At 44.8% G+C, this 72,089-nt stretch overlaps 1 protein-coding gene across 1 annotated transcript; it reads right to left on the bottom strand.

Moving 5' to 3' along the window:
* Positions 1 to 30,030: 30,030 nt before the first annotated feature.
* Positions 30,031 to 58,943, bottom strand: LOC145432156 (uncharacterized). The gene is made up of 6 exons (XM_080308760.1): positions 58,716 to 58,943; positions 32,616 to 33,378; positions 31,680 to 32,486; positions 30,686 to 31,054; positions 30,536 to 30,604; positions 30,031 to 30,455 (listed from the first exon to the last, which is right to left on the bottom strand). The coding sequence occupies exons 1-6, from the start codon at positions 58,941 to 58,943 to the stop codon at positions 30,031 to 30,033; spliced, it is 2,661 nt and encodes an 886-aa protein (XP_080164886.1).
* Positions 58,944 to 72,089: the final 13,146 nt, after the last annotated feature.

The following is a 72,089-nucleotide window of genomic DNA, read 5'->3' as shown; positions in this document are numbered from 1 at the left end:
AGCGTCTCATGGACCGGGTGCTGTGCCCGCATGCTGCGTATGCTGCTGCCTACTTGGATGACGTGATCATCCACAGCGACACCTGGGCGGAGCATGTGCAGCGGATGGCTGCGGTCCTGGGGTCCCTGAGGGAGGCGGGGCTCACGGCCAATCCGAAGAAGTGTGCAGTTGGACGGAGGGAGGTGCAGTATCTGGGGTACCACTTGGGGGGCGGGCAGGTGCGTCCACAGGTGGAGAAGACGGCGGCTATCGCATCCTGCCCGCGCCCTAAGACCAAAAAGGAGGTGAGACGGTTTTTGGGGCTGGCGGGTTACTATCGCCGGTTCGTGCCGGGGTTTGCGCAGCTGACCAGCCCCTTAACCGATCTTACCCGGAAGGGTGCTCCAGATCTGGTCCAGTGGACGGGGCCATGCCAGGCGGCGTTTGTGCAGGTGAAAAAGTCTCTCTGTGGGGAGCCGCTGCATCACACTCCTGACTTTTCCCTCCCTTTTGTTCTGCAGACTGACGCCTCGAACAGAGGGCTGGGGGCCGTTTTGTCCCAGCAGGTGAGGGGGGCCGACCGTCCCGTTCTTTACATCAGCCGGAAGCTGGCGGAGCGCGAAAGACGGTACAGCACCGTGGAGAAGGAGTGCTTGGCTATCCGGTGGGCGGTCGACTCCCTTCGCTATTACCTCCTGGGGCGCTCATTCACCCTCTGCTCGGACCACGCCCCACTACAGTGGCTTCACCGCATGAAGGATGCCAACACCCGGATCACTCGGTGGTATCTGGCTTTGCAGCCTTTTAAGTTCAAGGTGGTCCATAGGCCGGGGGCGCAGATGGTGGTGGCCGATTTCCTCTCTCGCTCGCGGGGGGGGGGGAGTAGGTTCGGCCGGTGGGCTTCCCGGCCTCAGTCGGGCGGTGGGGGTGTGTGGCAGAGGTGTGGTCCGGGGCGCGGCTGCAGGGGAGGAGTAGTGCAGTGAGCTCAACGGGGCGGTGCTGGTAAGAACAGCTGATGGCGATTTTGGACTGATGGTGGTTTTCCTTCCCTTTATATAGTGAGGCGGAGAGGAGCGGAGGGAAGGAAGCTGGGGAAACCGACCGCTGTCAAACGGTGTTCAGCTGTCATTCTGTGGATACTCACAATAAACGTGCATCTGATGTTAACGACGTGTGTGTGGGTGTATCTGTGCCTAGCGTGTGTCACAGCACATTACCTTTATTTTTATTGCATTAAAGGATAATAGTGCAATGGTCAAGTGGAGATTGCTCCGGGACAGAAACATTTGCATTACACTGTGAACACAACTTTGGCTCTTCGCAAGCACCTGCGCGGACAGCATGCTAATGCTAAGCTAGCCAAGAGCCCATGTTAAAGCTGAGTAAATGCTGACCCCATCCAGCACCGCGATAAAGTGAGCCGTTATTTGAGGTGAAGCCAACCACTGCTGAACTTCAACAGCTGACTGATAAGTGATATCGATAATGGAACCGGAATCAATGAATTCTTATCTATTCCCATCCCTAACTGTTGCCCTTTTAAACATTGTCTAATATGATAAAGTAGTGTTATAACAGTTTAAGGTGGCTCACTAGACCAATGTGGGAGTCATTAATTCAACATACACATGCTGTTGAATGACTATGGTGCCCCCTCTAGAGGGCTAATTAGCTCTCTCTGCCCTCCTACAACCAGTCATAGCATCTTATATAATCTACACAGCCTGCTACTCCATCACATTCATGATTCATTTATAACCATCTGCCTTTGGTGTCCTCTGAAATAAGAAGAAGAATAAGGAATAATTAGTATTTTTTTACATATTATATATAGCATTAGTAGCCCAGAGGACTCGTTTGAGTAAAATCACAGCACATTGCTCTGTGTTGATGGGAACAGATTGCGCTGTGGTGCTGAGGAAAGCTGAAGCAACTAACTGTGTCTACAAAAGCTTTCTACTATATTTGTCAAAGCTGCTAATTAACAAGACAACATAGTCTGCAGGAAGGAGGAGAGAGAATGCCAGAAAGAGGGATAACACAATCCAACTAATGTTGATGGATTTAAAGTATTGATTTGAATGCTGTAGCCTTTCATTACAGATGGCAAGTCAGTGATGAAGATTTACAGACATGCATTTTTAAGTATAAGACTACATACAGTATGAATATGTGAAACAGAACTTTATAAAGAAACGTTATAATACTTTTTACATGGTAAAGAATGATGCACCTTTAGCACAGAAATCAATCTGTCAGCATGAATTCTGGTCTTAGATTGTAAGAAGTACATTTGGAAAATTACAGGAAAAGTTCTTTAAGCTCATTACCCAGACAGCCCTGTAATTATAAAATAAAGTTTTTTTAATTCACAGAGAATGCCACTTTTTATGTACATGGTGAAGAAACAGGAACTTTTCCATCAATTCATTGTTTATTTGTTACTTCTTTTACTTAGTGTAATATGAGCGGCCATGGGGAAGGTATACAGTATATCAATAATGAAAGCAGTAAGACTCAGGAAAATGCAGTAGTGCAGTAAGATAAAGTGGAAAATCTGCCGCCCTTCACATTTTCCAAAGGCACCGAGCAGGCGATTCTGGCCCTTCTGCCTTGTGTTTGACACCCCTGCTTTAAAATACTAATTCAGTCTGATTTCAGCACCCACTTGCATCATCACCTGAGCTTCCCTCTTTTCCCCCGACTGTACTCAGTTAATGCAGTGTCTATACACCCCATGCTCATGTGTTACTGTGTTTGTTTTTAGAGTTGTGTTATCCTTTTCTCCCGGTGATGGGGTTGGCTTTGTTTTGTCAGATTTTGCCGACAGGATTAATTTTGTCCACCTGATTTTTGAACATTTTATACCTGTTTGCCTCAGTTATTTATATTATTAATAGGCACCCACAGCACAAACATATTTCAGATGTGATTTACTGGAGGTGAGTCCTAACAAGCTTTGTGTCTGTGAAGGTTCATCGTAGTCTAAGGAGCTTAGAAAGAAAAGGACTTCTTTAAGTTTCCTTGAAGATGTTTCACCTCTCATCCGAGAAGCCTCTTCAGTTCTAGGGTCAACTGGTGGCGAATCCCAGATTTAACCCCTATGGAAGTGTCCCCAATGGGGTCAAAAGGTGAAAGAAGCCATCTATGTCCACTGTGAATGACCATCTTTGAACAGAGGGCGGGGCTTACGACACCAACTGTCTGCCATCTATAATCTAGTCCCTGAGAAATGTTCAACTTGACTGAGGTAGAATCGTTCTTACAGAGTGAGAGGAACTAAAAATAGATATTGTCTAGATCTGATTAATGCAGAAGATTTATACGGAAGTCAATTATATGTCATCAGTACAAGTTCATATGAAATCCAAACAAAAGTGGAAACTCTCGCAGCAGCTGGAGGCATCTTTGCTAATGACTCCATAATTGTCACTTTGAGGAAGAGAAACACAGTCTGCTCCATGAATGCCATAGTAACAGCAATAAATTGCATTTTTTGTTTTCCATCTGTCTTGAGCAGTGAAAAGATTGGGAAATCATCAGCACCTTATTACTGCTAAAGTTTGCCAAAGGAGCATCAGGTATATCTGAAGTGATGACAGGTGTTTTCATAATGTGGCATATTGCGTTTTCCTGTGTGTTCGGTTTAGACTATTTCAGCTATTTGCTCATCATACTGTCTTTCTATTTAGAAATCAAAGTTATTACAACATGATGTTTTGCATTTCTCATGTGGATTTGCTCACTTTTCAAGTTTAAATCAAGAAGTATTAAGACTGAATACAGGCAGCGAGGGTAATAAAGTCCTTCTTCATAAAGCTGGAGCTCTCAGCATGTATAGTTTCTACTCGTCTTGGCATTGCCTAATCATAAGGATCTTTACCGAGCCGGAGAAGAAAAGATGAAGAAGGTAAAAGGTTAGAAATGAAAATAGCATCTTTTCTGTGATGCTAATGATGATGATTAAAGCGGGTATTTCGCTGGACTGCACTAAAATTAATGTTTTAACTCTTTAAAGTCTAGTCATGATCTGTAACCCTAACCTTAAATAATTTTGGGGCAGACAAACTCTGTCTGCCAAATAAAGTTGGCAGACAGAGAGTTTCTGTCTTATGGTAAGATATATACAGGGCAAGAAGAGCGGCACAAGGTTAAGGCAGAATTAACTTTTGACTTGGATGGTGGAAAATTCAATGAACTGGTCTGAACAACTGCATAATTGCTGGGAAAGATAATGCTTCTTCTCTAACATCCTCTGTCCTTCACAATCAATGAGAGTTAAGTTTGATTTAACAGCACAAAGATGCAGCACTTTGCAATTTATTTCAAATTAGCAGTATTTTCTGATGTGATCCATGACTAGATGCATACTTTATGTGCTACATACCATACTTATATAGGGGTATATATATATATATATATATATATATATATATATATATATATATATATATATATATATATATATATATATATATATGTATGCGTGTATATGCACTTTCCTTCTACGGACATCATTCACACATCTACAGACTCGATGACACATTCATACAAGTTCTTTTTGTAGATGCAGTACCTGCTCCAGCCACAGCTAAAATCGGCCTGTAGAATTAGCAAACCTAAGGGTACAACAATTTCTGAAAAAAAAAGTCTGGACAAAGGACAGGAGTGGTTTTGTAAGTAAGTGGAAATTTCACTCGAGATGAGCAGTGCCAGTACGTCTTCATGCACGCACAATCATCCAGTAAGTAAATCCCAAAAGGTTGATTCTGTTCATCTGGACGTTTCAGTGGGAGAAACGTTTCGTCATCATCCAGGTGACGTCTTCAGTCTCAGCTGACTGCAGGTTTCCAACCTTACAAACAGTACATTTGCACAATGACTGAAACCAACACCACTGAATGACACTGAAGTCACTGGATGAGTGATGAAAACACTACGTCCAGAACAGAATCAACCTTTTGGGCAGTGTGAGTGTGTTTCACAGGATGCAGTTCAGTTTCATAGGTTTCTATGACATTATAAAAAAAATGACGTAACCGTGGTATTGGTGAAAAACACCCGAGGGTGTTCTGAGCTGTATTTGTTTAAATCAGTCTTGATAACACCCATGTGTCATGCCACGACATGCCACCCAGGATTCATTGGATCTAACTGTATAGATATAAATTCTGGTGTACATCAGGATACAAGTTTTTTTGTGTGTGCGACTCTGTGGGAGTGGTCTTTATAGTAAAAATTCAGCATATACTACAAAATAAAAGACTTAATTTTGAATCCGGTCACATTGGTTTATTCAGTTCAAATCTTCAGTCAGACATTGGTTTTGTGGTATCAGTGATTCACAGACAGTTGTCAAACCCAAGAGAAGGCAAATGCAATAAAACACAAACCCCAGAAGGCAAAAGCTCAAACCATCCACTGAGCACACACAGACTCTGTAGACCTGAAATCTGCCAAGGCTGCTGAAGAAAACAACAAAAGCAGATCAAGCAGACGCTACAAGAAGCTCGGAGACATTTTAGCGAGCCTCTAATTACAGACACGACCCAGAGATATTCCACTGTGATTCTGTATTTGTGAATTATTGAATTTAAGCCCAGCAATTTTCTTAAATATTTTAGAAAATACAACTTGCCACCTCAGGCATGAACTTGCAGCCATTAAGCGTTTGTTTCAAGTTCACCTGTATCCTGTTTTGATGCAAGACTGTGTATTGTTATTGTTTCTATCATATGCACACTTCTTTTTTGCTCTTGGCAGAACTTGGCATTGTTTTTTTACATTTTTGTGGAGATGGATATTTTTCAAACAAAAGCAGAACTATTATTTTTCTGAAAATACATATTTCAAAAATCACCAAAACTGAAGCCACAGCACTCGACCAGTGGATGCTCCATGGTCATTGCTTATATGGTCAAAGCTTTTTTCTTCTCTGTTTTTTCAGCCATGTCACGGTTCAAACACACTAGCAGTGGCTGAGGGTGGCTTACAATGTCTCAGATACTGTAATCCTTGATAGTATCAAGAGCAGGAATGTCAGCGCTCAGCCTCCGTTTACCATCCTCTATTCTGAACTTTCCTTGGTATCCTTTCACTTTACAAAAAGGGAAATGCAGGTATATCATATCTCCAGAGGTGTGGACTCGAGTCACATGACTTGGACTCGAGTCAGACTCGAGTCATTAATTTTATGACTTTAGACTTGACTTGAAAAAATGTTGTAAGACTTGTGACTTGACTTAGACTTTTACACCAGTGACCTGGGACTTGAATTGGACTTGAACCGGTTTACTTGAAAAGACTTGATATTTCACCCCAAATATAAAATTTAACATGCATATTATATAGAGATTGAAAATGTGACGTCATTCAGGGGTAGAACCACAAAGGATTCTGGGAACTCGTGGCAAGAGGTACTAGCGCACGCAGGCTTTTAATTGAAATCAGTCACACAGCGATAAAAAGAAACACAAAAATGTCAAGAAGCCGTTGTATTATTAACTGCAATAGCCGGTCGCATGACAGCCACGGGAAGCCGACGGGTAAAGAGATCGGTTGTTATCGGATTACGTCGTTGAAGAGAAATTGTTCGAGCCATGTTTCCAAAGTAACAAAGAGGCGACAGATGGCCTGGATTGCAGCCATTCAAAGATCAAATATAACGTCCCAGAACACTCCAGCTCACAGGTTAGTCTGCTCCAAGCATTTACACAAAGGTCAGTGTTTTTTAGTAGTTAATACGTCATTTTCATAACATAATTGGTGATATAGGTTACAAGCAAGTCTGGCGCTGAACAGAAATTGTCGCGCTATGCTCCTTTGTTTATTGTGCATAAATAGTGAATTGTCCTGACACAATATTGCGTTTCGCTTCTGTTATTATGGCACATTGACAAAAACATATACTTTTATTCACAGGATAAAACAGTTTTTTTGTATCACTAATTGCCCAGTACGATTACAGCATACAGTATTATTGTCACTGCTACATTTCTGTAACGCGTACCAGAAATTATTTCCACTGCTAATTAATTACGGTTGAGCTCAAAGGTCCTATTAATAAACGGTTAACGAATGTGTATTTATGAAGACGATTTGTGAGACTGGTAAACTTATGATAGGTACGATGGTCTTTCGTTCTACACGGTGCATTTCAAGGTCCTGCACCCATCCGCGGTAAACTGTACCTGGGCTTGTTGCAGTGACCGGAAGTTACTAAACTTCATGAGTGTATGCACTCACTCCAAGAACCGTATGATTATAAATATGCATATAAATATGCTACGATGAGATAGCTGACTTCATCTAACTAGCAAATGTTGTCCAGGCTACGTGGGTGATGCAGTTTTTTTAATGTGTATGATACTTTTGTCATGCGATTTTAAAGCCGGTCCTACAAGCGCATCCAAGAATAACATGCGGCTTATCTCAGAACTGTCGGTGAAAATTATTCTTGGAGCTAGGTTTAATTGAGCTGCATTTTAAAGAGGTGCAATTTCACAATTTGTGTATATTCACTATTTTGTCATGTGTTGAGAAAAACACAGATTTAAAAATTACATGGTCTAATATTTACATTTAGCATATAACTGCAACATTCGTTTTTCGTTTTTTTTTTAAAGACTCGAAAGGACTTGAAATTCAAAATTTCAGACTTGTGACTTTACTTGGACTTTTACACCAGTGACTTGAGACTCGACTCTGACTTGCCTGACATTACTTGAGACTTGACTTGAGACTTGAGGATAAAGACTTGAGACTTACTTGAGACTTGCAAAACAATGACTTGGTCCCACCTCTGCATATCTCCCCTTTCTCAGAAAAACATCAGCCATAAAATGCTGTTTTGCATTTAGCTGAAGTCTTTGAAAACATGCTGGGCTTTTGAGTTAGCCACATTGCATTGGTAAACTTTCCCCCCGGTAGTTAATTAGGGCCATTACTGATAAGTAACCAGAAAATGTGCTCTTTAACATGAAAATCACTTCCATGTGTATCCTGTGTGTGAATCAGCTAAGAGTTCATTTCCAAAGTTGAATATGCCTCTGAGGTTTGACATTTGTGTGTCTGTGTGTGTTTTATGTACTGTTTTAGTGCCAACTGTCATTGTCACAGGCTGCATGCTACAAAATAAAATTGATCATCTGGCGATGAGAAGCTTTTAAAACTATCTTTGCAGCCTGTGTGGGAGAGTAAATGAGGTAAAAGCCATGTAATGCTGGTGTGTGGGCAGGCGTTGGTGTGTCAGTTGGAAATGAACAGTAGATTTTAAAGCATCAGATCTCATGATTAAAAAGAGAAAAGCCTCTTTGCAGAAGAAAAGACGAGGATTCTTTGTTTCTCTTCAGAGTGCCGTCTAAATTCTGTCACAGACCAACCTTCGAAATGCGCTCTACGTTTTAGACGAGGATGCACAAGCCTTTTTGGGATCTTTCATAACATTTGTTGTTTTATGTCTGTCAAATATTACAATATAAAGTGCTGTCCTATCGTGTGATGTGCCATAACACAATGTAGTGTGACATTTTGTAATATTAACTTATTTTAAACAGAACTTGGTTTTACTCTCAGGAGTTGTCTCCACATTAAACACTTTATGATTCAGTTTAAAGCAGTTATAATTAATACACCTGTGAAGATAACTACAGATTAGAAATGTATGGATTGTAAATTGCACTTTACAATTCACAAATAATGCAACCAGTCCACCATATAGTTGTCAAGCAAATTCAGTAAGGTCTGCCTTGTTGCTAAGTAACCGGGTGTGCGTCAATAGTTAAGCTTAGTATTTCTGATTTCTATATTGGATAAAAAATGACTACTTGGAAAGTGATGTGATTTTATTTTACCCCAGCATGTCTCTAACAAATTGGAGAAAAATAACTTGTGAGGAAAAGAGGTAAACCCAAGAACAAAAGGTGACTTATTATCCATATCCATAGCCCCATGCATGAAAAGTCCTCAACATAAAAACCAGATAGTGAAGAAGATGAGCACTGATTATAGCAATGATAGCAAACACAACAGTCTGAAATAACGATTATTCTTGTGGAATAAATCTGGAAAAATCTGCTTGTGGTTTCCATCCCTGTGCTATAAAGACTTTGAACACACACCATCTGATAAGACTGCTGTTGTCTCTGCAGTGCCACTCAACTTTCTGCAAGCTCTCCCCCGCAGCCCCTCTGTACATGAAGACACTTGCATTCAGAGATGCTTTGACAGCATCTGGGCCAGCTAGGTCACTGTCACCTGAAGATTTCGTGCAGAACTTCATTCAGGGAAGAATCTAGTAGGATACCATTTACCTTTATTTGAAACATCTTATGAAACATCCTTTGGTTTGTGGCCTGTTTCAAAAGATTTCCTGACAGGAGAAGAAATACTGCACACGGTTTGGTGAAATTTAGGAATTCGCCCTTACATCCCTCACAGGTTGGCTCGTTTTAATTATGGTATTTGGACAGCTGCCAGGAAAAAACTTTACATTTACAAGCAGTTAATGATATAAAACCGATGTCCGATTGCCCATTAAAGCCTGATAAAATAGGTTTCGTTACACAAAGACACGTTTTAGTTCCTAAGATCTCAAAGTCTAGACTTGGAGAACAATAGATTTTCACCTTTATAGTACAATGACAACTAGAAGGACCTTCAATCATCTTCAGTGTTACAAGTGACAGACTGAAGTATGTTTAATCATCCTTAGTCTGGAATCTAGATTAAGGCACAGTTAGCTCTTTTATGGCCTTCATTCTCAAGTCTAGACAGATGCATGCTCAAAGGTCCTCCATCACCCACAAAAAGGTCCAAAAGACATTACTGCAGATTGCAGGATATAGTGGAGAATGAAGAGGCGGAAACATTTTCTTTGTAACTGTGACACATGGTGGTCTGATTGACAGCAGCTCTAGCCTCTTTCTGTGTTCTAGCCTGCTGTTTGGTTATGTCGTGGACTGGCTGTGCACAGCAGGCAGGATAGGACCCCAAAGCAGACTCACAGGCAGGACTTAAACTCAAAAAACACAGCTTTATTGCTGGAGTGCAGGAAATACACAACTCAACTAAACAGGAACACAGGAAACAAAACTAAACATACAGAGGAACACACGCCATGGGGCAGATTGTGATACGGGACAGACGCAGCCATAAATACACAGGAGGGCAAACCAGGGAACACAGCTGAAGTAGAACAGGAAGCACTAAGATGCAGACTAACTCACAACATGAAACAGGAACTGAGGGGAAAGAACCCTCAGGGAAACGAGATGGAACAGGGAGATAACGGGAGGTGATAACGAGGGGGACGCGGAACCAGTTAAGGGGTCGAGACCAGTGTTGGTCAAGTTACTTGGAAAAAGTAATTAGTCCAAAAAGTAATCCTGTCACTTTACTGATTACTTATAACTAGTTACTTAGTTACTTAGTTACTTTTTAAAAACATGATCCACAACCTGAATAGGTAATAAAGCAACAGACCTTTTGTCACGGTCCTGAGTCTGTGGACTCAGTGTTTTTCTGTTTGTATTAGTTATCTTTGTTTTCATGATGTGTTTTGATTCTCTTGGGTTTGATTTCTGTCACTGTATCCCCTAGTTTAGTCCACGTCTGTTCAGTTTCCTGTTTTACTTTGAAAGTCTGTGTACTATGTCAATGTGTTGAGTTTTGCCTCCCCTTGTCTTGTCATGTCTGATGAGTCCCAGCTGTGCTCTCCTCCTGTTTCACATTCCCTAATCACCTCAGTATGTATTTAAGCCCTGTGTTTTTCCCTGCCAGTTGTTGCGTCCTCCACGTTTGTTGTGTGTGTATCCATGGTCGTCTACCTTCAGCATCTCCTGTCTAGTTAGTCTAAGTTGTTGTTTATGTGTCGTCCTAAGGTGACTCTCCAGCAAATAAAGCCGTCGTTTAAGTTAATGTTTTGTCTCCGAGTCCTGCACGTGGGTCCAGCCACTGACAGCCACACAACTCATCGTGACAGAAGGACGCAACCATAACATGGACCCAGCGGACTCAGCTCACCTCGAGAGAGAGGTGGACCTTGCTCGCATCCTCGGACTGATGACTCGCATTAGCCACGCCTCAGATTTGCAGACGTTCTCAGTCGGGCTGAATGCAATACAAACCATATTTGACAGAAATCCTCAACTGCGCAAGCTGTCTATTGCCTCGGAGTTCAGCCGTTCGCTGACCCAGGCTAAGGAGGCAGTCAAAGCCCAGGAGCTGGCCCAATTCACCCTCATCTCCTCATCCACACCGCCTCAGTCACAGCGAGCAAGCCTTCTCATGCCGCCGCAGCGGGCGGAGCATTCTAAAGCCCCTCTGCAGCAGCTGAAGTCGCAGCATCGGACTCCTTCCTCCCTCACGTCTGGTTCCGACCACCCCTCACCTGCCTCATGCCTGGCAGGAATGTGGTCGGAGGATGAGGGACCAGTCACTGTTGCTCCGACACCCTCCGTTTTTTCTGTCGCTCCGGTTTCTAAGAGAAAGCGGCGTTCTCGTCGTCGCCGTCCCTCACCGCAACCCGAGTCCAGTTCTGAACTGCTGGACGTGGTGAGTGAACAGAACAGTTGTCACCCGGCTTCTTCCACGCTGTGAATTTTCAGCTCTGAGCCGGCAAATTCGGAGTCGGTTAACTTTTTGACTGTTAACTCAGGGCCTGCAAAGACAGAAACTGATGATCCCAAGATGGCTGACTCTGAGGCTGTCTTTCGGGACTCTGAGCATTCTAATCTTCCCTCTTTTGTTTCTTCAAAGTTTGAGAATATTCAGGAATCAGATGACCTTATTTCAGAGTCAAAAGAGGTTTTTTGTCCTGTAACTGAGAGTGGTGTTTCTGGGTTTCATTCTGAAAAGACTGGGGTTTCTGTTTTCGCTTCTCAGGCAGGTTATGTTGATTCCGAGCCATCTGTTTTTGGATCAGTTAATAGTGAGTTTCCAGATGTAGATTATATATGTGAATCTGTTATGAAATTTTCTGACTTGGACAATCGTGATCTCACTCGGGACATTAAAGATGCAGCTCAAAAGACTATTTCTCTTACTGCTAAACTAAACGGGGACAGTTCAATTTCCCAGCCACATTCCATCTATGCTGTGCAGGCTATACCTCATGAGGCTGTTGTTGGTGTTGCTTCACCCATGGTTTACGCGGCTCACCAGCCAGTTCATTCTGAGGCTTCCTATGATAAACCTCATGTTTCCATAACCTCCCCCGAGTTAAATTTCACAAGCCTAGAGTCTGCTTATTCAAAGACTGTTTGTGTTGCTCATTGTGAACTCTTCCAGACTATACGTCCTGTGACTGTCCAGGTTAAGACCAACCGGGTGTCATCTGCTGTTACCAAGCTGGCAAAAATACTTGGTTTGAACACTGCAGAAGTGGTTGCTCAAGTTAAAGTTTCGGATCCACGATCATGTTTGTATGACTCTGTGCGCCGTGCTTTTCAGCCAGTAGCCCTGGACACTGTGTGTGCAACTTCCCACGCTGCGTTTTGTAAGACTGTGTTTTATGTTGCTTCACACCCAGTTTCTTCAGATACCGCTTGTATAATTCCTCCAGCACCTGTGACTGCCCCTGAACTCGTTTTTTCTAAGACTGCTAACGTCAACCTGGACAACTTAAGAATAGCGGTTTTACCAAGGTCAGCCTGCCGTAAGTCTCGGTTTTCTAGAACCATGTCTGGTGCCATAAACCTGGTTTTCCCAGTGACTGTTACAGCTCCTCTGCTCTGCTCTCCGCGTCCGGTTCCAGTTCCCAGGCAGACTATGGCTCCGTTCATCCCTGCACCTGTATCTGCTCCACGGGCGGGGATGGTGGGCGCCCGGTCGTTGCCTGTGCCTGTTCTGGTTCCCTGGGTGGGGGCAACTGAGACCCCGCTGACTCCTGCACCCGTTTCAGCTCCTCGGGTGGGAGCAGCGGCAGTCCGGCTAGCTGCTGCACCCACACCGGCCCCCAGGGGTACGGCAGCCAGAACACAGCTCTTCCCTGGACCTGTATCTGTTCTTCAGGTGGCGGTGGCTGAGGTTCGACCAGGCCCAGTACCCGTCCCTGTTCCCCGGAGAGGAGTTGCTGAGAGTCGGTTACCCGCTCTGTTGCATGTTCAACAACCATCACTACACCCAGCACGACCATCATCGCGACCACCACTACAACTTCTGTTTCGGTCAACCGTCCAGTCTCACGTCATGTTAGCTGGGGGTTCAGGTGAACCCAACCAGCGTCCTGCCTCGTCTGCTGGGGGTTTAGGAGAACCCAGCCAGCCTCAAGTGTCGTCTGCTGGGGGTTTAGGAGAACCCAGCCAGCCTCAAGTGTCGGCTGCTGGAGGGCCCGAGGAGCCCGTCCAGCCTCATGCCACGTCTGCTGGAGGGCCCGAGGAGCCCACCCAGCCCCACGCCTCGTTAGCTGAGGGTCCTGGAGGACCCTGCCAGCACATCCTCACATCTGCTGGTGGTCCTGGAGGACCCAGCCAGCACATCTCCACATCACCTCCTGCAGCCGTCCCGCTGCCGTCAGGTTCCGCAGCCGTCCCGCTGCCGTCAGGTTCCGCAGCCGTCCCGCTGCCGTCATCCACATCATCTTCGCCTGGTCCGGCCTCCGCATCTTCATCATCATCGTCTGGTCCAGCTTCAGCTCCGCCATCGTCTGGTCCAGCTTCAGCTCCGCCTTCATCTGGTCCTGCCTCGTCTGGTCCTGCCTCGCCTGGTCCGGCCTCGTCTGGTCCTGCCTCGCCTGGTCCGGCCTCCGCATCCTCATCATCTTCGCCTGGTCCAGCTTCAGCTCCGCCTTCGTCTGGTCCTGCCTCGTCTGGTCCTGCGGTTGCCACGCCGCCGTCGGTGCCAGCTCGACCTGTTCCGCCTCGCCTCTGCCAGCCGTTTTCCAGGCCGCTAAGTTGGCATCATGGCCTTCGGGGACGGCCTCCGGAAGGAGTTCGTCGCCACCGCTGGCATCGCGGCCGCCCTCCGGACCTGCTCAGTGGCCACCACTGCCTTCCGAGTGGTCGGCCTCCAGAACTGTTTGCCCGTCGCCGCCGTTGCCGTGTGCACGGTCGGCCTCCGGAACTGTTTGCCCGTCGCCGCCGTTGCTGTGCGCATGGTCGGCCCCCTGAACTGTTTTGGCTCTTGTGTTGTCGACTCCCGGACTTTGCTATGGACTCGTGGATAGTCTTGTTTTGTGTTGACCTGTTTTTGGTTTGTTCTGGTCTCTTGTGCTCCTTGTTTTTTGTTTGGTCTCTGTCCCTCCATCCTGGGCCCCCTCCGCCCACCCTGGCCAGGTGCTTTGTGCCTTTTTTGTTTGGGGCTGTCGGGAGCCAGCCCTTTGAGGGGGGGTACTGTCACGGTCCTGAGTCTGTGGACTCAGTGTTTTTCTGTTTGTATTAGTTATCTTTGTTTTCATGATGTGTTTTGATTCTCTTGGGTTTGATTTCTGTCACTGTATCCCCTAGTTTAGTCCACGTCTGTTCAGTTTCCTGTTTTACTTTGAAAGTCTGTGTACTATGTCAATGTGTTGAGTTTTGCCTCCCCTTGTCTTGTCATGTCTGATGAGTCCCAGCTGTGCTCTCCTCCTGTTTCACATTCCCTAATCACCTCAGTATGTATTTAAGCCCTGTGTTTTTCCCTGCCAGTTGTTGCGTCCTCCACGTTTGTTGTGTGTGTATCCATGGTCGTCTACCTTCAGCATCTCCTGTCTAGTTAGTCTAAGTTGTTGTTTATGTGTCGTCCTAAGGTGACTCTCCAGCAAATAAAGCCATCGTTTAAGTTAATGTTTTGTCTCCGAGTCCTGCACGTGGGTCCAGCCACTGACAGCCACACAACTCATCGTGACACCTTTCAGCCCAATTCAATTTTTTCGGCATGATCCATCATATAAAATCTAATCAAATGGAAACTTCTCTTTTTAAAACTTGTTTTATTGGTTTTGATCTTTTAATTTTATGCACATTGCATCAAGCAAAAATTAAATTATATCAACAGTCTTTGACTTGAAGAAATTGTTTAACATTTAAACCTATTTTCTGCATATTCCAGGATATAAAGTAAAATCATGTTTAGTGTTTACACTTTTTCAAATTGTTGTATAGAGCGCTTTGAGAGTAGAAAAGTGCTCTATAAGAATCAGTCCATTTACCATTTACCATTCAAATAGATGCAAGTAAAACACAGCAAAAATAATAAAATCAAAGACTCAGCAGCTCTTAAATCTATTGTCACCTGTTTATCAGGAGTGGGGCGGGTGGAGGTTTGCCCACAGTGGTCATGTCAGTGGGAGGATCCGGGGGTTTCTCTGTGAATGTCACGTTCCCGTGGCAGCGTGCTCGCTGCTCGCTCAGATTAGAAGTTTAACTTTTCGCTGTAGAAAGAAGTTTCCTTCCCACGCAGAGTGAACAGCGGACGCTAATGTTTGTGTCACTTTTTACAGATTCAAACTCAAAGTAATGTGATTACTTCCACACTTTAAACACTGCATGGTCTTACTCTCTTCATCACTCCATATTATTCATTGTTGATCTGCACACATGTGTTACCACGAACGTCTCACGCTTGTACGTCACTGTCATGAGACGCTCACACAAACAAAATCAGCACGAGTATGAGGGAGCAAGAGGAGAGAAATGACGGGCTGGGGAGGCATGGGATGAAACAAAAGGAGGAGAACATGGGAACAGAAAAGGGAAAGAAGACCCAAGGACACACAAAAACCCACATAAACACAGACATACAGAGACTGACACAGAGGACAGAGACACAGGGGGAACCTCAAGGACAAGGAACCAAAAGGAAGATAAGAACAAGACAGACTAACCTAAGGACTGCTAATGAACCTAAAACATAAACCATAATACAGAAATTACACCAAAACACAAGAACTCAAAAACACTGGATCAAAATGACCCAGAACTATCATTGCAGTCTAAGTGCTTCTTCGGTTTGCTGCCATCAGGAAGGAGACTGAAGAGCCTTCGGACTCGAACCAGCAGACTAAGAGACAGCCTCATCCATCAGGCTGTCAGGATGCTGAATTCTCTCCCTGCTCTGTCTCTTTTCTGTCTTTATATCTTTAAGTTGTTTAGCGTACACTGAGGGCCATGGGAGCATTGCAATTTCAAATTCCTGTGTATGATCTGTACATATGGTTTTTGACAATAAAGCTGACTTTGAGGTTACAGTGCATACAGTTTATGCTTCAGTTGACTGATATGTATCTGTCATTGGATTCCTGAAGGCTATGGCAGATAAATAAGCACTCGCTCACTATTTATGCATTGGCCAAAATTCAGCTAACTCTGGTCTGAGTCTAAAATTTACAGGCACTTCACAAGCAACTGCATGTGTCATGTGGAAAACACATGTATTACCAAACATCAGCAGCATCTTGAATCTCTAGGTCAGGGGTCGGCAACCGCATGCGGCTCTTTAGTCCTTATAGTACGGCTTCGCCTGGTTTGGGAAAATAAATTAGACGTATTTAGCTAAAGTGTATTTTATTTATGTTAGTTCTTTTTTAACTTGCAGTTCTTGCAGATTATTGTGAAATTGAAATATAAAAATAAAATTATATTCTATTATTTTTTCATCGCTCAAAATAAGCGTCACACTCGCGGAAGCCGGTATACCCGCCGAAACGTCTGCATTTATTGAGACTTTCAACCCCAGGTAGGCCAAATATGGATCTTCGGATCCACATTATGTCAGCAGCTGTTCTCCACCGTGAACTATGTTAAAAACAAATACCGCTCACGCCTCACAGATGACAGCTTACAGTCCTGCGTAAAGATGAAAGTGACTTCGTGCAGCCCCGGTCTGCAGACGCTGTGCGCAGAGGTTCGTGATATGTTTCCCATTGTAAACATATCACGGCAGACCCGACGATGTTTGCATGAACACGCTTTTCAGCATCTCTTTATTGACCACTTTTCACACACGGTTGCTGTACGCATACAGCCGGCTGTAGCTTTGCAGCTCACAGCCCGACACAGACCAACACAACAGCATAGAGAGCACAGCAGGGCCGTGCAGAGACGTTTAAAGGGGCGGGTGCTCAAAGTTAAAAAGGGGCACATTGAACCAGGCTGAATAACAACAACACACATTCATCAAGAATCTAATATGGGATTACATCATACTATATCACTATTGTGAGGTGGCGACAAGGCAACGCAAACGTAGCCTGTGTTTGACCTGATGGGTACAATGTTGCTGTTGGGGGGTTTCTGCTGCTCCTGCTGTTGATAGTGCTGGAGGGCAGGGCTGTGTTGATCTGAGACTGTAGACATTAAAAAGTCCATAGGAGAGATGGTAGCTGATTAAACAAGTATCATGAGATAATAACAAAATGCAAAGATTGGTGACAGCACTTGGAACCATAAGGCAACAAAAAACTGTGAGAAATAATTTAGGCTCTGCCTTTGAATCACTCTTTGCTTCTCTTCTTCCTTCCATTCCATCATTTCATATATCACTCTCCACTTGCTGTCTTTCTGAGAACAAGGCACAACTTGCTATTGCAATAAACTATAATCTAATTATCCACACCTAACAACTCTTGCACTTAATCTATAATAAAATGATGACAGAAAAATGTTATAGCCCTGCCTTTAGTAGCCTCACACAGCTCCTACTGTTTCCTCCTCATGTCCTTACCAGGCATGTCTGGACAATGTTATATCATCAGTAATAATTTAAAAAAATCCATATACATAAAACAAACACATGCACGCACACACAGTGATATTTTAGACCTTCTTCAGAATAATGTATATACTATGGGCATCACGGTGCTGATTCAGAATCCTTACATTAGTATTTATTACTAGAGCTACAATAATAAAGCAATGAGGAGGAAGTAATAAATATGAAATAATGTATTTATGATGATTCCATTTGTTTCACTATCCACTCTGTGCAGGGGGAAAGCTTATTACATTTTTAAACTGTAAAGATATATTTTTACTGCTGTAAAATCCAAATTTTGTCTTATTTAAAATATAAATCTAATATAATCTGCTTCTTAATGTATGTTCTTTAAAATACAGTGTGTGTTTTTTAAAATATTATAATAATGCATATTTATGTGGACATGCATATTAGATCGTTTTTAGTGCAATATAATCCCCCCAGAAAGGCAGGAAAAGCTCTGTAACTTACTTTAAAACTAAATATGTTCACTAAAACGGTGACAGAGCTACAGACCCATGACAGCCTTACCAAGTGAGCTAGCAGCTATGACCAGCACTACATGTGCAGTTAATAAAAGGACAGGTAATGTTTGTCGTGCTGTTGCACACACAGCACGCTCATTTGTTTCAGTTCCTCAGTTACCACAAGACAACTTACCAACGTGTACGTAATAAGCCAATACTCCTGTGTGCTATAGACTACAGTGTACGCTGTACACCTACTTACTGGTTTTGTTGCATCAGTCTGTATGTAAGAAATATAGTAAGTCTGTGTCTCTGAGTTAATTTGTGTTTCTCCATGTTTAAATGTCCCGGTAGTCGAAAAGGAGGCAGAGCTGTTGAGAAATGCTAGGAGCTAACTGGGCGCTAACTGTATCATTCAAATATATTGAATGTCACAATGTTGGCAAAGAGAGGAAGTGACGTAAGATTTGCGCACGCGGAGTACGGATCGGGTTTCCGGTACGGATCGGGTAGTGACACTGCCTTTAGCATGAGGAGCTTTGGCTGTGTCCCAATTAAGAGACTGCACGCTTGAAGTACGCGCACTACGCGTACTACGTACGGTGCGTACTATAAGTACGAGAAGTGCGGAAGTGAGAGGCTTGTGAAATGGGACGGTATACACTTCGTCGCGCTGTTCAGGTTGCCTAGCAACCATGATACTAACTGCGAGACACGTTACATACAGCTTTGTTTGACAGAAATGAAGGAGAAAAATGTTCTGTTGGTCATTCATTTTTGTCATGACATCACTTTGATTAGTTGAATATCTGAGGCTGAGACCACGGGACTGTAAAACATGATTGTTGGGCTTCATTTCTGTGCTGAACAGTCATTTAAGATTAGTTAATAAATAACAATTAGTTAATGTTGTTCATGAGACTAAAGTCAACTCACTGTGGCAATGTAAATATAATATGGCCAATATTATAGTATTGTCAGATTATTATGATTATATATATATATATATATATATATATATATATATATATATATATATGTGTGTGTGTGTGTGTGTGTGTGTGTGTATATATATATATATATATATATATATATATATATATACCACTGACTTTCAGCTTGCTGTGTTAGTGGATATATGACTGACTTTAATTATTACACATTCGCACATAAATAAGTGACGTCATATTCAGTACTTTTGACAGTTCACTCTTCGGCCGCTCCATCTTATTAGGGAAATTCCACATACATAAATGTAAATTTCAAAACTCAACCCCATCATTTAATTTGTTTTTGATTGAAATTGAATATTACTTAAACTCTCTTAAATTAACTTCCAATAAAAAAGGTTTATCATTGATTGAAATTCATTCAGAAATGTTTAACGAATGAGCTGTCACAACTTTCAAATACAAAGTTGTTATGGAGTCTGTCACATTCCCCCCCTTTTTTCTTTTTTTCCCTTTATTAATTTATCCTTCTTATTTCATTGTACTGTATATTGTTACTCTTATTTGCCTTGTATGTCTACTGTACAAACTGAACTGGAATGACTGACTGTTCGCTTTATGGTTTCAATAAAGTTTGGAAGAAAAAAAAACCTCTTCAGCCGCTCCCGTCTGCCGTATTTTGCGGCAAAATTATACATACCCACCACCGCGCTATGACTTGTGGGATATATGGGACCACGAAGCGTGCACCGGACCACGCTTGATATTTGGGGAAATCGACGGCGCATTTGGAGTATGCATTTGAAGTACACTTCGAATTGGGACAGCCGTCGTCGCGTGGCGGTGACGTAACCGCACTTAAAATGCGTACTTCAAGCGTGCAGTCTCTTAATTGGGACACAGCCTTTTTCTCAGCAAAACCGAGTGCTTGACCGGAACCGGAAGTGCCCTGACAGAACAGGAAATACATTTTAGCGATATTTTCCTTTTAACTAAAACGTATGTATGAATTATTCATTTTAACAACAAATATGAATTTTTTTTAATGGCAAATCTTTTTAGAATTATTTATTTCAAACTTATGAACCTATTTATTCAGAGAAATGCCTTAAGGGCAACACAGTTATTGTTGAGGGGCACAGACAGGACTCCGCACGCCCACACACATAAAAAATAATAATAATAATTTAAAAAAAAAAAAAACATTATTATTATTATTAATTTTTTTTTAAAGTTGCCTCAACAAAAGGGCACTTTGGGCACCCATCAGGAAAGGGGCGGGTGCTCAAGCCCCCTCTCGGCCTGGGGCTCGGTCACTCAGGCACAGCTGGCTGCCGGCGGAGCTCACGGGCGCGTCACTGCAACTCCCCCTGGCTTCTGCTCCGCGGCTGCTGAGTGAGCCCTCATCTGGGACTCTCCTCAGCTCTTACTGGGACACTGGCGCGACCGCCCCTTGTTGGTCTTCCTTGGTCTCTTGTGTTCTGGGAGCCTCTGGATGTCTGGAGCTTTGATCTCCTCCATACCTGCTTCATACCCTGGAGGACGGGGCTGTGGCTCCCCACACTCCCTAGCAGATCGTTACATGGAGAAACCTTTGGAATGCAAGCATGCTGATCCACACAGGTATGCACACAGGTGTACACACGGGTATTCACAGACGCGGACTACAGCTTTCTTGGCTGCTGCCTCAAAGCACATTATGCGCTGTCTATCTTGCGTGCTGGACAATATCGTTTATTATTTAGTATCTACTGCTAGCTAGTTTATTGTGATGGTGCCGTTCTTTTTTTTATTATGTTGCTCTTTGTTGTTTGCTTTCTCTTCTGTTTTTTTTCTCCATACAGGTGACCCAGGTGTTTTTTTTTTGTTTGTTTGTTTGTTTGTTTGCTTTTTTGTTTTTGTTTTTTGTCTTTTTTCCCCCCCTTCTCATCGTTTCTTCTCCCCTTTGGTTTTCTTTCTCTCCCTCTCTTTCTTTCATTCTTTCTCCCTGTCCTATCCCCCAGTCATGTCTGTCCCGTTTGTAGCAACTGAAAATAAAATAAATTCATAATTATAATAAAGGTCAATCAAATGGACCAATATGGCAAGGCCATGATGATCCACTTGGTAAAATAAATCCGCTTGGCATCTTTCTTGGCCTTAAGACAACAATTCTGATGGCCAAAGATCCAAACGGGACACAAAAAAAAAATGCTTCTGGTGTGATTTGAAGCTTCTGTGACGCAAAATGCAGTTTTGTATTTCAGGGTGAGCGGTGCTTACCACTTCAAAGATATTACGTCCAAATTCCTTTGGAAAAATAAACCCCCACGTATAAGCTTAAAAACACTACAAAAGACCAAGGATAAAGGAGGACTAGAACTGCCTAACTTTCAGCACCACTTCTTAGCCAACAGGCTTCAGTTTATCTCAGGATGGCTAAAACATACCCTCTTAAATGAACCTTGGCTAGATGTAGAACAAGCACTTTGCAATAATCTAGAGATCTCAGACCTACCATTTATCAGCTCAAACATCCAACGACATGAATGCTTTAAAAGCATCAACATCAGCTCTTCTCTGACAGCATGGTGGGAGTTTCTAAAATTGACGGCGTCTTCATTAATCCCATGCAAACGTACACCTATCTGGAACAACCCTGACATATTACAAAACAATAATATGATAAACTTTTCAGATTGGAGTGGTAAAGGAATCAAATATTTAGAACATATACTAGAAGGAACAGAATTTATCTCATTTGACGGACTAGTTACACAATATGGGATCAACAAGAAAAGATTTTTAGAATATCAACAAATTAAATCCATAGTAAAAAAGACATTTAAACCGGGTCAAGTTGAACTACAAACACCACCAAGTGTGGTTCAATTTCTTACTCTTAAAACCCCCAAATTACTATCCAAAATATACAGAATGCTTTCTAAAACAGATGAATCAATATCACTTCCTATTGCAAAATGGGAAGCGGATTTATCAGTTAACTTAGACCTAAACTTCTGGTCTCAGATTTGCTTAAAAACCTTTCATCTAATTAGAAATCCCAGTCTGCAATTAATACAATACAAAATATTACATAGAGTGCACTATACAGGTCATCGGATGTTCAAGATGGGCTTTACGTCTACCAACAACTGCTCACACTGCCAAACCAATTCACCGGACAATTATATCCACGCTCTTTGGTTCTGTCCACCAGTTCAGAAGTTTTGGCACGAGATATGTGAAGACTTATCGAAGTGTCTGAAATGTAACATTCCAACTTCCCCCTTAGTGTGTTTGTTGGGCAGCTTAGATAATGTCACTTCAGAAAAGAATATCGCCCATATGGTTTTCACTGCCCTATGCATAGCCAAGAAAACAGTCCTCATGAACTGGAAAAATAAAAACAATCTTATTTCTAACCAATATAGAAATTATCTATTAGATTACATTAGTCTTGATACAGCCTCTGCCACCACATCAGATCAATTGCTCTGGGCTCCTTTGATCAGCTCCATCACCTAGTGGGGGTGGGGGGTCATAGTTTGGTCCCGCCTTCACTGTTGTGATTGGTGTGGGGGTAGGGACAGGCTTAGGGCGTCGGGGGGTTCCCCGGAGGCATCTTCCTTGGGGGGCTCAACCCGGGGTAGCGGTCATGTCCGGTTAGGGGCTCTGTTGGCTCTCAGGTGACTGTTTCCTCGCGGCTGCGTGCAGCGGGGCTAGGGGAGGGTCTGTGCTGACGGACGTGGGTTACTGACCTGGTAGCCTGGCTGCCCCTGGGTGGGTCCAGGATGGGCGTGAGGTTCTGGGGGTGCTCCGTCTCTGGGCTGGGGGCCGGGCCTCGGGGGCTTGGGTCCTGGTTGGTGTGTTGCCGGGGTTGTGGGCGGGTGGGTGCATGGGGGCCCAGCCCTGGAGCAGGGTGCCGCCGGTGCATCGAGCCACCTGGGGGGCTCTTCAACTGGTGGGGAAGATTGTCACATCTTGCAGGAGCTTTCCTCTCCTCAGGGGCTCTCTCTGCAGGAGGGGGAGATACAGGAGAGGTGGAGGAAGATCTCAGCCTGGGTGTTTATTGTCTTATGTAGTCTGGAAGATGAGTGGATGGTGGGGTGAGTGCAGTTTTCCCTGTGGTGGGGTTGGGTGGACTGTCCCGGGCTCTGTGGGGCCGGGAGGCGCTGCTGCGCTGGGCCCCGGTCTGGATGGACCTGGGCCCCCTTTCCCTGGCAGGTCGCGGAGTATGGGGGTGCCTACTGGGGTCAGCGGGGGAGCTGGCCCCAGGGAGGGGTCACGTGCCCCTCCCTTCCTTCCCTCCCCATCTCCAGCTGCCTCCCTCTTCCCGCTCCACCACAACCACCCACACATGCAACCTTGGAGTAGGGGTATGTCAACAGGGTGCAGAGGAGGCTACCCCCCCCCCGTCCCCTTCTGGCTGCCTCTGCCTCAATTTTATCCCACAACTTAGACATTCACATTACTCACGCTGCTGAGTGAGCCCTCATCTGGGACTCTCCTCAGCTCTTACTGGGACAGTGGCACGGCTGCCCCTCTGTTGGTCTTCCTTGGTCTCTTGTGTTCTGGGAGCCTCTGGATGTCTGGAGCTTTGATCTCCTCCATACCTGCTTCATACCCTGGGGGACGGGGCTGTGGCCCTCTAGCAGATCATTACATGAAGGAACCTTTTAAAAAAAACAAAAACAAGCGCGTCCATGCTCACAGGTGTACACACGGGTGATCACACCCACAAACTACACCCTTTTTGGCTCCTACCTCAAAGCACACTGTGTTCTGTTGATCTTATGTGCTGCACAATAATGTTTAATATTTAGTATTTACTGTCATATTCCCATATATCATTGTGATGTTGTTTATTCTATTACTCTTGTTCTCTTCTGCTTGTTTTCTTTTTTCTTTCTCAGCAGGTGATCCAGGTGATTGATATATGCATTTTTTTTCTGCTCATTCTGTTGGTTTTTGTCTTTTGCCCTTCTCCCCCGTCCCTCTTCTCAGCTGTTTCTCTTTCCCTCTTTCTTTCTCCCCTTCTTTCCCCCAGTCAAGTCTGTCCCGTATTCAGTAAGTGAAAATAAAATAAACAATAAAAGGTGAATCAAATGGACCATTACGGCAAGGCTGGGATGGTCAATTTGGTAAAGTAAATCCATTGGGCATCTTTCTTTGCCTTTAGACAACAATTCTGATGGCAAAAGAGCCAAACGGGACAGGCAAAAAAAAAACAAAAAAAACAAACAAAACAAAGATATTACGTGTATGTAGAAAGGAGTATTATAGTAAAATATTGAACAACAATAAACATAATATGAAGGGAGTATGGGATGTTTTAAACGGTATCATTAAAAATAATTCTGGACAACAAAGTTATCCTCAATACTTTATCGACAATGGCAATATTATGGAAAACACTGCTGATAAGGTCAGCAGCTTTAATCATTATTTTGTAAATATTGGACCAAAACTGGCAGAACAAATTCCTGAGTCACTGCCATCAGTAGACTGTAGTGAAAACCTGATTGATAGGAACCCTAACTCAATGTTCCTCACATCAGTAAAGGAAAAAGAAATAATTGACATTGTACACATGTGTAAAATAAAACATCTACTGATTATAATGATATTGACATGAAAATCGTCAAGAAGGTCATTGAAGGAATTGTAGGACCTCTAACATATATTTGCAACTTATCATTTCAGACGGGAAAAGTGCCAAACAAAATGAAAATAGTTAAAGTTGTGCCGCTGTATAAAACTGGGGATTGACGCCACTTCACAAATTACAGGCGTGTTTCTTTACTACCAAAATTCTCCAAAATCTTAGAAAACCTGTTTAATAAACGATTAGACAAATTCTTAGATAAATATAAATTACTCTCTGACAGTCAATATGGATTCAGATCAAAAAGATCAACATCTCTGGCATTAATTGAATCAATTGAGGAGATTACGAATGCTATAGATCAGAAACAGTATGCAGCTGGAGTATTTCTGTATCTCAAGAAAGCATTCGACACAATCAATCATGACATATTAATTCCTGCTCCTTTTTGAACATGAAAGTTATTTGGAGTTGTGGTTGCTCGTTTTCCTTTTGTTTTGCTTTGTTCATTTGTCTCTTTTAATTCTATTTTGTTGTACTTTTTCAACATGTTCAAAATAAAGATTCAATCAATCAATCAATCAAAGATCTGGATCTCTCACCACTGACAAAACCTTTGTGATCTTCCAGTTTTTCCATTTCCAAAATGTTTTAGTAATGTTCAAACGGTATTTGTGGCAAGCACCTTGGGGTTTCTGTTGATCAGGAGGTGCAGAAGGAAATTTACTAATTGGAAGGTTGGGGGTTTGATTCCTGACTTCTCTATTCTGCATGAGGAAGTATCCAAGTTGTTCTCCAGTGTGCTCACTAGTATGTGAATGTTAGATTCATTCAAACACTTGTTGTTCTATGTCAAAATGCTTTATATCTGTGTCAATGAAGCATGTTGTACAGTGCTTTGAGTGCTCGAGTAGAAAAGGACTTCATAGGAACCAGTCTATTACCACCATGCCTCTTCATAAATCCTAAATATAGGTTAATATTCCAAAACTCTAAAGACAGGTACAGTCTACCAGGTACTTGAAACATTAATTATAACCAATGAATGATTTGGCACCAACAACATGCTCTGCACTCAGCAGCTGAGATGCACTTAGATGAAGTGCTTGTTCACTAAAACTGTGCGGCACTGGTAAAGATTCAGATTCAGCAGTCATTAATGAATTGTCTCACTTAAATCAATACCTGGCAGCCTGTCAGTGCATGAGCTTGTAGCAAATGATTCAGCCTCTCTGTTTTATGGGGAGGAATCTATGCATGCTAATAAAAACATGCTAATCAACTACCGTGATTACCAATGAACTTCCATGTCCTGCTATGCTAATGACTTTCCCCTTACAAAGGTCAGGAAATGGCAAGCGAGTAATCAGTTGTCTTCTTCAACTGTAAACTTTATAGGAGGCACAGAAAACACACCAGCCCACCTATAAAGGTTAGTTCACTTCAATTCATTTCTATTTATATAGCTGATTATACACTGATTAAGTATTTGTATCTCAACATTGTACCTGTCATATGTATGGATAGTTATGGATGCAGCTTGCTAACCAACCTTGCTAGCGTTAGCTTTTGTATCCTAGAAATTGTCTTTTACTTGTGGTGATTGAAAATCCACTATGTTGAAGCAGGCAACGATATTTGTAGAGTTATCATCTGTCATGGTTCAGAGGTACAGTGAAATGGAGAATGTTTTATAAACTTGACATTTTAATATAGGAGTCTGTTAGTAATTAGAGCCAATCTCAAGTGGCTGCACTTTAACACTGCCTTTATTTTGTAGTGCTAGAAGTTGCTACCTCATGTTATGTTTCCTTTTTGTACAGGACCCATGAATTCTGCATCTGATGTTACACTGAATCCCTCATATTACATCAAGCTGTAAAAGATTGCTTTATATACGGTGTGTTGATGATTAATTTAGGCTCATAATGTTAAAAGGTGTAGATTCTGGGTTTTGGAAGAGAGAGTTGTGAGTTGTGGCATGGGGTATGCACGGCTGGCAGTCTGTGGGCTGCCGCTGCCTTCAATAATATGGCTCAAAAACTTGACCCGTGGACTCACCGTGTCTAATTTACGCCACAGTGTGCTAATTTTAGCTGACTTTGTGATAAATGGCAGATACCACAACCGTTCTCTGTCCATTCAGTTGGTTGAGACATAAAATCTTTACAGATTCGCTTTAGTTGATCTGCCAGCACCACTTCCTAAATGTCCTAATTTCAGCAATCCTACATATTCATGTAGCCACACACTTAGACACGGTGAATAAACCTCAATGTCCTCGGAAACAACAAAACAATGCACGAAAGTTACCAAAAAGAACAGCTTAATGGAGCGTACCAAGATGGATGCAAGAACCGAAATGAATAACCAAACAATCTGTGGGAGACGAAACAAGTAGTCTGGGAGAAATAAGAACTAAGGCATAGGTAATTTAAGAATGGAAATCAATCCTCCAGGAGCTTATATAGAAATACCAAAGGATGGAGTCTAGCAACCTATGATTTACGAGCATCCATCTTATAGTCCTTCTGTGCAAAAATCCTGTTTCTAAATGAGTTTGATCTTCAAGTGAAAATATCACTGAGTAACAGACACACTGAATATAAATGATGGATGCAACGTCCTAATCTGAAAAATAACTCAGAAATACCTTAAATTGTATTCTTTCTGATCGCCAACAGGGGGCAATTCCTCCTACAATAACGTCAATGTGAAAACGGTTTCCTTTGGTCTGTGACTTTCCTTACCCTCTGCATGTCCTCCTCCACTACATCAAGGCTCATGTCTGTGATTTTCCTGTTTTTCTCCTGTCTTAAAGACCCATATTTAACATCCTCTAGCCAGTATATCCACTATCATCCTCAGTACAGGTCCAAACTATCTCAAACACACCTCTCTAACTTTCTTTCTAAACCACTATACACGTCTGATTTCTAACCTTGTCCATCCTGGTCACTCCCAGTGAAACTCTGCCTCCTGTCTTTTTGTTAATGCCACAGTCTCCAAATAATTAGTCACAGCAGGTTTCACTATCATTATGTGAACTTTCACTTTCAATATTTCATTCACCTTTCACCTCTATCCTCCTGTCACAATTCACCCATGGCACTCATCTCCACCCACTCCATGCTGCGTCCACTTCTTCACCTGTCTTGTGGTGCACAAGACAGGTGATGTAGCCGTTGCTTTGAATGGTTGATCCTACGGCTGTGCAGTTAGAAGATCTGAAAGTCAGTTTTGATTAATTTTCGATAACTTGAGCAGCTTGTATCAAAGAAAGATGCAGAGCCATTGCTTGAACTCTCCACTTTTCTGAAGAAGAAGACAAAGCAGAAAAACAATGTCTCAGAGATCAAAGCTAATACCATCAATCTGTTGCAATACTTGAGGCACCAATCACATTACTGAAAAACTATCCCAGCTTTGATACGTAAAGAACCACAATAATAGGAAGGACAATAATGAATTAGTTTTAATTGAGATAAAATGTTCAGTTAATCATGATTTTGTACTCCTCGGCTCTAATTTAGCCCCAGATATTTAAATTCAGTCACCTTCAGTAGCTCTACTTCACTGTTACACTTGTCTTCTTCTCATACACACATGTACGAAACACTGTGTCTTTACGTACACCAGTTAGTTCTGATGCCACACAGCAAGAACTTTTTCTCTCGGTGTGGCAAGTGCACATGTGGGGCATGTTGGTATGTGTATAGCACAACTCTGGACCACATTTCCAGGTGTATTAATGGATAACTTAAAAAAAAAACAACTGCAGACTTGAAGAAAATGTTTGGGGTTTTTTTTGTTTTAAAATGTTTTTGTTTTATTTTTTTACAAGCCATCCGACCTCTTAAAGGTAAAATAAGATATTTCACTTCACTGCCAGAAAAAGTACCTGTGAAGTCCAGCTACTGACCACAGCAACATCAGGTAATAGTTTATAGCAAATTAAAGAATTTCCACTTCATGGATTGTGTAATTGATTACAAACTGGTAGAAGGAAGATTTTGAAAATCAAACTATACTTTATTTGTTCGAAAAACTTTGTTTCTTGATTTTTCAGATTTTACTTGTGGGAGTAACATTACCACAGAGAACAAGCGCCCCGGGGAACAAGCCAACAGTGGAGTTTACACCATGTAGAGTAGCGAGTGCAACCCTGTCCCCTCACTGCTGCCAACAGTGTGAGCTTGTTAAAGGCTCCCCGGTGGTACTGTGTGGTGCAGCCTTCATTGTTACAACTGATTTCACACAGCCTTGCTGACTGCATTTTCTTCTTCTTTTCCTGGACTTTTTACACATTCTCTCGCTAACACAGAACTGTGTAGAGATGTCAGGATCTGGTGTTATGCTTGTTACCAATGCACGCCACACTTCTTTATAGACACACATCTTAATGTACACTGACTTTGATTCAGAGAGTGAAGTGAAATCCAACTTCCATGTGCTGAAATTAAAATCTGAAAGGTGAAAGCCATTTGCTGTTTTCATTGCTGCATTTTACACAATAACAAGAGAACTGTAGGTCAGGGAGTAGCTATGCAAAGTTTTGAAAGTTTTGCCATTGGAACATCAACATACTAGCTTCAAAGAATGTAGAAGGTGAAATGAGTATTGTAGGATCACTGTTAAGTTTTCTCTGCTGCCACCTGAACTTTTTGTACATATATATATATATATATATGATGTATATATATATGAAAAGAATATTGAGGGGACAGTTTACCCTGCCCGGGATAGGGTTACCGGGACCCCGCCCTGGAGCCAGGCCCGGGGAGGGTGCCGGTATATATATATATATATTAGGGGTGCAACGATACACAAAATTCACGGTTCGGTTCAGTTCGATACTTTGGTGTTACGGTTCGATATTTTTTCGATACAAAAAAAATGTTCATGCCTTTTTAATTTGTTGTAAAAATTCTAAATATATATTTGAACTCAAAAGTACAGTTTTTAACCCTTGTGCGCCCGCCTGTTCTCGGGGCGTGGGTCGTGGTGACCCCCCGAGGTGTGTGTGTGTGTGTGTGTGTGTGTGTTGTTATTAGGATGGTATTGATGATGATGGTGGTGATGATGATGATGATGATGATGATGATAGGTTTGGGGTCGCTAGGACCCCACCGGGGGCATATATTGTGTTATGATGATGATGATGATGATAGGGTGGGGTGGGGGGGGTCGCTAGGGGACCACCGTTGGGGCGCTTGTGTTATCACGGCGTCGGTGGCGTCCGGGGAGCGGCGGCGCGGGAAGAAGAAGTGGCGCAGTTGGGACAGTACGTGACGGCGCAGTTTGTACACACGTGCGCTCGGCACTCGCGGCACAGGATCTTGGTCTTGACGTCTTTGCTCCTGGGACACGCGCGTCACCTTCGCCTCTTGACCAGAGAGGAGTCGCGTGGCGTAGCGTTGTTAGAGGCTGCCTCGGCGGTAGCGCCTCGGGCCGCGACTCTGCCTCCTCCTCCTCCTCCCGGTCCTCGCGCTAAAGCCGCCCTGGCTTCGAGCATGGGGCGCGCGAGCGCTTTGTCCAGTCGCTCGAGGAAGAGCCGTCGTCTGTTGAGCTTGCCCGGCATCCAGTCGGGGTGAATTTCCCTCCACAGCACGAACGCGTTGTAGGCCGCCACGTCGACCATGTTGTGGAAAAGGGCCACGGGCCACCTGCGGGTCTTTCTCCTGCAGCTGTACGTGCTCACAACCTTGTCCAGGTTGTCCACTCCTCCCTTGGTGCGGTTGTAATGCAGCACCAAGGGCGGTTTCGCGCTGCTTCTGTTGCTGCCGCCGCTTCTGTTGCTGCCGCTGCTGCCGCCGCCGCTTCTGTTGCTGATGCGGCGGCTAGGCCGGGGTCGGGGCCGGAGCGATGGTGGTAACGAGGAGCTGTGGTGAGGAGCAGCACGTTCTTGTTCTTCTTGGCCACGTAGGAGAGGATGATCGTGTCGGGCCCTCCTCCTCGTCCTCCTCCTTCTCGTCCTCCTCCTCCCCCTTCTCGTCCGCCTCTTCCTCCCCCTCGTCCCGCGGAGCCGCCGAGTACCATGGATTCGACGGAGCCCACGGCCCTGCCCTTGACGCAGCGCAGCTCTCTGGGGATCTCGGGTCTGTTCGACCGCAGAGTGCCCAGCACGGTGTGGCCTCTCTCGCGATAGAGCCTGTCGGCGAGCTCGCGCGAGGTGAAAAAGTTGTCGCACGTGACGTTGCGTCCCGGAGTCAGTCCCTCGGTGAGGTCCACGACCACTCGAGTGGCCAGGTGCTTTTCGGGAGGGCCGCGCTTGTCGGGCTTGCCGGTGTAGACTTGCATCTTCCACGCGTAGCTGGAACGCGCGTCGCATGCCACCCATATCTTGATCCCGTACCTGGCCGGCTTGCTGGGCATGTACTGTCTGAACGGACACCGTGCTGATGGAGAGAGAGAGAGAGAGAGAGAGAGAGAGAGAGAGAGAGAGAGAGAGGGAGATGGAGAGAGAGAGAGAGAGATGGAGAGAGAGAGAGAGAGAGAGAGAGAGAGAGAGAGAGAGAGATGGAAATGGGGAGAGAGAGAGATGGAAATGGGGAGAGAGAGATGGAGAGAGAGAGAGAGAGAGAGAGAGAGAGAGAGATGGAAATGGAGAGAGAGAGAGATGGAGAGAGAGAGAGAGAGGGAGAGGGAGAGAGAGAGAGAGAGAGAGAGATGGAAATGGGGAGAGAGAGAGAGAGAGAGAGAGAGCGAGAGAGAGAGAGAGAGATGGAGAGAGATGGAGATTGAGAGAGAGAGAGAGAGATGTGAGAAAGTGTGGGGGAGATTGGGGCAGAAACGCAAGGAGAAGAGACGTGAGTTTGACAGAGAACGCGCTTGCTTGCTTGCAAGCGTGGAAGACATAAAGAGTCATGCGAAAGCACAAATGCGGAACCCAACACGAATATACAACGAAGCGAACTAGCCTGTTTTCGCCATTCCCGCTCCTATTCCTCCTCTCTTACCCCAGTCACACACACACACACACACACACAACACACACACAACACACACACACCACGTACGTACCTCTGAACGGCACCAGTCTCTCGTCGACGGTGACCTCCAGTCCCGGGCGGTACATGGCGGGCAACCTCGCGCACCACTCGTCCCACACGGCTCTGATGGGGGCCAGTTTGTCGTAGCTATCGCCCTCGCCGCCCTCGCCCTCGCCGCCCTCGCCCTCGCCCTCGCCTCGCCCGGCCCTTCTGGTCTCTCTGTCGTCGAAGCGCAGCGCGCTCGAGTAGGCTCGAAAGGTCTTGAGCGGCATCGTGGCTCTGAACACGGACCTGCCGCTCTCGGCGTGCCACAGGCTCTCGCAGGCCTCTCCCCAGGACCTGTACACGCCGGCAAGCACGAGCAGCCCCACGTAGGCTCGGAACTCAACGCGGCCCATGGGCTTCCATCCGTCGATGGCGGGCCTGCGCCTGCCCGCTTCCAGGTTGGTCATGGCGATCACCGAGTCCTCTATCTCCGGCGGGAAGTAGGCCATGAACGCGGAGGCCTCGTCTCGTGCCGCCGCCATGGCCTCTTCGGTGGGGCCTCGTCCTGGCGGGTCGAGGTCGTCGTTGTCGTCTTCTTCTTCTTCTTCTTCTAATTCTAATTCTTCTTCTTCTAATTCTTCTTCTTCTTCTTCTTCATAGTCTTTGTCTTCTTCTTCATCGTCATCGTTATAATCATCGGCGAGGACGTCTTCTTCTTCTTCTTCTTCTTCATCATCATCATCATCATCGGCGAGGACGTCTTCTTCTTCTTCTTCTTCTTCTTCATAGTCTTTGTCTTCTTCTTCATCGTCATCGTTATAATCATCAGCGAGGACGTCTTCTTCTTCTTCTTCTTCATCATCATCATCATCATCATCGGCGAGGACGTCTTCTTCTTCTTCTTCTTCTTCTTCATAGTCTTTGTCTTCTTCGTCATCGTCGTAGTCGTAATCGTCGGCTACATTCGCGTCGCGAGTTTCACCGACAGCGCCGCGGCCGCGATCGTGCCCAGGATCATGAACGCCACCTGCAGCGCGGCCGGCGTCGTCCTCTTGCCAAATCTCCCGAGTCCGCCGCCCCGGGTCGGCGCCTGCTTCTTCTTCCTCTCCCTCTCGGCGGTTCGACTCGCCTTGCGAGCCGCCGTCCTGGCAGAGTTGCGATGCCATTTCGTAACCGCGATCCTCTTCCCCGAAATACCTATCCACCCCATCGTTTTCGTCCTCCTGATCCTCCGAGTGGCTCTCCTCCTCCTCGTCTGCGAGCGTTCGGGCCGTCGGGTCGTCGTTGTCGTCCCCCTCGGCCTCTTGCTCCTCTTCCTCGCTCTCGTCCTCCTCCAAGTTCTCCTGTAGCTGCTGCTGCTGCTGCTGCTGCTGCTGCTGCCGCCGCTGCTCTTGGTCTTCCTCGACCCCTAGCCCTCGATAGCGAAACGTGGCCGGTCGCAACAACGGAGCCACCGGAGCCGACCACGCAGCGTACGCCAAATGCGATGGCGATGGCGATGGCGATGGCGATGGCGACGGCGACGGTGATGGTGAGCGGGAGGAGGAGGAGGAGGACACCGCTGGCGATTGCGATCCGCCTGTACCGACCTTAGTGCTCTTTGGCTCCCACGGTCTAGTGCGTGACATTGTCTTCTTCGTCTTCTTCTTTCTCGTTGGCACCTTGTCGCCGTTGTTGTTGTTGTTGTTGTTGTTGTTGTTGTTGTACAGCACGCGCCCGGATACTGCCTCTGTAACCTCTGTAACCTGTAACCCCGACACGCTTAGTACCCGCCATCCACGCTCTTATCATCTCGCCACGCGCTGTGCTTTCGCCGGGGTGTTTCTCGACCACCTTTTACAAGACTTTATCGTCCACGTTTGCACGTGTGGTCTCTGTCAAACTCACGTCTCTCTCTCTCTCTCTCTCTCTCTCTCTCTCTCTCGCTCGCTCGCTCGCTCGCTCGCTCTCTCTCTCTCTCTCCAATCCCATCCCATCCCATCCCCATCCCATCCCCTCGGGGGGGATCTCGCGACCCCAACCTCCTCCCTCCCTCCCTCGGCGGGGGACCCGCATCCCCCCCCCCCCGAGCCCGCCATCCCATCCCATCCCATCCCCTCGGGGGGATCTCGCGACCCCAACCTCCTCCCTCCCTCCGCGGGGGACCCGCATCCCCCGACCCCGCCCTCCCATCCCATCCCATCCCCTCAGGGGATCTCGCGACCCCAACCTCCTCCCTCCCTCCCTCCCTCCGCGGGGGACCCGCATCCCCCGACCCCGCCCTCCCATCCCATCCCATCCCCTCGGGGGATCTCGCGACCCCAACCTCCTCCCTCCCTCCGCGGGGGACCCGCATCCCCCGACCCCGCCCTCCCATCCCATCCCATCCCCTCGGGGGATCTCGCGACCCCAACCTCCTCCCTCCCTCCCTCCCTCCGCGGGGGACCCGCATCCCCCGACCCCGCCGCTCTCCCCCTGGCGGGTGCATCAGGGTTAAATTTAATGTTGCTGAAACAACAAAGTAATAAAAAAAATAAATCTATCTGATCGAGAAATCACTCATCTTTGGAAAAGAGTTTATTACAGAGTAATGGCTCTTTCCAAAATAAAAGCTATACTATACACTTCTTCTGGGCTATATTCTCAGCAGCATATTAAACATATCAGGTCCCCATAAGGAGAATCATGCGGCTGTCTAAATGACTCGGGTAAAGTTTGTAGCATGCATGCTTGTTGTTTTTGTCTGCTTCCACTTGTCTTTGCACTAGGATGATGTCGGAGTAAATGTGCAGTCATATTCGTTGTGTTCCCACTAGTGCTGTCAGTGTTAATCTCGTTGAAATGACGTTAACGCCACAACACGTTAAATCTCCGTTAACGAGCTACCGCGGATCGCCCCGTGCGTGGGGCTGGACGGCCAACACGTTAACGAGCTAACTGCGCTAACGCACTAGTTCCCAGCAATGTAATTGAGCATTGCATGGCACATCCAACATACTGTTTTACTTTTGTCCATGACACGCTTACCTTCAAGGTCATACGTCACATGAAAACCAAAATAGTTCCAAACGCCAGATCTGAATGAGGGTGGGGGAGGTTCAATTTGCCATGTTGCAAGGAGAGCTTAACTTCTGTCTCGCTAGCTTGCCCTGCGCTCAGTGAATCTGCATTCGACTACTCCGCCTAGGCTGCACTGTCGAGCGCAAATCCACTGAGCGCTCAACACAGACAGCATTGTCAGAAGGAAAGTTGATAAAATAAATTAAAAGTTTTGTATTGTTCGATACATATGCGTACCGAACCGAAAGCACTGTATCGAACGATTCAATATCAATACAAGTATTGTTGCACCCCTAATATATATATATATATATATATATATATATATATATATATATATATATATATATATATATATATATTTATATATACTGTATATATATATATATATATATATATATATATAACCGGGCGGGAACACCAAGCAGCTGGATAGCGTAGTGGTGTCACAGGCTGGGTCTCCGACCCAGCACTTTGAGTTTTCTTTGTATTGTTCTTATTTTTTGAGATGTTGCTAGTTTTGTGTTATTTCCTATTTGCCTTTAGTTTAGGCAGTTATTGTTCCTGGGTTTTCTATGTTTGAGTTCTTGCATTATTCATCACGTATTTGGTATGTTAAGTTTGTATTGTCATGTCTAGTTTTAGTGTTTCCTGTTTTATTCTGACAGTGTCATGTGTTCTTTGGTCATTGTATTTAGTTTCACTCCTCCTGGTCCTGTCATTAGATTCATGTCAGTCAGCTGTTTCCTCATGTGTCTCCACTTCCCCTGATCACCTCATGTGTGTATTTAAGCCTTCTGTTTTCTGCATGTCATGGTCGGGTCGTCTGTTTATCTTACCAGAGTTACAGTTACAGTCATAGTCTTCGCCTGTTTTTCCACCATAGTCATAGTTACAGTCTTTGTCATAGTATGTCATAGTCTTTGTTTAGTGGGTTTTTTTGTCAGTTTGCTTTAGGTTCCTGGTTTTAGCCCTGCAATCATCCAAATAAAGGATCGCTTTCTGTTTAAACTTACAACTCCTCGTCTTCATCTGCCTTTGGGTCCTGTTTCCATTCACATCGGCGCACCCCGCCGTGACAAGTGGTTAGACTACACGCCTTTGGAACAGAGGATCGCAAGTTCGATTCCTGCCTGGGGCGTCTGTATCCAGTAAGGGTCCTAAGGCTAGACCCCCTATGCTAAGCAAGCCTACCGCGGACATGAGCGAGACAGATAAATATGAAGGCATGTCGGCTCGGACGTCGCCCGGATCAACAAGGTCCGCGTCAGGTGTTGAGGAACCAGGGCACCCTGACGAAAAGTGGGCTACTGGAACAAGAAGGCATCGGTGGGCAAGGGACGAAAACAGGGCGTTGTTGGAATGCTACTATGCAAGTAACCCCGGCGGAAGGGGCTACATGAATAGGATGAGGGACCTATGGATTCTTCGATACCCCACATCCACAATGACGGCGAAACCAAGGGCTCAGAGAAGAGCTCGAGAGGATGTGGAGGGTGAAGGTAACGGTGGTCCCCGTGGTAATCGGAGCACTAGGTGCGGTGACTCCCAAGCTAGGCGAGTGGCTCCAGCAGATCCCGGGAATAACATCGGAGATCTCTGTCCAGAAGATACTGCGCAGGACCCTCAAGCTCCCAGGCCTCTGGTAGAGGACCCGAGCTTGAAGGATAAACCGCCCGCATGGGCGTGCTGGGTGTATATATACTGTGTGTATATATATATATATATATATATATATATTTAACCTTCCTGCCTTCTTGGGACCTTTTTGTGCCACTGCTATGTGTTAAATGGCTGCCATTTCCACTGTGTTCAGTGGAATATAACCAAACTTGCCACATGATAGTTTTTACCTGTCAATGTTAATATTCCAGTGTGAATTCCTTAAATCAGCCTAAAATGGCTGAGCAGCAGAAATCCCCACACCCATCACCCTGGGGACCATTTTCTGCCCATTGACTTCCATTATAAACGCTATTTTTCAACCCCAAATTATCATCATATGATTTTATTTTTTCTTCTTTTCTTGGATGTCAATGAAGACTCAGGGCCTTGAAGTTTTAATTTTTAAATTGCAAAAAAAATGCAAAAAAAATAATGGCAGGTCAAAATGTATGTTGGTGCCAATCTTTGGTCCATCTAAAGGCCTACTTATAATGACAATCACATATTACTTCAACTGGTTTTTTGTGGAAATATTTAGTTTCGTTTTTTGGTTTTTGGGGCTTATAACACAGGGCGCTCATGTAATAACACTGGGATTTGAAGGGTTAAAACAACGAAAATATAATTAAAACTTTACATGAATATTTCAGGGAGAAGTAGTTTTACAAGGTTGGCTAATTTAAAGTGGAATAAAATATGGATATATGGTCTTTTTATGGCGTGGCTGAGAATGGTCCCTAGGGTGATGGGTGTGAGTTTTTTAAAGGATGGCAGGAGGGATATATATATATATATATATATATATATATATATATATATATATATATATATATATATATATATATATATATATGAAAAGAATATTGAGGGGACAGTTTACCCTGCCCGGGATAGGGTTACCGGGACCCCGCCCTGGAGCCAGGCCTGGGGAGGGTGCCCGAGGGCGAGCATCTGGTGGCCGGGCCTTAGTCCATGGGGCCCGGCCGGGCACAGCCCGAAGAGGAGACATGGGCCCATCCTCCCGCAGGCCCACCACCCCCAGGAGGCGTCATAGGGGTTGGGTGCATTGTGTGCCGGGTGGCAGCCAGGAGCGGAGGCCCTGGCGGACTGACCCCCGGCTGCCAAGACTGGCAATAGGGACATGGAATGTCACCTCTCTGGTGGGGAAGGAGCCTGAGTTAGTGCGTGAGGTTGAGAGGTACCGGCTAGATATAGTCGGGCTCACCTCTACACCTGGCTTGGGCTCTGGAACCAGTCTCCTGGAGAGGGGCTGGACTCTGTCTCAGTCTGGAGTTGCCCCTGGTGAGAGGCGGCGGGCTGGGGTGGGTATTCTAATATCCCCTCGGCTTGCTGCCGGTACGTTGAGGTTTTTCCCGGTGGATGAGAGGGTTTGTTCCCTGCGCCTTAGGGTCGGGGAACGGGTCCTGACTGTCATCTGCGCTTATGCGCTGAGTACCCAGCCTTCTTAGAGTCCCTGGTGGGGAGGGGGGGTGCTGGAAGGTGCTCCACCTGGAGACTCTGTTGTCCTGCTGGGAGACTTCAATGCTCACGTGGGTAACGACAGCGAGACCTGGAGGGGCGTGATTGGGAGGAACGGCCTCCCTGATCTGAACCCGAGCGGTGCTTTGTTATTGGACTTCTGTGCTAATCACAGTTTGGCCATAACGAACACCCTGTTCGAACATAAGAGTGTCCATAAGTGCACGTGGCACCAGGACGCTCTAGGCCGTAGGTTGATGATCGATTTTGTAATCGTAACACCAGACCTGCGACCATATGTTCTGGACACTCGGGTAAAGAGAGGGGCTGAGCTGTCAACTGATCACCACCTGGTGGTGAGTTGGATCAGGTGGCGGGGGAGGATGCTGGACAGACCTGGTGCACCTAAACGCGTAGTGAGGGTGTGCTGGGAACATCTAGCAGAGGCCCCAGCCCGCGAGATCTTCAACGCACACCTCCGGCAGAGCTTCAACAGCATTCCGAGGGAGACTGGGGACATTGAGTCCGAATGGACCATGTTCAGCGTCTCCATTGCCGAAGCTGCTGCATTGAGCTGCGGCCGCAAGGTGGTTGGTGCCTGCCGCGGTGGTAATCCCCGAACCAAATGGTGGACACCAGAGGTGAAGGGAGCCACTAGGCTGAAGAAGGAGTCCTATCGGGCTTGGTTAGCCTGTGGGACTCCGGAGGCAGCCGACAGGTATTGACAGGCCAAGCGGAATGCGGCTCGGGCAGTGGCTGGAGCAAAAACTCGGGTGTGGGAGGAGTTCGGAGAGGCCATGGAAAAAGACTTTCGGACTGCCTCGAAGAGATTCTGGCAAACCGTCAGGCGTCTTAGGAGGGGAAAGCGGTGCTCTACCTGCACTGTGTATAGTGCTGGCGGAGCGCTGCTGACGTTGACTGAGAAAATTGTCAGGCGGTGGAAGGAATACTTCGAGGTTTTGTGGACTTGGAGAAGGCATTCGGCCGTGTCCCTCGGGGTGTCCTGTGGGAGGTGTTGCGGGAGTATGGGGTGTCTGGCCCATTGCTACGGGCCATTCGATTCCTATACAACCGTTGTAAGAGCTTGGTTCGCATTGCCGGCAATAAGTCGGACTGGTTCCCGGTGGGTGATGGGCTCTGCCAGGGCTGCCCTTCATCTCCGGTTCTGTTCATAATTTTTATGGACAGGATTTCTAGGCGCAGCCAAGTGGCGGAGGGCTTTCGCTTTGGTGGCCTCAGAATCTCATCTCTGATTTTTGCGGATGATGTGGTTCTGTTGGCTTCATCGGGTGAGGGCCTCCAGCTCACACTGGAACGATTCGCAGCCGAGTGTGAAGCAGCGGGAATGAGGATCAGCACCTCCAAATCTGAGGCCATGGTTCTCAGCCGGAAAAGGATGGAGTGCCCACTCCGGGTCGGGGATGAGTTCCTGCCCCAAGTGGAGGAGTTCAAGTATCTCGGGGTCTTGTTCGCGAGTGATGGGAGAAGGGAGCCGGAGATCGACAGACGGATTGGGGCTGCAGCTGCAGTAATGCGGACGCTGCACCGGTCCATCGTGGTGAAGAGGGAGCTGAGTGTAAAAGCGAAGCTTTCAATTTACCGGTCGATCTACGTCCCTACCCTCACCTATGGCCACGAGCTGTGGGTAGTGACCGAAAGAACGAGATCGCGGATACAAGCGGCAGAAATGAGCTTCCTCCGAAGGGTGGCTGGCCTCTCCCTTAAAGATAGGGTGAGAAGTTCGGCCATCCAGGAGGGGCTCAGAGTACAGCAGCTGCTGCTCCACATCGAAAGGAGCCAGCTGAGGTGGTTCGGGCATCTGACAAGGATGCCCCCTTGGCGCCTCCTGGGTGAGGTGTTCCAGGCATGTCCCACCGGGAGGAGGCCCCGGGACAGACCCAGGACACGCTGGAGAGATTATATCTCTCGGCTTGCCTGGGAACGCCTTGGTGTTCCCCCGGATAAGCTGGAGGAGGTGGCTGGGGAGAGGGAGGTCTGGGCCTGTTTGCTTAGGCGTACAGCCTCAGGGTCCCCGCGACCCGGCCTCCGATAAAGCGGATGAAGATGGATGGATGGATGGATGGATGGATATATATATATATATATACATATATATATATGGTACATACCGTGCAGGGGCCTATGCTTCCATGATGGTTCCTCCTCTTCCTCCTCTTTCTTGGGTTTCTGCTGCCTGAGGTATTCAGTGAGCACGCTGTCAGTTGGAGCCATCTTCGTGATGTATTCATGGATGTTTGTTGTCTCATCTTGGACTGTGGTGCTGACACTCACCAGTCCCCGACCCCCTTCCTTCCGCTTAGCGTACAGCCTCAGGGTCCTGAATTTATGGTGAAACCCTCCATGCATGGTAAGGAGCTTTCTTGTCTTGATGTCAGTGGCATACTTGGTACGTACCACGTACTTGGTGGTTGCAGCTTTCCTAGCGGCCTCTTCATGGTTCCCATTTGCCTGTGGGATCCCCAGGTACATGTAACTGTCCTCTATGTCTGCAATGTTGCCTTCTGGTAGTTCGATCCCCTCCATTCTGACTACCATCCCTCTCTTTGTTACCATCCGACTACACTTCTCCAGCCCGAACGACATCCCGATGTCATTGCTGTATATCCTGGTGGTGTGGATCAGTGAATCGATGTCTTGTTCACTCTTGACATACAGCTTGATGTCATCTATGTACAGGAGGTGGCTGACAACTGCTCCATTCTGTAGTCGGTATCCGTAGCCAGTCTTGTCAATGATCTATCCAGGCAGTGCACAGGTTGGTCAGTCTGGTCTTGCAGTTTCAGCTGATTGTTCGGTCTGCCAGTAGCTTCTTGTCCATCCCTTTCTGTGCCCCACTCATGTATTGACCCATGTGCCTGTTCACCTTAGCCACTATGATGCGTGACAGGAGCTTCCATGTGATACTGAGGCAGGTTATTGGTTCGTAGTTGGATGGGAACGGTCCCTTCTGGGGGTCCTTGAGAATCAGGACTGTCCAGCCTTCAGTTAACTATTCCGGGTGTCTCTCGTCAACTAGCAGCTGGTTCATTTGTGTTGCCAGACGCTTGTGGAGTGCAGTCAGCTTCTTCAGCCAGTAAGCGTGAACCATGTCGCTCCCTGGTGCTGTCCAACTCTTCATATTGGACACCCTTTCTTGGATATCTGCCACTGTGATGGTTACTGGGCCTTGTTCAGGGAGGTTGCTGTGGTGGTGCTGTTCTCTTATTGTTCCCTTGCCACTGAGAGTACACCTTAGCTGGTTCTGTGGAGAACAGCCGGTTCTTTCTCCTGCCTTCTATCTCTCTGGTGTACCTCTTTAAGCGGCTGGCCAAGGCTGTGAGTCATTGCTTAGCAGTTTCCAAGGCTCAGGTGTGGACAGCTTCCTGTACTTCTTAGGCACCTTCTTCATCGCGCCTTTCTGCAGCTCTGATAGTTGGTCTTGATCTTGATCTTAGCCTCTAGCCTCCCTCTCCATGGAGAGTACTGCCCCTTGTTGCTGTTCAACTTATATCCAAGCATCTCACTGATCACTGCTGCCGTAGTGTAGATCAGCTTGTTAGTCTCGGTAATGGTGGCTGTAGGTATTGTCCGTAGTGCTGTATTAACATCATCTAGCAGACCTTCTGAGGGTACTTCACGTAATCTTGGTAGTGGCTCACTGCAACAATGGCCTCCCTTGTGGCACCGCCCTGTAAACAAACAGACACTGTCCAGAAACATTGTCTATGAGGCAACCTGGTTAATCTCCACTGGGACCCTCGCCCAACATGGCTGCACATGGAGAATGACAGTGGAAAACAATATTTACAGATGCAGGCAGAGGTTCACCTATGCCCTGCTATCGATCACACGTGTTGTTTCCCACTGGTCACCGAATCTGTTGCGGGAAATGGGACGCCTCATTGCACTGATCAGACCGTCTTCACGCGACCAGTTTCACCTGACGATCAGCATGACCGTCTCTCTCGTGCCTGGCTTCTACATGCTACTTCTGGGCTTTTTCCCTTTTTGGGTGCTCAGCCAGCTTTTTTAACAGGTCCGTTCAGGGGCTGATAGGCCCTCTCAGGAAACACCCACAACTCAACAGGTGGCTACTATTAACTAATTTATCAATTGTCCAACAAGTCCACAGCAGATTAAAACAATGACATGAAAAAGTTCTAAAAACACAAATAGTGAAAATCATAAATTTCATATGACTATAAGACAAATAAAAATTTTAATTGTGTGGCAGCTACATAATTCCATATATCGTGCTTCATATATTTCCTGTCTTCAGTTTGTATCTACAATGTAGAAAGTAGTAAAAATAAAGGAAAACCATGGTGTGTCCAACAGTGTACTGTACTGTCAGACAAACTGTAAATAATAGGTAAACCAAATATCATATTTGTTAGCTCAGTGTTATGGATGGATGGACAAGGAATTCTTTGCGTAGGCGTATTAAGGTTTGGAGTAAATCCCGATTTAGAGGTAAAAAAAATCTTTGGAAACATTAATTACCTTTGTGACAAGAGCAAAATTGGTAATTAAAATTGTATTTTGTTTTAAGAAATGTATATAATAATTTAAGAACTTTAAAATTATTGATAATCTGAAGAAAATGTGATATGCAGTTAAACTTGTGGTAGTTTTTGGCACATTCACCTGCAGTTATCAGCTCCACAGGGATTCAGGATTTCCTGCTGAATGTGTAAATATGCCAACATATGCTTCGCTACCGTGATTTGGCAAAGTCTCCTGGTTAAATTAGCTTGAAGTGCATAAACAATTTCAGATTAATCCTGTCTGAATAGGATTTTAGTTACATTTTTTAACTATGCTGAATCACAAGTCAGTCTCCTGTCAGTTTATACAGCACCTGAGATATTTATTCATGTTTGGACCCCATTATTTTTATTTTTCCAAAAATACATGGTTGTAGTGAAAATGCATCCAAAGCCATTTGATAATAATAACATATGAGTTTCATCTTCGGATTGTTGGTTTGAAGAACCATCTTCTCTCACCTGGAGCCAGAGCTCAGTGCAAAATTCTGTCCTGAGAAGCTTCTTGGAGGATTCGAACAGAATATTGCTGCTTGGTTGATATCCCTTAGAAAACCAGGAGGAAATTAGGCTGCTCCACATTTGCTATTATACAAGTTCCTGCAACAGGATCATCCAGTGTGCAGACAAACACAAGAAGAAATGGATTTTTCTGGAAATTCTGTGTTTTTCTTTTTTTCAGAGTGATTATACAGCAAATGATAACTTAAACAAAAAAGAAAAGAATTGCATTTGTACACTTTATATACAGTAATCCGCCATGTAATCTCTCTCTATATACATGTATGAGAGAGAGATCAACAATATAGATATAAAAATATATATGATAAATGTGTAAGAAAGTCAAGCAGAGAATATATCACTGACATTGAAAAAGAACAGAACTCTGCGTATATGTGAAGATGCAAATTGTATCTCAGCATGCAATATTTGGAGTGACTTTACAGTTCCTCCCAGTCCTGAGTCCCTGCACAGCAGGACGCATACTGACAGTTCCCACACAAGCGTATCCTTTCACAAAGCCCTGCGGTAATAGGTCTGTGCTGCTTGCATGTAAGAATGCGTCCCCCACAAGGCTGCTTTTAGCCTGCTATGTTACAGCATCCAGAAATAATAGAATAATTAGAGTAGCGGACTAGAGACAAGTGTTACAATTTGAGTCCCTGTCCAGATGGTGTAAGTACTGTTTTTGTACAGTACATGGCTCCTGACAAAAATGACTAAAAAAGATTAAACTAAACTGATGCTTGGAACATTAATTTTTTACAGTCCATAGCAGATTTAGATTAGCTGCTTGCAGACTGAAGTAAATCAGTTAATACAGGAATTAGGAGCGTCATGTTGATTCTCTATGACGTGGGGTATAACATGGGGTAGATTTAATGAACCGACACAGTGGCAGGCTCTGCAAATCCTCAGAACTAAAGCTTTCTACCCATATGGAAAAGATATATATAAATCTTATAAAGTTTGTATCTGTCTTGTGTAAAACTTGTATGAAAGGCATATAAGAGTGAAAACGGATATAAGATCCTTTGAAAAATTATATAATGAAACTTGTATGTTTTGGATACTTACTAAAACAATGTATGAAAGTAATGAGAAAGTGGCCACTTTCATGAGTAATCACATATAAGTTTTTACTATTTCTTTTCCATATGGGTAGCGTTGACAGAGAAAGCTAGAAAACGTTTCCCCCACACACTCTTGACATAGTTACAGTAAAGGTACAAAGAAAATTCTCAATATGTAAAGGTTCTATCCACTGAAACAAAATTCACTAAAAGTTTTCTCAAAAACAATCTCAAAAAGGCATACAAGGCAAAGACAAAACCTACCAAGCTCAGTAGTTTAACATTTAGAACAGAGATCCATTCATCCATTCTCTTCTGCTTAGCCTTGTCATTTCTTGCTCGCCCCTTCCTGTTTCAACATGCAAGCACCATAAAAACGTTGAAGAGCGAGTTTGGTGTACAAGAAATTGGCTGGCCTGGACAGAGTCCTGATCTCAACCCAACACAGCACCTTTGGGATGAATTAAACCGGAGACTGCAAGCCAGGTTTTCCCATTCAGCATCAGTGTCTGACCTCACAAATGTGCTTCTGGAAGAATGAGCGAAAACTCCCATAAACTCTCCTAAACCTTGTCGAAGTCCTTCGCAGTAAAGCTGAAGCTGTTATATGTCCAAAGGGTGGGCATCATATGAAACCATATGGACTAAGGATGGGATGTCACTCAAGTTCATATGTGTGAAGGCTGATGAGTAAATACTTTTGGTAATATAGTCTATTTTTAACTTTCTATATTTTTTCATTCTATTTGTCACCCTGGCAAGTACATCCCAGCACTTCTGTTAGGAAATTTGAATGATCACTTACTTCTCTATGGGCTCAAATTGTGATCATAAATGTTTTGTACTTGTAAATCAGGATTTATATGTGTAAAAAGAATTTGTGTGTGCGTAAAAAAGATTTGTGTGTGGCCAAAAAACTACGTGTGAAACTCTGCACTCAAGTTTCATGTTACAAGTATGAATTTTGACCCTATTTTTCTTCCTTTTATCTGACTGGCCAATGTCAATCACAAATTTAACTATCCAATCAGAGAACAGATGTGTTTGGCTCTTGGAAGGGTGCTTTATGGAGCTTCAGGTCCTTGAAGGGAATAAATGCCCTTTTACATGCCAGCGTTTTCCTTCATCACCACGAAGGAAAACAGTCTGTGGTCGTCTGAGTTTTGGGATTTTTGTATCACAGGTTTACGTGCTTAATACAGGGACCTCCACAGCCTTTTCAACAGCGCTGCGGACCTAGGGGGGGCAGTGTGGTGGAAATGACAGTATTCACTAGTGGGGATGGTTACAAAGCTTTCTTCATTATGAATGAGCATACATGTTTTTATTGAACATTTGAAGAACCAGCAAAAAAAACTGAAACTCTTGTAGATAACATAAAGTCAGAGATAGAAACGACAAGGAGCAGATGCATCTAGTACAGATAGAGCTGCTGCAAAAACACACAGGGCCCAGCAGCCAGCGCAACAAATTCTGGATCCTTGGTTTTTAGTTAGCAGTTAGCTAGGGATGGGTACCGGTATCCGGTGCCATGGTGGCACCGGTTCTGACATAAACGGTAGTAACCAGACCGAAAAGCAGCGCAAATTTCGGTGCTTTATTGCGGTGCTTTTTTTTCCTGAGGTCTGATACACTTTAGATTCTAGCCAATCATTTTACGTTTCCGAGGATAGTAGGCGGGCCCAGGTACGTATGTTCTTTTAGAGCAGAGCTACAGATTAAAAATGCCCAAGGCGAAGCGGTCAAAAGTCTGGCTGTACTTCACAGCAAAAGATGCAAACTCAGCAGCCTGCAACAAGTGCTTTAAGGTGATACTGTGCAAAGGAGGTAACTTCTCGAATCTGATGAAACACCTGGCGACGCATAGCATTTTTTTTAAAAGCCAAGAAATGCACCGTATTTGATAGCTTCCTGCGAGACCCCACACCGTGCACATCTACTACGGGTGGGTTGCCTGTTATCGGACCCCGAGTTTGCAACATCCTCCAAAAACCCGAAGAGTAGAGTCCTGGCCCCTAGCCCTGCCAGTGTAGCAGAAATGATGACGGATGATGATGGCAGCAGCAGCCATTCTTCTCTGCGTGAGTAGCTTAATGTTGTTCGTGTGTAATTTACGTTGAGTAGGCTAACCACGTTATTAAATTAATGCATGTAAGGTGAATTAGCAAACATCATCATAGCTACATGCGGCTGTCTTCTTGTTTGATGGCAGATACTCCCTTCACCCTGGCCAAAAAGGCTAAAATGACCAAAGAAAAAGTGGAAAACAGTTAAACATGAGAGGTTTTTGGACAAAGTTTGTGTTTTTTCCAAGCACTGCTTCCAGCCAAGAGTGATACCATATATGCCCCATAGCTGCAGAAAAGGCTAACATTGTTATCTTTTTACAAAAAAACAGCTGAACATGAGAGGTTTTTGGACCAATTTTGTGTCCTCCAGCTTCAAACTGTATTACCCTTCAAGGACCTGCAGTTCAAAAAAAATTGACCAAGCAGCTTAAAGGAAGAAAAACAGGGTCAAAATTCATACTTGTAACTTGAAACTTGAGTGCAGTTTCCCACGTATTTTTTGGCTAAGTCCACACACAAATCTTTTGTGACTTTACTTTTTTTTCCCCAAAAAGTAAAGTCACAACACCCACATGGAGCACACTGATCACAACACATGCAGTTTAGTGCAGCTTAAGTTAGTTCCACAGCTCTAGTGACACAATGCGCGCACACACATATAAACACAAGTGCCATTGTAGTGGCTTCTGGTGAAAACTGCATCATTAATAATGCAGCGACACAAGACTGAGATTAAATATACACACCCATTTGACAGATCACAGGAAATATGTAGTGGTGATGCACAACAGCTGCATATGCCTTAATCAGTGTTGAAGTTATACGATGAAGTTACGCTTAGATTTATTCTCAAACAAGCAGCTGTACTGTGGCTTCACAGTGTAACATGGATTGTAATGTAAAAAGTACAAGATTAGAAAAGCAATAAGATGTTATTTAAGTTATAATTTGGTCAAGATGTCTCGTAGCACTTCAGCAAGAAATAAATAAATGGCGGTACTGTCATATATAAACTGGACTTATCAGTCCTGACCAGCTCCTCCCTGCTACACCGCGATCTCATAACCATCTGTTGTCCTCCAAGTGATCGTCTGTGTGTGTATTTCCATCTATAAAAGCTTCCACGCTCACCTGCTTCCTTTCACAGCAGAATCCCTGACAGAAATGGAAGTGTTGCCCTTGCGCTTTGTCACTGACCCGCGTAATGCTGGTGTTGCCCAGGTCAGAAGCCTCTCTGGGTGGAAATGATGACAGGAGGGCGGTTCACCGATGCCATGAAGCTGACCATGCATACAGCATGTCAATTAGAGATGCTCTACTTCTTCAGAGGGAAGTGAAGAGAGAGTCATTGAAGGGAGGAAGGAGTAAACTTTTGTTATGACACTGTGCCAAAAGCCATTAAAAAATTTAGTGATGTCTCTGGGCAGTGTGCCTCTACACACACACACCCACAAACTTAATAGCTATTACAGTATGCATTATGCCATCGAACTCTTTTGAATAATTTCCATAAGCACATGTTCCTGATAAACAATCATGTCAATCAAGAAATAAATGCCACTGAACCCTGTGAATATGCAAACGCTTTAAAGAAGATATAAAATCAGCAAAAGCATAACATATTTCTTTCATTTCTCCCTCTCAGCTATGCTGTTTGGTTCATTTACATCAGCTTCTAAGAGCACAGCATTCATTTACAAGTTTAATCTAATTTGCACTCATATCCATTTAGTTTCTGTGGAGAGTGACATTTTTTATCATTTTCCCACTGTACACTGGCATAGAGCATAGAGACAATTAGTGCATGTCTGAAATCTGTGATTTCATTTTTTATTTTGTTTTTTATTTAAAGCTTTTAACAAAAATATTACTTTAACATTTAAGAGTTTTCTTTAGTATAGTTTTGCAGAGTTCCTCCGTTCATACACTCAGATATCTAAGAAAGAAAGAAAAATGATGTGTACAGTGTGGCATGGTCCATTTCCTTGTTACTTCCTGAGTGAAGGAGAAAGAAGATTTGGTGTTTATGATAATTCTTGAATTTGCATTTGTACATTTGTTTGTGGCTCATTGTGCATTAGGCTTATTGAGAAAAGAATAGAATGGAATGGCATTCACTGTAGTCATAATAACCCCTCACAGCACTTTATTCCACGCTCTTAGGCCCACCATCAGGGTTGCATCCACACCTAACTGGTGGTTTACAATCAGCAATGAGCTAAAAGGAAAATTAGAACAGGAACACAGAAAGCCCCGTCCAGCCAGGAGACCACTGCACCACAAAAGAACAAAAGCAGATCTATCAGAGAGATAGAAAGAACTTCCATCCAGCCATCTGTTATTCCACTTGTTGCAGGGGAGCTGGAGCATATGCCAGCCATAAAGCAAAACATTCAGGATTAAATCAACAAGTTCTTTAAAAAAATAACAAAAAAAACCCCACAAGGCCCAAAATATCATGGAAAATAAGATCTCATTCTTCTCTGCAGCACGAAGGCCAGATTAGACTTTGTAACAGCAAATCAAAAGAAGCTGCATGATTCTGCAAAGTAGATCTTTAGACAGACTGAACAAAGATGAACGTGTAGCAGAATGATGGAAAAGTGTGTGTGGACATGTGTCGATAAACAACATGTGAGATGAGATTTACTGTGTTTTGTTTGTTTAAACTTAGAGACAAGAAGGCCAAAAAACAAGTGTCGTATTGAAAACAGTATTTGATGATGTTCATGGCTTTCAGAGTTGAGGGAGTTGTTGTCTGCAAAGGATTTTCATCTAAGTATGAAAGATAATACTTATAAATATGTTAGTTAGTCTAACTCCTGTGAAAATAGAGAAAATTAAATGCATGTAATCCCCACAAACATTAATGCCTTCTTCTTTGATGCTATCCTTAAATAAAAGGGATTTAACCCCCGTCAGACTCATTTCAATCACGTTGCTTCATTTTAAATCCTCAGTTGTGGTTTGCAAAGGTAAAATTATAAAAACTGTAAGTTTCAAGCTGCACTGAGTCAAACTTATTGAAATAGAGCAATATTGTCAGGGTCCTGGGTCTCCTGACCCAGCGTGTTTAGTTCTTTGTGGTTTTTGTATTATTGTACTTGTGAGTTATTCTATGGTTTCTAGTTTTGATCCCTTGCCCTTCATGTTTCTCTGTGCCCCCTCTGTTCTGTGTAAGTCTGTGTCTTTGCATGTTTGAGTTTCTTTTTTTCTGTCACTCTTTATTGTGCATTATGTTCTCATGGTTGGTCTTTTGTTACTCGCTCGAGTCTAGTTTCTTCTGTTCAAAGCTTAGTATTTCCCTCTGTGTATTTTGGTTCTTAGACCTCTGCCTTATGGTTTATGTCTCTGTGTTTCTTAGTTGCTGTCTCCCCTGTGCCAAGTTTGCGTCTCTGTGTCATACTTCCTGTTTTACTTTGAAGGTCTGTGTCTTATGTGAATGTGTCCTGCTTTGCTTCCTTGTCTCGTCAGTCCTGATTTCTCCCAGCTGTGCCCTCCTTCTGTGTCTCATTCCCCTCGTTACTTCCCAGTGTATTTAAACCTTGTGTTTCGCTGAGTCAGTGTTGTGTTGTCCCTCATGCTGTGTGGATTGCCCTGTGTCTCTAGTGTGTTAGTCCCCAATTTAATTTAGTTTACTTTGTATGCTTGGTTTTCTGCGACCAGCAAATAAAGTTGTGGTTTTGAGTTCATCCCTCGAGTCTGCGAGTCCTGCATTTTGAGTCCTCATCTCCTGCCTGCCACGCAGCGTTTCATGACAAATATTCTGGTTTATCGACTTCTATATTTACAAGTTGTTGGCATCTTGTCAGTTTTATAGGCAAAATTTCCCAACTGGGGCAGCAGGCCATGACTCACATTAGACAAGAGAGAATGGTCTTTGTAGACGGGCAGTGCTGGCACGTCACATGCATCAAAACAGCCGCGCCTTGTTTTCTGTACAGACCCACGTCGTGACAGGATCTCCATGCTGCACTGCCAGACCTCCTCGTACTGACGTCTGTCAACTCTGAAGGAAGAAGAAGCTTTACTCCTTTGTCAACGATTGTATCGTGATAGTTGTACAAGTCCTGTTGTGCAGCACGACCACTTGACTGATTGTCAGAAGACAATAGGTTTGAAATTACAGGTTTCCTACTGATATTAAAAACCTTTTACGAAGTCAAGCCTTCAGTTTTCATTTACTTTTAGCCCATATGGTTGAGGTTTTATCAGATCTTTGGCTTTTCTATTTTACTGTAAAAATTAGCTCACAGAATGTACCGACACATTGAGTTGGCCTCATGTCCATCATGAATTCCTAAGCAGTGATGTCTAAGTTGTAAATAAGACAAATTAAATGGCAGGCTGATGAAATACCTACATTCATATGGACATAGCAGTGCACCTACATTTTCATCTCAAGCAGTGCAGCGCCACTAGCTCCATCATCGGGACTTAGCCACATGTGGTTCAGACGCAGCACTCTTTTGGTGTTTCTCTAAGAAGGAATGTTGGGTTTCTTGGTGCCTTTGCAGAGCTAGTATCTGCCATCTTTCCACACAGATGGCACACTCAGGCTGAAGACCGCTGACTTTCTTATTCCAGCTGAATCTACTGATGCGTTTCTCTTATTTGTGGTTTTTCTCGCACAGTTAATCATTTTCTGCCTTTATCATCCTCTCAGTGTCACTCTGGTCTTTGATCTGTCACACTCTGAATGAATGAATTGACTGGGGGTCCCTTTAACAGAAATATCTAAGAAATGTCTTTGGGAAAATGACTGCATGCAGAATATTATGTAGTACAGTAAAAGGTCTTTGTGAAAACAATGTTATTTTTCCAGTAAAGAAATGCACAGAGAGTCATGTGGCAGATGTAGTGCTTAGCTCACTGGTGCCATGGTCTATCAGTCCACTGTGATAGGTATGAAACCAGTCTAAGATTGTTTTCTTCTTGAAATGGTGTGTTATCACACTGCAAGTAGCCATTATTTGATGGCTAAATTGTGGTCACATTGATATGAATGGTAGTGGTATTAAAGCCATGACTGAGGAGCAGCATTTTATCTGTCACCCCAGCAGAGGGTTCATCATGCCAGGCTAGCTGGACCAGATTAGGTTTTCCTCACTGCTGTCTCAGATTTCTGTTTTTGGCTGAAATGTTTGGAACACGGCTGCATTCTGCTTAATGTACATGTGAAGTGTGATTAACAGGCTTACAGGAACCTGTCATGGCTGCAGGCAGGCAGGCAGGGAAAATGACCCAAAATGCAGGACTCACATAGGTGAACTCAAAATGCACAGCTTTATTGTGGGTTGCGGACTGGACAGAAAACTAGCTATACTGGGGAGAAATAAACTAACATATAGGCAAGCAGGTAAACAGAACACACAGCGCAGTATGAAGGTGAGCAGACGTCGACGACGCACCACTGACACAGAGAAACACAGGCCTTAAATACACAGAGGGAGCAATCAGGGGATGAGAGACAGGAGGAAGCAAAACCAGACACACTACACACAGGACAGGGACTATCAAAGTAAAACAGGAAATACAGAACACAGGGAAGCCACATAACAAAACCTAAAACTGGACTCAGGACACACTTAAAGGCTAGGGAGCAAGACACAGTGAGAAAAAAAAACACTACGGTGGAAATCTAAACTCAAAACATGTACAAAACTCAGAAACACTGGGTCACCGACCCAGGACCATGACAGAACCAGTCTTTCAGCGGCCAAGAGACCGTAGTCACAACTAAATGAGTGCGAGGTACAGGTCACCCCTCCACTACCATACTTGACTTGTAGAATGTGTTTTTGCTGATATGCTGTGCTGCATTTCACCAACAATGGTGCTCTATTATGATCAGACATGTCCACTTTGGTCTTGTCTGTCCAGAGGACATTGCTCCAGAAGTCTCGGTTTGTTCTTGGAAACATAAGCCACGCTGCCATGTCTTTTTTAGAGAACAGAGGCTTTCTCCAGATAACATTCCCAAACAGGCCGTACTTGTTTAGTATTTTTCTCATTGTATTGTCATGAACTTTAACATTTTTAACATGCTAACTGAGGCCTGCAGAGTCTAGATGCATTGATGGTCTGATCTTGTGCTGAAACTGCTGGGTCGTCCTCCAGGGAGAATTGTAGTATTGAGTTAACATGCCTGGATGCTTCTGCACACACATGTAAACGTCATACTAATCGGAACACTTCCTGGTGACAAGCTAATGAACTACATTTGATTAGCAGGACCTAGATGTACTTACACTCTTAATTCCTATGAAAGCAGTGTGTATATTTCATTTTGACAGGACTCCACAGACTCCCCTGAAAACTTTCTTTTTCACAATTGTTGTAGAGTCAAGAAGCGCGTTTTTATCTCAAGTTAAAGCCAACAAAATAAAAAATGCCAAGTTTTAAGCCTATTTCACATTCACCATTTAGGATCACATTTGTTAAATGCACAAAGACCCAAACCACCGTCTCTCATACGTGTCTAATACATGACAGCCTGACTGACAGTCTACAGACTGCTTCTCAGAACAAAGGTGAGTAAGCTGCAAAAACATTTGTTTGCATCATGTCATGGAGTTGACACCAGGGGCTGGAACAGCATGCGTTCTTAGCCTACAGAGTAATTACCCATCTTTACTCTGTGAATTCCCCGAGTCCCTTTTCTTGTCTCTGCTGTTTATTGCACTAAGTGTGTGTGTGTGTGTGTGTGCGCGTGTGTGTGTGTGTGCGCCCTGCTGTGAGAAAACTGGGACTCAACGAGGGATGCCAAAGTCCATTCAAAGGTTTCCCACTGAGATTGAAATTACCATCCTTACATTCACAGATGTGCACACTTACAAACATCCAGGCTGCTTTGCATGTGCATGTGTGTGTGTGTGTGTGTTCCCTGTTTGGAAATGAAACTGGAAAGCACTCCCAGTGTAGAAGCATTCTTTCTATTTCCCATCTGAGTGTTGACTGGTAATTAAAACTCATAAAAGCAAAGTCATGTTGGTGAAGCATTTACTTCCTTCTGTTTAAAGCTCTGAGTGTTTGCATACGTGTACTGCACTGAAGGAAAGAAGGAAAAGCCAGAGCCAGAGCTTTGGAGTGGGACTCTATGTAAAGATGACCACTTGCTCCCAATGAATGTCCAGGAGAGAAACGTGTGATGGAGATTCTGCCACACTAAAGTAACAATTATGAAGACCACTAAAACTTTAACATTAAGTGCTGTTGAAGAACCAACGTGAGTCGACTCTGCTTGAGAGGTGAAATTTGCAGCATGTCACTGCTCAGTGGAGTGATGCTGAGTCACATGACCACAGCACAGCTAAACCCAACAGAGCATACGAGTATCAATCCAATACAAAAATAAGCATCAATATCAGGACTATGGGTCCGTCTGCCCACCCCATCATACATATTTCAGGATGCTGGTGGTGCAGTTTCAGGTTTTGTTGGCAAATTTGGACTCTCGTCTGAGGAGGCAGAGAGGTGCATCAATGCGTCTGAGGTAAAATCATATTTCCATATAATTGTATGATTCAGTTCAGGTGTGTTGTTTTGAGCTACAAGTGCACTTATTGCTAAATGCAATCTGATCTGATTAGTCAGATTGGCTTAGTCAAATGTGAACAATCTGAAAAATCATCCAAAAACATTAGTTGGCTACATTAAGAATAAGTGAATATATAAAATGCACTTTAGAACAGCACGCAGCAACACTACAACACTACATATGTCTGTCTCCACATCGGGTGAGTGCCAAGTATTTGTTTGTGTATATGGGAGTGGGAATGCACGTTTGTGTCTGCGTGTGCCTGTTCGTCTGTGTCTATATGTGTATATGTCAGCTTGGGTCTTAGGCTCCACCTCTATGGGAACATCTCAGGCTCTCTGAGGTATGGAAGCCTATCTCCCCTCACCACAAGGGAGTGTGGTGGTGACCGGGCCTCAGGCCTCTGGGCACAGCTGGCTGCCAGCAGAGCCCGCGGGCACGTCACTGCAACCCCCTCTGGCCTCTGCTCCGTGGCTGCGGGGTGACCTCTCGTTTGGGGCTCTCCTCAGCTCTTCCCAGGAGGGTGGCACGGTTGCCCCCCTGGTGGTCCTCCTTGGGTCCTCGTATTCTGGGGCCTCTGGATGTCTGGGGCCTGGATCTCCTCCATACCTGCTTCATGCCCTGGGGGACGGGGCTATAGCTCCCCACACTCCCTAGCAGATCGTTACATGGAGAAACCTTTTGAATACAAACATGCTGATCCACACAGGTGTTCACACGGATGTTCAGAGACACCAACTACACCTTTCTTGGCTGCTACCTCAAAGCACATTGTGCGCTGTCGATCTTGCGTGCTGCACAATAACATGTAATATTTAGTATCTACTGTTATCTATTGTTAGCTAGTTTATTGTGATGGTGCCGTTCTTTTTTTTATTATGTTGCTCTTTGTTGTTTGTTTTCTCTTCTGTTTTTTCTTATCTCAATACAGGTGATCCAGGTGTTTTGTTTGTTTTTCTTTTTTTCTTCCCTTTCTCACCATCTCTTCTCTCCTCTGTTTTTCCTTCTCTCCCTCTCTTTCTTTCATTCTGTCTCCCTGTCCTATTCCCCAGTCATGTCTGTCCCGTCTGTAACAACCGAAAATAAAATAAAATAAATACATAATTAAAAAAAAAAAAGTATGCCTGCAAAATAGAAGACTGAATGGACACTTTAGTCATACTGATATTGTAATACAGATCTACAACATATGAGAAAACGGCTTAAAACTTGTTGGCAGCTTTAAGTTTATTTTGAGCTGCACACACAACCTGCCGAGGTGTGTGGAAATACAAAACACACAAGCTTTGTTCAAGTGCAGCAGGATGGTTGTGAATACAAACACTCTCACTGCGACTATGAGAGAGGTGATCGGGGCAGAGAGGAAAAACCTGGGTGACACAGCTGAACTACATCACAATGCAACACAGTACCAGAGACCAATGACTATCAAAATAAAGCAGGAAGTCACAAGACAAAGTAGCTACAGAGATCAGAAAGAATAGAAAGAACACAGGAAGTAAAACTGAAAAGGATAAATATGAACAAACTGTAATCATGAGCAGTAATATTACCTGTACTAATACTAACAAAGCCAGAGAACGTAAAGAATCCAATAACGGCTTAAAGTAAAATAATCCAAAAGTCAAAATGCAAAACTCAAACTCACACATAAAAACAACAATTGTATTCTTATTTTTGTGGCTCGGGTAAAAGTTTTATTCCCTTGCTCTCTCTAAAAAAAGGAGAAAAAAAGAGAAGAAAAAAAAGAAAAATGAAAATGGAAAGAAAAAAAAGAAAAGAAAAGAAAGAAAAATAAAGAATAGGTGAATATTTGAAGCCTTTTGCTGTTTCAAGCTGCAATGATCAACTTCCTTAAAAAGCCTAATTTTCCATCTTGGTGTCTTAAAGTAACAACATGATAATTTGGCTTCAGACTTTTACTGCATAAATTAGCGACAGGGAAAAATAGCTATGAGAACATAAAACTAAACTCATCAAGCATAGTAAAGGCAGTATTTGTGCTTCATATCAGAGCGTTCATTGCAGCTTCTTGATATTGACAAGCTTTTAAAGGTTTCCTGTTTTATATCAAATAAAGAAAATAGTGGAATAAAGTTCAGCTAATGCAAATGGACAGCCACTTTGTTTTCACTGTTGTATCCACAGGGGTGTTTATTAGGAGTGCAACGATATTCGTATCGATATTGAACCGTTCGATACAGTGCTTTCGGTTCGGTACGCATATGTATCGAACAATACAACATTTTAAATTTATTTTATTAACTTTCCTTCTGACGATGCTGTCTGTGTTGAGCGCTCAGTGGATCTGCGCTCGACAGTGCAGCCTAGGCGGAGTACTCGAATGCAGATTCACTGAGCGCAGGGCAAGCTAGCGAGACAGAAGTTAAGCTCTCCTTACAACATGGCAAATTGAACCTCCCCCACCCTCATTCAGATCTGGCGTTTGGAACTATTTTGGTTTTCATGTGACGTATGACCCTGAAGGTAAGCACGTCATGGACAAAAGTAAAACAGTATGTTGGATGCGCCATGCAATGCTCAATTACATTGGTGGGAACTAGTGTGTTAGCGCAGTTAGCTCGTTAACGTGTTGGCCGTCCAGCCCCACGCACGGGGCGATCCGCGGTAGCTCGTTAACGGAGATTTGCCGTGTTGTGGCGTTAACGTCATTTCAACGAGATTAACGCTGACAGCACTAGTGGGAACACAACGAATATGACTGCACATTTACTCCGACATCATCCTATTGCAAAGACAAGTCGAAGCAGACAAAAACAATAAGCACGCATGCTACAAACTTTACCCGAGTCATTTAGACAGCCGTTAGCACATGATTCTCCTTATGAGGACCTGATATGTTTAAAATTATAAATATATATTTATAATTTTAATAAATGACAAATTAAAAAGGCATGAACATTTTTTTTGTATCGAAAAAATATCGAACCGTGACACCAAAGTATCGAACTGAACCGAACCGTGAATTTTGTGTATCGTTGCACCCAGTGTTTATGGTGTGCAATCCTCCCAGTGCACATCTCTCACCCTTTATGTCTTCTGCTAAATGGCAGACGAAGGATTTTTGTAGGATTTCTCCAAGAAACCAACATCAGACAAAAAGCAAGTGGCCTAGTAATAATTCTGTCACACAGGCCACAGCTGTCTCATCTACTCGGGCAGATAAGGCCTGGGAAGGGCTTTCCGTCTTTGTGGAAGTTCTTGAGTTCACAGCTGGAGAATATGTGGTCATAGTCCTTTAGAGAGGAGCTGTAAACAAAAGAAAACAAAATGCTGTTTGGTACCTCTTGGAGAGTTCAGGTCCATCACTTCTCCCCCTTGCTCCCCATCCAACACCCTGTTGTGTTTAGGTATCTCTGTTGCGTTGTCATTCCTCATCTCTTTGCACTCAGTGAAAATATTTGTTTTCCCCACAAAATCTTGTGCCTTTGCAGTCTGGCATTCTTCCCGCAGCAAAAAAAAGGGTAGTGACTTAAACCTGCAGCACATAAGGGGATAGAGGAGCAAAGCACAATTGGCTGGGGCTTAACTTACTTTACATAATTGTTGCCTATAAACACATTCTCCACATCAGAGGTTTAAGCGCCTGATACGGTTAGCGGAGAAAGAGGAATGAAGCTGTCGCAAGCTATCCTCACGATTTAGATGGAGAGGAGGAGAAAGAGGCAGCAAGGGGGTGCGGGATGCGTACAGGGAGTCAGAATGGTGGGCGGTGGGGGGGTTGTGGGGGAGAAAAGCAAGAGAGTCAGCAAACCAGAAATCAGGTGAAATGTAAGTTATCAGCAGCATGTTTTGGCTGTTGATGCTTCATTAAGCTAAACTGTACAGGACTCACAGCCTGTTCAGGACAAATGGCCTGCTCCTTCCTACACCGTGTACTTCCTAATCCTATTCTTTGCATACTCGTGCATGTCACAGATACTTTCTAGCAGGCACATGAAGGTGCAGAGACGTGTACACTGCACTTCAGTACATCCAGTACACTCTGCTTTATTCCCACAGTGTACCTTGCCATTCCCTGTTTCTCACTGTTTATTGATGAGTCGCGTACTGAACAAACATGAACAAGCAAATCTCCACAGCTCCATTTAGCTCAGCTGTAGTTCATACTACATTGCTTTCTTGTTAAAAGCATATTAAAAAAAACAGAACGCCACCAACAACCCTAATTTGATTGCTCAGTGGTAAATAACAGCTTCCTGAGATATTAGCCTCACTGACAGTGCTTCAGCGGGCTCGTTTTTTTTAAGACCACACACACAGGCAGCATAACTCACAGTCGTCTTTTGGCACCTTCTTTTTTTGTGCTCGTGCTCAAAGTTTTTCCAGGTTTAAAAGATTAAAGCGTCTTATTTTCAAAGCTGGAGAAGCTAACTGTAAATTCACCATTCAAATGATGAAGGGCAGTTTAAGTCCAGCACAGATGCAATCATGTTTGCATACTCTCAGGCAAGTGTTTACTGAGGTGACAGAACAAGGAGCTGAAGGTCACTTTCCCATCCACTATGCAACAACATTTCTGTTTGGAACCAAAACTGCTGGACCTGCTGCTTTACTGCTACACATTTATAGTTGGATAATATTTTAATAGCAGACACAAATATAGCTCCCCTTTTTTTCTAGCTTTAACTTTGGCCAGTGCAAACATTTATAATTCAGACAAACATGTAATCATTTCTGTTTATTCATGTTCATTGGTGTTTCCACTGCAAACCATCCCCGTGTGTGTGTGTGTGTGTGTGTGTGTGTGTGTGTGTGTGTGTGTGTGTGTGTGTGTGTGTTGTAACAAACCTTTTGGGTTATAGCACCACTAGGGGGGGTTGCCCAACTATTGTAGTAGCTGTGGGGGTCTCCTAGTGGGTGTGTGAGTTGTTAGCGGCAGCCATTTCATGCTGCTCATGTTCCATGCTCCAAGAAAGCACCTTACTTACTGTTGTGACAAGCTGGCGCTGGTGGTACCAATCCCCGCGCATGTAGGTTCGGACGAGTACAGCCGAGGAGACCTGGCTTATAAAGTGTAATGTTGCTGACGGCGAATAAAGGTCTGTTATTGGATTTAACCGACTGGTTCCGTGTTATCCGGCTAACCTCCACACCACATGCCCGCTGGACCGGCTAGCCGCTCCTTCCTCGCCAGACTGCTGTTACAAAGTGGCGCCCGAACATTGTTCTCTGGATCTTCATCGTCATCCGGACCGACAGACGGTGGGCTCGGATGTTTTTCCCGTGTTTTTCAACGATCGACACTTCGGCTGAGGTGGCGTGTTTTTTCTTCTCTTCGTCTGGCTGTATTGGCCGGGCCGATAGGACCCCGTGAAGGAGCCGACCCCCCGGGATTTCAACGACATTTGCAGGCATGGAAGAGTGCCGACCCATCGCTTGACACGCTCGCCTGCGAGGGGGAGTACTCCGTGAGTAACTGTACGGTCCGTCGGACCGCTAACTCAGTGCTATTGGACCGTTACGACATCGGCGGTGCTAAAGCTAAGGCTAACGCTACAGTGACTTTGACTCAGTGTTCATCCAGAGGGACGTTTTGTTTTGTGTGAAGCATCAGAGTGTGCACGGACGCTCTCTGTCTGATGGATATTAACGCTTAGGTACTCTGTGTCACGGTCCTGAGTCTGTGGACTCAGTGTTTTTCTGTTTGTATTAGTTATCTTTGTTTTCATGATGTGTTTTGATTCTCTTGGGTTTGATTTCTGTCACTGTATCCCCTAGTTTAGTCCACGTCTGTTCAGTTTCCTGTTTTACTTTGAAAGTCTGTGTACTATGTCAATGTGTTGAGTTTTGCCTCCCCTTGTCTTGTCATGTCTGATGAGTCCCAGCTGTGCTCTCCTCCTGTTTCACATTCCCTAATCACCTCAGTATGTATTTAAGCCCTGTGTTTTTCCCTGCCAGTTGTTGCGTCCTCCACGTTTGTTGTGTGTGTATCCATGGTCGTCTTCCTTCAGCATCTCCTGTCTAGTTAGTTTAAGTTGTTGTTTATGCATCGTCCAAAGGTGACTCTCCAGCAAATAAAGCCGTCGTTTAAGTTAATGTTTTGTCTCCGAGTCCTGCACGTGGGTCCAGCCACTGACAGCCACACAACTCATCGTGACACTCTGTGGGAACGCTCTTTCACTTTGCCATAACTTTTGTGAGAGAGAGAGTGGTTTCGGCCATACTTTTGAAATGGCGTCCCACCCAGACACAGGCAGCGAGGGAGACGGCTGCGACTCAGATGCTGAAGCTCCCAGCCTGACTAAGTACATCATCCCTCGCTCTACCCCTCATGACCTCAATCTTAAGGTGGAAAGCTTGCAAGAAGAGGTGGAGAAACTGCGAGTCTGCTTGCACGATTCGCTGGAGCTACAAAAGAGCCTTCTGAAGCACTTGGATGGTGGCGCGAGAGGGGAACCGGGGGAGCAAACACCTCCTCAGAGAACCCCCAACCCAGTGGCTTTTTCCACGCCATTCACGCAGAAAGGGATTAACACAGAGCCCCCTCCGCTTCTCCAGCGTCAGTCGGCGGAACTCTGCAATACATCGAGGATGATCGCCGCAGCACTGCACCAGGCCAAGCTGGAGCCCCCAGTGTTCGCTGGTGACGGCGGAGTGTCACCGGAGGAGTGGCTCCAATCAGTGGATAGCTACAGCTCGTCGCTGCGCCTAACCGACTCGCAGGTTCTGAGTGAGCTCCCTCACTTCCTCAAGGGAGAGCCCAGTAAATGGTTTAGGGCCCTCAGCTCTCACATTACTACATGGGCACATTTTTACCAACTTTTTGAATCAGTGTTTGTGTCAGCTGATAACCAAGAGCACGTTTGGCGGGGCATCCTCGATCGCGTCCAATCACTAGAGGAGCCCCTCCCAACGTTTGTAGCTCACATGCTCGGTGAGTTTAATAAGCTAAGGTGCCCGCCGCCGGAGCATGAACAGATCGAGCTCATATGTAAACATTCATTGGAGAAATTTCGGGTTGCGTTGTACGGTACGCCGGTCCCGTCGGTTATGGACCTACTGCTTCGCGCGCACGAGCTCCACACAGCCTTAGGTCCAGTTGGCCGCTCAACCCCTACTTCATCTCCTAGTGTTGCAAGCACGAGAGAACCACATTGTTTTAAATGCTCCCGCCCAGGGTTTACCACACGCACGTGCCCAAGTTGCACCTGGGTTGCCCCAAAAGAACGAGGTGCTGCCAGACCCAGGGCAACCTCCCACCGACCTCTTCCAGGACCACCACCGGGCCTGGAACTGGCCGATGCTGAGGGGCTGGATTCACTGCCGGCAGCTCGTGCGGCCAGTCAGCAGTCGGGAAACCCCCGGGGGGGGGAGGACATTTTAATGAGGCAGCCCTCCCCCCATTCACAAAGTATGCCTCGCCCGCATGATGCCCACCAGATTGTGCAAGGCATTGTGGGGCACATGGAAGATGTAGAGTCTGGAGCACACTGAACATGTGATCGACACGGGAGATGCGAGGCCTATTAACCTCCCCCCATACCGCACCTCCCCTGCAAAGAAACAACTCATTGAAGAGCAGGTCCAGAAAATGCTGGAAGATGGCATAATTGAACCGTCCATGAGCCCCTGGGCCGCACCTGTTGTGATCGTTAACAGGTTGGGCGCTGACCCACGGTTCTGTGTGGACTTTAGGGGGCTGAACCAGGTGACTCGGAAGGACTCATATCCCTTACCGCGGGTCGATGAGTCTCTCGACTTCCTAGCGAGAGGTCGATTCATTTCAACATTGGACCTGGCGAGGGGTTACTGGCAGGTGCCGGTCTCAGGGGACTCACGTCCTAAAACAGCCTTTGTTTCCCATTGTGGGCTGTTTCAGTTTCGCGTGCTCCCTTTCGGCCTCTGCAACGCACCAGCCACCTTTCAGAGGCTGATGCACAACGTCCTCAGCGGCCTTGTTTACAAGGCATGTGCTGTATATCTGGACGACATTGTGGTTGTGTCCCCTACCTTCGAACAGCATTTGTTGGACCTGCGGGAGGTCCTTGAGAGACTTAGGTCTGCGGGTCTCTCGTTGAAGCTTAAGAAATGCCAGTTCTGCCTGAAGGAGCTCACCTTCCTGGGCTACCGGGTTACCCCGGATGGCATTAAACCGGACGATGACAAAATCAAGGCTGTGATGCAGTTCAGAACTCCGTCCTCAATGAAACAGGTGCGGCAGTTTCTCGGTCTGACGGGATACTACCGCAGATTCGTAAAGGAATATGCTCGCCATGCAGAACCTCTGCACGCCCTGACAAGGAAGGATGTTACCTTTCAGTGGGATGACAGGTGTCAGGAGTCCATGGACTTCCTGAAACAGAGCATTGCGACAGCGCCTGTCCTGTCACTCCCTGACTTTTCCCGGCCTTTCTTCATCCATACGGATGCATGTGACCTTGGCTTGGGGGCGGCCTTAATGCAGAAGGATGCAGAGGGTAGGGAAGTAGCGGTCGCTTACGCGAGTCGAGCTCTTCACAAGGCAGAGAAACCATACTCTACGCCAGAAAAGGAGTGTCTGGCTGTGATTTGGGCTTTAGAACACTTTCGTCCCTATGTGGAAGGGCTTCATGTGACGGTCTTGACTGACCACAACAGCCTTAAGTGGCTGATGTCACGCCCAAACCCTACTGGCCGGTTGGCGCGGTGGTCCCTGCGCTTGCAGGACTTTGACTTTACCATCGTACACAAGGCGGGGGTACACAACAGGGTGCCAGACGCTCTGTCTCGCAACCCACTGCCTGCACCAGAGGGTCCTCCTATTGAAATCTTGCCGGAGCATGCTGTCATGTGGGGCATGGATCTTCGTGCCCAGCCTCCCCTTTTGTTAGAGGACCGAACACAACTAAGGCAGCTGCAGTTAGATGACCCAGGTGCAGGTCCAAAGCTCCTAGACCTGGAGTGTTCCCCCAATCTGGGTTCGGACGCCAGTCCTTCACCGTCCTTGGTGGTCAATGACGGCCTACTCTATTACCGAGGCCCGAAACATAAGCGCAGTCTTCGGCCCCAGGAGGAGCTGAAGCTGTATGCTCCTACGGCTCTCCGGGGTACCCTGTGCGGTTATTATCATGACCACCCTACAGCAGGTCACCTGGGGATTGCTAAGACACTAGCGAGAATGCAGTCTAGGTTTTACTGGCCCAAGATGGCATCGGAAGTTAAACGCTACGTCTTGTCGTGCCCAGTATGTCAACTCACAAAACCCAGTCAAAGAAAGCCAGCGGGCTTCATGGTCCCCATTTCGCCCCAGCGACCCTGGGAATACGCAGGGGTCGATTTTGTCGGACCACTACCTCGCACCGCTTCGGGGAACTCGTACATACTGGTCTTCGTAGACTATTTCTCGAAGTGGATCGAAGTGTGTGCGGTTCGGGATGCGACGGCTCGAGTGGCAGCCAGTAAGTTCATTAACGAGGTATTTGCTAGGCATGGGGCCCCTAGGTACCTTATTTCGGACAGGGGCTCACCTTTTGTCAGTGAGCTGTTTGATTCTGTTCTCTCCACTCTTGGGTCCACCCACCGCCTCACGACGGCGTATCATCCGCAAACTAATGCGACCGAAAGAGTGAACAGAACTCTCAAAACGGCCATCCGTGCATACGTGGGCGATAAGCACGCGTCGTGGGATAAGTTCATGTCCCAAATCTGTTTCGCGCTGCGCTCAGCCCCCCATGAGAGTACAGGACTCAGCCCTGCTATGATGTTGTATGGTAGGGAGCTGGAGACACCCCTTGACTTGCTTACTAAGCCGTCTGGAGAGAGCGAGGAGTCATCCATGCCCTATCCGGAGACCCTTAAAGCGTCGCTTCAGGAGGCCCACGATCGAGCCAGGGAGACACTGGCTCGCAGCCATGCTAGGCAGAAATGCTACTACGACCTGAGACGCCGGCCGATGACCTATGCAGTCGGAGACTTGGTGAAAGTCAAAGCTCATCATCGATTGGACGCTCAATCTTGCTTTACGGCCAAGCTGGCACCCTTGTTTACAGGGCCCCTCCGGGTTACTCAGAAGCTTGGGGAGGTCAACTACAGATTAGCCAAGATTGACACTGGTGAAGACGCAGGAGTCTTCCACGTCGTGAACGTTCAGCCATTTTACTCCTGGGACTCCACATCTCCTTCAGGGCACCGGACTTCGTCCCAGGAGAGCCTGGATGAGACTGAAACGGGGGAACAGCCCTCATTCCCGAGTTCAGGGGATATCGGAGCAGGCGGGCACCCCGCTGAGGGCGCCTCTGAGTCGCCACCGGCCGAGGGGGAACAATATCATTTGAGACCCCGCCGGTGCCCCAGAATCACTGAGGGTTGGACTGCTACCAGGTGGACTAACCGTCATCATACGGACAGACTCAATGTTGACTGAGGGTTGGTTTCATACATGTACATGCTGTAATTGTTCTGTTCATAAGGGGTGATTACTTGTTCTGTTCCACTGAGCCCTGGTAATCGTGGCCCGTGAGAGCCTTTGTTTGGTTTTCTGTTATACTGATTTGAGTGACCGGTTGTGTTGTATGTCTGACTGTTTCCCTTGTCTATGACCATCTCTGGAAGATGGATTGGCAGTAATACTGCATGTTCTATATTGTTTGCTTCAAGCACTAATTTTGTTTATTGACTGTACCAATGCTATAAGGTAAGGGTGTCTAACAATTCCTCCACAACCTGCTTAGTACCTAATGTAACTATGTATAGTGAAGAAGGGTAGCGGGAGGAGGGTCACCTGGGTCCGGCTGAGGACAGCCTGCGAATTGCCGGGGGGGTGATGTAACAAACCTTTTGGGTTATAGCACCACTAGGGGGGGTTGCCCAACTATTGTAGTAGCTGTGGGGGTCTCCTAGTGGGTGTGTGAGTTGTTAGCGGCAGCCATTTCATGCTGCTCATGTTCCATGCTCCAAGAAAGCACCTTACTTACTGTTGTGACAAGCTGGCGCTGGTGGTACCAATCCCCGCGCATGTAGGTTCGGACGAGTACAGCCGAGGAGACCTGGCTTATAAAGTGTAATGTTGCTGACGGCGAATAAAGGTCTGTTATTGGATTTAACCGACTGGTTCCGTGTTATCCGGCTAACCTCCACACCACATGCCCGCTGGACCAGCTAGCTGCTCCTTCCTCGCCAGACTGCTGTTACAGTGTGTGTGTGTGTGTGTGTGTACATCTTAGTGAGCAGTACCTCACTCTGGCCAGGAGCTGACTAATGAGCCACAGTCTTAGTATCCGAAGTGCCGAATAAACTGGAATGCAAGCCAGTTCAGGTCCAACATGCAGCCAACTCGAGTGCAGTGTTGAAACCTGAAGCCTCCACTGCACATACATGCAGAACAGACTACAGCAGTAAAGCTATATAAAGACTTTTACCACTGCAGCAAAATAAAGGAGATCTTCTGTGTAGTAAAACATTTGCATATTTACAGTTAGTGGATTTCTCAGGGAGGAAGTGCGTGTTATTAGAAAAATTTACAGAATTAAATTTACTTCTACTTATTTTTTGCTGCAGATGAACTTTGAGTGTCAGTATGACTGAGCGTTAAGGGATTAACTTGCCAATTACAGGATTTCTCACAAAAATTATTAGTCAGCACTGAATATTTATTAACTATGGTGGAAACTCCACATGCACAAGCTACAGGCTCTGGGCAGCCTGAATGTACTGAGCTGAGATGTTAAATGCAGCAGAGCATGTAGATGTTGTGCTTACATATTGTTGTGTTAAAGCTGTTGACAAAGCCAGCGGTTAATGTTTGAGGCCTGTTTACTTTGTGGAAGAACTTTTCATTTGCAGTGTTTCCTTGGACATTTCATGTATTTCTGTCTTTGTAATCTGATTTATAACTTATATAAAATTATAAGAGTAGCTCTTATAAAATTGAGTAACAGCTCTGCAAATATAGGACTGAAATGAGCAACTTTGGGCTCTGTGCCTAAAGAAAAAGGACAGAAGCCATTGCAGATGGATGATCTGGCATCAGTGGGCAAAGCTTCATGGTAAACTGGAAAAAAGCTTCTTCACATGAAGCAATAATTTTGTTTAAAAGACACCTGAAACCTGTAAAATCAAAGTTTTACTTAATCAAACTGTTTATATCAAGTACATTTCCTTAATGATAAGTTACAATATACATACAGATACAACAGATACAATTTACAGCAGCTGTGAGAGTGGATATGTCTCCCCTGCACTCAGCAGCACCACACTCTGGCTTCGGCTAGACAGAAACAGGAGATCAGCTGGCTCGCTTCCAAAGTCCCACTCCTGCCCGTACAGTCTGACCTCAAGCCTTACTCTGTCAGACGCATGGCTTTTAAAGGTGCGACACATGGATAACTATCTCAGGTAGGTCAGGTCATCTCGTTACTTACTGATGATTCCTCTGTACAGCCACAGAGGTTCTTAACATTGCCGCCTCTATTCCATTCAGTGGTGTCTGGCACAAACCGATGATTTCTGACAGTTTTACAGCCAACGCTGTCGTCCAAGAAGAACACAGCTCAGTCTGTATTTGCCCATAACAACAGCTCATTTTTTGGGTGTCAGTGATTTAGTTCATTGGTTTGATAGTCTGTCCTAATCGTTTCCCTTGGATCAGCAATCATGACCACCACCACCACCACAGGAGAGAGAGCAGAAAAGCTCAACAGATATGCAGAAATCTAAAACTCCATGTTGTCTCTTCCAGATGAAGCAGTGACTCTCCTCCCTCTGCCATTAAACATATGAGCACGTCTTATTTTGCCGGTTTAATAATAATAATAAAAACAGTCCAAGTTTAACAGACTTAATCCCAAGTCCTCTTCCTCTGTCCTCCTTTGATGACTGTGAAAAATTTCTTTGCTTGTAAAATGAATGTTATCAGGTCAAAGTTCAAGTCTGGATCTTCTCAACCTGCCCGAGTGTCTCATCGAGTTCTGTTGTCAGTGTTTATACTGATTTACATGACAGATGTACTCTCACACGCTGCCTGTCACCTGCCTTCTCCTCGTAATAAATCAGTCCTTCTTCATGAGCTGAGCTAAAAGCTAGAAATTCCAATCCTCTTACCTGCATAACCACAGCACTGAAACTGCATTACTGAATTTGAATTGAATTTTGTAACCTTGCTGTGTCGATGCTGCCCAGCTGTATTTTTTCTGTTAAAGCTTCCAGTAAGTGAGCAGCTTCTTCTACCCCAACAAATGCTTCAGTTCCATAATAATGGCATGTAGTCATCTCCATCTCAATTCTGGCCAAACTGAAGTTTTTGTCTTTGGTCCTGACAGTTTCTCTGAGGAGGTCAGTCATTACATCAGCCCGCTTCTTCAGAAAGATCACATCCTGCTTACAGCACAGATACTGAGACTTTATAACTGCAGCGTCCCAGATCATCTGATCAGAGTCTCCGTTCTTTGCTCTCATTTTAAAACCGGAGGCAACCGCGCCTTTGATCCAGCTGACCTAACAGACGGAGGAAGGCTACGAGGAGCTACAACCTCAAACTACAGAAACTCATCTTCACCTTCATCTTTCTTCCATGAACTGTGGCCATAGTTTACATGTAACATGTTTGTTGTGATCATCGTAAGACTGTGTGCTTGATTCTGTAACATGTGTCCTTGAGTCTGTGCTTTTGTTCAAACTGTACAGACTTATGTTACTGCATGTTTGAAAATGTGCTCAACAAATAAAGTTGCCATTATTTTAAACCACGATCCAGTGCTGACATTACTTTGAAATAAGGAATGATTTAAAAAGTCTCTTATTACAACTTCAGCACTTGCACAACATTATTAAAATAACCTACAGAGCCATGCAGATCCAGTAAAGAAAGGCTTTGCCAAACTTACTGTGAGTCAAAAGTTTAACAGAGTATTTTAAGCCACCTTGTAAGTCTGCTCACTGTAACGGTACATTCTGCTGTCCTCGCCATATTTCGTGGCTTTGTCTGCTGTGGTGGCTTCGATCTCTCGCTTTATCTGCTGCCTTCTTCTCTTTCTCTGAACTAACGATACATTCTCATAAATATCCACTCATAAAACTCTGGGGAATATGTTCTTCCTTTCTTCTGCTACACATAAGCTGCAGAACACTTTATGTGAAAATGAACAAGTTATTGTGAGAGCCAACAAGCTATACTCACCAACATGCAGGGGGGGGGGAGGGAGGGGTGGAGATGAGGGGGGAGAGAAAGAGACAAACGGGCAGAGCAAGAAGTCAGGAATAAAGAGGAGAGGTGCAGGACAATGAGTGGGAGAGTTGGGAGGAAAAGGAGAGGAGACGGGAGAGGTTAGCAGGAGACAGCAAGCAAATGAGCAAGAGAAGGTAGGAAGGAGGGAGAAGTGTAGTGTGGGAGGAAGAAGAGGAGGAGATGAGGGAAGAAGGTCAGTGATGAAGTGGCAGACGGCCTGCCAGACTCCCCGTGGCTCTGAAATACTGACTCACAGACTGGATAGATGGAAGTCGACCATGGAAAGAGGGAAAAAAGAGGAATGACCAACTTACTAACCAGTTAGTTTACAAGTCACTCTGCATCATGCGATACAAAGCACCTGATGTGTACATGTATGTGTTGTTTTGAGTGTCACTGAATGTGTTCTTGAGGAGATGAGATCTGATAAGTCAGCGTACAGTATAGCTACCTATACTCACCTTTTTACTGTAATATGGCCAATTTACTAACAGAAACCTTTGATTGGAACCGAACAGATGCAGAACTTTCTAACGTATCATACAAACGTATAACGTTCGCGACTCATTCTAGTTTTTTTCCAGTGCAGTAATGAGTGAAATGCAACTAAAATATCCTTTACAGCAAGGGCTGTGAATTTATGGACACAAACACTCTTTATTTTTGTTGATTAGCCAAACGACCGATATCAGTACATGAATTAAAATAAGTCCACACAGGATCAGTCAGCCCAAGGCATCTGTGGCTGATCCTAATAGGACCAGCCGAAAAAAGAACTGTGAATATTCAACTCACATTTATCTAATAAACTGGGGCCGAACATGCAGCTTTTATCGGAGGGTAAGCACAACCAGGTCTGTAGGAATCACAGCTTTTTCCATTTCTACCCACCTCTCTTATTGACAGCTGTGAGGAATTCCTTCTTTATTTCATCAAATAATCATGTAAAAGGTTAATTTATTACCTCAAAATCAGAATAAATGGAGATCTAGAGTGAAAAGGCATCAATAGGGTGCAAACGCAAAACTAATCCATGGCACAGAGGAGAGAAAACAGCATCCACCTGGAAGAAACTGGATAATCACAGGATCTTTTTCATTTTGGAAAACCCGTTGGCATACGAGTTTTTGCTTCTCGCTGATAACATTTTAATGTTAACATCAGTATGCTGTACATTTTAAATATGATATGATGTGTCTTTGGTAAGCCAGCATCAGTACTCTGTAAGTTAGACATCCTTAAATCTCTTTAACATGCTTCCTGGATAGGTGCCCATGACGATCAAAGTGTTCTTTCAAAGCATTCCCCACTCTGAATATTCATGCCTATACATTAAGAGAGTGTAGCAGGCATGTGAAGTTGGCTGCATGTTCAAAGTGCAGACAGATGATGACTTTTATGGCCTGTAGTCTTACTACAGGTCTTACACAAGGAGAAAGTCTAAAGTTGTCCAGAATAGATTCCACAGAAACAGAGTGCTAAGAGTTATTTGCTTTTTCACCAGTTTAGATTGCAGCAAGGTGAACATTCAGGAAGGAACTGACCAGAACTGACGGGGTCACATCTGCTCAGCCCAGCCTGGACTCCAAAAGGTGTTCAGCACAGCAAACCAGTGCAGGACTGGGACATTTACTGTCCCCAAGTGGTTTAAAATGCATTACAATCTCCATTATTAAAATATTTGTTATTCTACCGTTCTCTATATTACTCTATGTAATATAGAGACATTTTTATATTATTTACCAAACGTTTAGTCACATTTACATGGGGCCAAAATGTTTCACTCCAATAGGAGTTTTCAATTTAATTTTTTTAAAATCAAAAATTATAATATTAATCAAATATCAAATAAACTAAAAGCTGTTCAGGAAACTACACTTGATGTTAATATTATCCAGGCATTCATGAAAAAGAGGATTTATGACACTGAACAGTTTGAGGTTTGCACTTTCTTAAAAAGATATCTAAAAATTAAAAACCACCACAGCTCAAACTCCGGATATGAGACTTTAATAATAGAATGTAAAATGAATGTAGTTAATTTTATTTGTGAAAAACAACTGTGTCAGAGAGGTCCTCAGGCCTCTCCAAGCCAGTACCGAAGCTTCATACTGGTGGTGTACAGTGTTGGTCAAGTTACTTGAAAAAAGTAATCAGTAACGAATTACTGATTACTTCCCCAAAAAAGTAATCTCGTTACTTTACTGATTACTTATTTTCAAAAGTAATTAATTACTTAGTTACTTAGTTACTTTTTAAAAACACTATTTACAACCTGAAGAGGTGATAAAGCGATAGATCTTTCAGCCCAATTCTACTTTTTCTACATAATCCATCATACAAAATGTAATCAAATGGAAAAGTCTTTTTTAACTTGTTTTATCAGTTTTAATCTTTTAACTTTATGCATCAAGCAAAAATTTAATTATATGCAACATTCTCTGACTTGAATAAATTAGTTTAACATTTAAACCTATTTTCTGCACATTCCAGCACATAAAATAAAATATTTTTTGTGTTTACACTCACTCTTTCAAATAGATGCAAGTAAAACACAGCAGAAAATAAATAACGTCAAAGACTCAGCGGTCCTGTTGCTCTATTTTCACCTGTAAAGCAGGAGTGGCGTAGGCGGAGGTTTACCCTGGTGCAGGTGTGCCGCGGTCAGTTGAAGAATCCGCAAGTTTCTCTGTGAGTTTCCCATTAAGTCGTTGCGCACTCCCGATGCTTGCTTGGAAGTTTAGGGGCTTTTTTCGCTGTAAAAAGAAGTTTTCTTCCCACGCACAACGGACGCTAATGTTTTTGTCACTTTTTATGGAATCAAACTCAAAGTAAGGTCAGTACTTCCACACTTCAAACGCTGCACGCTCATACTCTCTCCCACACTCGATATATGATCCACTGTTGATCTGCACACAGCTGTTGTCACTAACGGCGCACTCGCTTACGTCACTGTCGTGAGACATTCTCGCAAAAAATCACGGTTTTAGTAACGGAGTAACGCAGCGTTCCTACGGGAAAGTAACGGTAATCTAATTACAGTAACGTGTTACTCTGGTGGTGTATCCCCTCAGCTGTGTGTGTGTGCGTGTGTGTGTGTGTGTGTGTGTCTTTGTTATCACCATCAGCCTTGATTAGTAGTTAGTGACAGAGATATGAGTAATTAGTGATGTTTGTGTTCCAGCATGTTGGCGATGGGAGCCGTTGGTACAAACTGGCTTGGATGAACCCAGATGTGGTGGAGATAACACTGCTGAGTATGGGAGAGTTTACATGGTGCAACCAAATGTGTACTTATTAGGAAACATTGCGTCCGGCTGTAACACACTGCTGCGAGCTGGGAGACATGACCACCCTTCACATATTTGCCCCACAGGGATCTATTGAGTCTCATCTTATCTTATCTCCCCCATGCCCACCAGCCCAGAACCTCAAGTGAGGACTGGCCCCTGTTGCTATTTGCTTTTTGTCTCCTTTCCCCTTTTCTGTCCATTCTTTTGCTTCAGCCTCCATCTTTTTTACAGTGGAAAATGTTCATTTTTGAGTGCGGTTCTGCTGGAGGTCTCTTCCTGTTAAAAGATCGTTCTTCCTCCCCACTTGTGCCATCTGATTGTTGATTGTCTCAATTATCGTAGGGTCCTCACCTCACTATAGAAAACATCATCAAAGGATTGTTATTGTGAATTGGTTTTAGGAAAATGAAGCCAAGAAGTTAAAAAAAGAAAAGGAAAAAACCTAGACCATCTAAACGGCTGGCTGACTCTCAGAAACGTGTGACCTATTAACTATAGCACCAGTAGGTTTTGCCTTTGAGGAACTATTGTTTCTATATCAATGTGTTAACTAAATAATGTGCCAATGTGACATATTAGGAAATGTACTCCACACCTCTGTTACAAGCACGTTCCCACCTGTTTCCATGAAACTTTTATTTCAACTTTTGCTGTGGCTCCAGTGGCCATACGCTTTTCTGCCATCTGGATAATCAAGTATGGCCAGATCCCTCCACACATAAGCAGAGTTGCTGTGTGTCACACATAAGACCAGCACTAATGGGAACTACAGGACTTTAATGTAGAATCAGGTAAAGTAGTAAATGTGAGGAAAAGTTAACTAAAAGTTCAAGATTTCTTCTAATCCTCATTGTGTTTGTGAACACCATCAAGCTGGTCGCCTGCTGCTTATCTCAGGCAGACACTGTAGTACCGAGAATAAGTGAAAAAAATGGTACAAGAGAAATGACACCCCCTGATGAGACATGACATTGTTGTGAAACTACATTTGACAGCCTCACCTCAGTGCTGTCAGCAGCTGGCTCCTGAAGTGGGGAAAACGCTGCCCGAGAAAATCCTCTTATCTGGACTGCACCGAGGCCAGGA

The sequence above is a fragment of the Astatotilapia calliptera genome, chromosome 2 (genome assembly GCF_964374335.1).
Source record: "Astatotilapia calliptera chromosome 2, fAstCal68.1, whole genome shotgun sequence".
NCBI classification, from domain to species: Eukaryota; Metazoa; Chordata; class Actinopteri; order Cichliformes; family Cichlidae; genus Astatotilapia; species Astatotilapia calliptera.
This window is presented reverse-complemented; position numbering and strand designations above follow the sequence as displayed.

Bases quoted from the DNA above. Each gene is read 5' to 3' on its own strand.
- LOC145432156 (XM_080308760.1), bottom strand. From the start codon at position 58,943: ATGGGTCGGCACTCTTCCATGCCTGCAAATGTCGTTGAAATCCCGGGG. The intron at 30,605-30,685 runs GCGGCTCCGCGG...GACGAGGAGGAG, and splicing joins CGTCGAATCCATGGTACTCG to GGCCCGACACGATCATCCTC. The intron at 30,456-30,535 runs CTCGTTACCACC...GCAGCAGCGGCA, and splicing joins GCTGCTCCTCACCACAGCTC to GCAACAGAAGCGGCGGCAGC.